At 45.1% G+C, this 72089-nt stretch overlaps 2 protein-coding genes across 7 annotated transcripts; both read right to left on the bottom strand.

The window, feature by feature from the left end:
- Window positions 1–4115: 4115 nt before the first annotated feature.
- On the bottom strand, window positions 4116–37080 carry UBE2G2 (ubiquitin conjugating enzyme E2 G2). 6 transcript variants are annotated; one of them, XM_067538738.1, is made up of 6 exons: window positions 36996–37080; window positions 24372–24407; window positions 24231–24276; window positions 10676–10794; window positions 8475–8615; window positions 4116–6483 (listed from the first exon to the last, which is right to left on the bottom strand). In XM_067538738.1, the coding sequence occupies exons 1-6, from the start codon at window positions 37000–37002 to the stop codon at window positions 6371–6373; spliced, it is 462 nt and encodes a 153-aa protein (XP_067394839.1). In that variant the 5' UTR covers window positions 37003–37080; the 3' UTR covers window positions 4116–6370. The 6 variants fall into 6 exon arrangements, with proteins under 6 accessions (XP_067394839.1, XP_067394836.1, XP_067394840.1 ...); XM_067538735.1 differs by lacking the exon at window positions 36996–37080 and adding an exon at window positions 36694–36958; XM_067538739.1 differs by lacking the exon at window positions 36996–37080 and adding an exon at window positions 36694–36957 and having other exon boundaries at window positions 10676–10719.
- Window positions 37081–48171: 11091 nt separating this feature from the next.
- On the bottom strand, window positions 48172–63981 carry SUMO3 (small ubiquitin like modifier 3). The gene is made up of 4 exons (XM_067538742.1): window positions 63825–63981; window positions 53451–53579; window positions 51348–51419; window positions 48172–49683 (listed from the first exon to the last, which is right to left on the bottom strand). The coding sequence occupies exons 1-4, from the start codon at window positions 63843–63845 to the stop codon at window positions 49621–49623; spliced, it is 285 nt and encodes a 94-aa protein (XP_067394843.1). The 5' UTR covers window positions 63846–63981; the 3' UTR covers window positions 48172–49620.
- Between the last annotated feature and the right edge of the window lie 8108 nt (window positions 63982–72089).

Here is a 72089-nt window from a genome sequence, read left to right on the forward strand (position 1 = left end):
AGGTGTGTTGACTAACCTGGAGTAACCCCTGCTCAGCTACCAGGGGAAAAGGGATTTGCTGAGCCTGGAGCTGATATATCAGCCTTCTAGCCCTCTTCGGTAGCCATCCGGTCTGACACTGTCACAATAGGTTCTGCATGAAACCATGAATCAGGTTTCTGGGCTGCTCATTTGGGGAAAAGAGCCAGCAGTTAAAATTTACCAGTTTATTAAAACCAACAAGCAAGTACATGAGAATGAACACAGAGAGGAGGAGGGCAGCTGTCAGGACTGGGCCAAGACACAGACAAGGAGCAGCTGGCTCTGAGAGCTGTATGCATATGTCCCAGTCCTGCTGGGCCAGGCTTTTATACCATTTGGCCATGCCCCTTTTCTCCCATCAGCCATTGCTTCATTCACAGAGGGGAAAAAACAGGTTACCAGGCCATTTAGGCAGCTATAATTTTCAGAGACCTGTTTGCAACTAGTTCAGCTGCAATGCTAGCTCACAGGGCAATGGAAAATATAGGCAGACAACTGGCCAGGGGGTGAATCTGTACCAATAAGATAATTCGCTCTTACGTAGCACTTTTCACCGATGGAGTTCAAAGTGCTTTAGAAAAGATGGGATCATTCTCCCCATTGTACAGATGGGAAAACTAAGCCTGGCCTAGAGCCCATGTTTGCTGAGGGCTAATCGACACACTCTGTTAGCATGCAGCAAGGCAGGCTGGGAATGTACAGCCATGCCCGACCAGCACCGGGCACTAAACAGCCTGTAGTGCATTTTGATGTACAGGTGATTGATTGGCGGGCAGCTAGGGATGAGTGCATGGAAGAATCTCCTCGTGCCCCACTGCTGCTGGGCTCTGAGGGAGGAAGGCAGCAACCATGAGGAAGGAGCAAGGCAGGGGCAGGGTAAGGCAGGGGAGTGTGCCCCACTGCCTGTGGAAGGTAAGGTGAGTCTGGGGTCAAGATGGTTTGTGGGGAGCTGGGGAGGGACACAGTAATAGTGCCTAAGGGGGCCATGTGGGTGACTGGCAGATAAAGGGCTGGGGAAAGTGCCCAAGGGGAGTTGGCAGAGGAGGGGCTGAGCGGAGTGCCTGAGCAGGTGCGTGGGGGGCTGGCAGATGTGGTCACTTTCATTTCTGTGGAAAGTAATAGACACCCCCCTCAAAACACACACACACACACACACACACACACACACACACACACACACACACACACACTTTTTTCCAGGGCACGTAGATGGCACCAGAGAGCCCAGCAGGGCAGCAGCCAGGCCAGCAGTGCACCTAGAACCCCACAAAGGCAGCGTCAGGATGGCGTGGCAGGGGGTGATGGATCATCCTGGCATGGCCCCAGCAATGGAGATGAGGGGATGGGGACAGGGCATCAGGGGGAGGAGAGTAACACTTACGGACCCATTACATGGACTATGGAAGGGCTCGTTAGCCTGTCCTGTGGGATCTTCCCCCCACCAATCTCTGGAAGCCTATTTCTCCCAGGGGAGGGGAAGAGCAGAGGATCACACTGGAGACAATCTTCCCTGTCCCTCCCCAGCACTCAGCCCTCTCCCACCAGCCAGAGCTGGGAGTGAAACCAATGGGTGAGCTCAGGCCCGAGGAGCCCAAGGCCGGGCTGGTGCCCAGCTGGACCTGGCTGCTGGGAAACCCCAGTGCCTGCAGCAGTGGCTGGGGCAGGGAGTCCCCCAAGCTCTAGGCAGCCAGATCAGCTCCTCCTGTCAGCCGGCTAGATGTCCCCGTGGGATCCCTGAAGGCAATGACAGACTGAAACAAGCCCGACGGCACCTACATAAACGTGTGCACCCAGGGAATTTTCCTTAGGGTGTATACCCAGGGAATCTTTATCGGGGGTGTCAAACTCAATTCTGCCAGCGGGCAACATTTGAATTACCCGCCAGTGGAATTCTCGCTGCGTCATAGTCTCCGCCGAGAAATGACGTGAGAGAGGGTATTTCGGTGGCAGATCCCATCTCGCAGCTCCGTCCGCCGAAGGATCGCGTGCCCTCCACTCTTTCACAGCAGCTTTAAACACAGCGAGACGGCGCCACAGGCCACGTCAAAAAAGAATCGCGGGCCGGATAAAAAAGGCATGTATGATACCCCTGCATTAGGGTGTGCCTGGGCACACCCTGTGCACACGCCTATGGGCATCTAGGAAGAGACAGTGCGTGACGCAAGCAGCTTACCATCTGAACTGTGCCATGGATGGTGCTTGAGAAGAGTGCGGGACTATGAACCTGCTCACCTCAACATGGTATGGGTTTGCCATGGCAGATACTCAGCCCCCAGCTCTTCCACTGACTCAATGAAAAGATTGCAGCCTCCAGATTCCAAAAGGCGTGGTACCTGAAATCTCCATCTGCTCCAAGGGGGCGCCGGCAGCGTGAGACGAGGGTGCTCAGCACCCCAGAAAAATCAGGCCACTTGTTTAGGTGCCTCTCTTAAGGGTCAAGATGTCCAAACCTGGGCACTGGAATGAACAATGCCTGTGCTTTGATTCATATGCAATGCAGTCTCTCGCCTCCAGCCTTCCTGAGAGATGGCGCTTTGGCAAGGGAAGAGGAAAATATGGTAAGTCACAAAAGAAACTCTACAACTGGTGTAGCTTTTACACAAGGAAACAAGCGAAAGCGAGTACATTTGTTTCATTTTAAAGGCATATGCCTTCAATTCACAACACTGATCATGAAGTCGGAACTGGTCCAAGCTGAAGAAGCTGTTGAGAATCCCCCCAGCCCACCCTCGTCTGCTCTGCCCTCCAGCTGAGTCTGATTAATGTGGTTCCAACACCTTTAGTACAACGTTTTCAAAGACCCTCTCATTTCCCACTGTGTGTGTTCTGTGTGTGTTTGCCAAAGGGGGAGGGAAAAGCTTTAAAAGGGATGCTGCTAGTATATTTTTAAACTAATAAAGCCTAAAGCAAGCAATCCACCAAAGGGACAGAGGTAAAATTAAAGATTAAAAAGTTACTTGCATGCATATATCACTGTATGACACTAGTAGTTCTGACACACTCCAGAGAACTATTTTTGATTTAATTGTTTCAGATACTGAAAACGGCAAATTGATCAGAACTGTTACTAGGGGGGCTAGTATTACAGAACATGAATCTTTTTTTAAAAGGGAAAGAAAATGTCTCCTCTCATTGAAGACCATGCAATATCACAGCAGCAGCTTCATAAAATAGAACTCTGTAAGCTGTTCCTAAGCTGTAAGAAACCCGAAAAGGTGCAAAGTTGCTGGCACAGAATGGCTGCGACATCACATGTGAGGCATTTCAGGTAATGGGCATATGACTCGTGTGTGCCTCCAGTGTGTGAAGTACTCTAACCTGTCAGGATGAAGTGTGTCAGCGATGGTTACTTGAATCAACATGTTTTATTTTTCATTTGCAACTAGTACAAAAATATTCTAACATGCTGACTGTGTTATGTTTAAATGAAGTTTAAACTTTTATAGGAATAAATTGTGTAGTACAGTAAATATAACACTCCCCTATTTTGGCCATAGCATGAACATAAGAAATCAGAACAAATAGATGTTCAAGTAATGAGACAAAGGCCCGTTTCAGCTCTCCAACCAACCACTGAGAAATAACTTAAAAATCTCAATAGAAGTTATTAAAATTGGTGGCTTCCATCAAGTGTTTTTGCTACTAATTTTAGACATGATTTAAGTCATTTTGAGCTAGATGCCCAATTCCCACTGAAAGTCAATTTGAGCTGGCATCTAACTGCCCTTTTCCAGAGTCAGAATAGCTATTGCCATACAAATTCTGGAAGGGATATTAAACCTCCTGCCTAAGCTGCTCTGTAGGTATTAGAGATCCAGAGACCTTCATGCCCACTGCAGGATTCGTGCACCTTCTTCTAAAGCAGTGGGTGCTGGCCACTGTCAGAGATAGGATACTGGGTAGGATGGATCTTTGGTCTGATCCCTCCTGGCAATTCTTATGCCCCTTTGTGTCTTTGAAGATCTCTCCTGTGGGCTTAATGACACTGGAACATACCTTTCCCACATGGGACCCAAATCAAAGCGGGGCTTTCCTGGCCATCTATCTTTTCACCTACTGAAAGAAACAGCCATAAGAGAAATACATGCTTACACTTTTGTGAAAGGAGGAAAATACCACTTTATTTTCAATATACAGATTAACTTACATAATAAAATAAGGATAGTGAATCTTTGAATACACATGAATAAAAATATTTTGCTTTTAAAACAAGACTAATTCTGCCATGTCCCCTTCCTGATTGATGACAATGTCTGGAATCAGGCATTCAGCCTTTATGAAGCTGTTTCCTAATGTGGGTATGGCACTCCACAAGCTACGTCGCATCTACCTAATGCATAAAATGCCTTCACTCCACATACAAAAGCTACATCTTCATGTACGTTTTCAAACACTAGTTGGGTACAATACTACTCCATCATCTTCCTGCCCCCAAAACTAGTCGTCTTCCAAACCTAGAGGAATTACTCCCCAGAATGGAGATAAATCCAGCAAGTTATCCCAGCCCAGACTCTCCTCAATGATGGATAAAGACATCCTAGAGTGAAATGCAGCACACGTGCATATGCAATATGAACTGCAAGCCACCAGATACTGAGATGAGAGCAATAGATATATATTTCACTTCAGCAAAGCTTTCTCAATAATGTAATTATTCCTATAATTTCATCTCTTGGTTCTTTTCATTAAAAAAAAAGCAACTCCTATCCAAACTCAGCCTGTTTAAGATAGTCAACAATATTTGATTCCACACACAATAGAGGCATGTGTTATTGCTTGCAGCATAAGCATATTTGCTGGAAATGCCTACAGAAGATTCAGGCCTAGACAAGAGGTTCAGTTGTAAAGCACGAACACCACCAGCTTTACAGACTGGGCACTACAAGGAGTAGAGTCTGCAGATTCCACATTGTCCAGTACCCGGGTGCACACCATACAATGTTGTAAGTGTGCATCCTTCCATCCTCTACACTAGAGGATGGCATCAGCTATAAGGATCTCCCCAAGCACTGACTTAGTTATGCAAGAGTAGTTAGCGTCTAGAAATAGCAACTTCTGTTAATGTAAGGGTTAAATTGAATCTCCATCAAAACTCCACATTTCCCTCCTGAAGAGTGGGTAATCTGGACTGAAATGATAAGGTTTAAGTCAGTGCTCCACTCTATCAAGGTATTGGCAGAAAAGGGTTTCAGATCATCGCATAATAACTTGGAAAGGTTTTACTTTCCCAGCAGGACCAACTGAGCCCAGGATTTTCAGAGCACAGATGGCCTACCTAACGTTTTGGGATGCAGGTACCTGACAAGACAGCTGACCAAAACGTTTAGGAAAGACTGGATTTCCAGCTGTCCACCTCTGATTGTAACTGGAAGTTACAATGAATATTTTAATGAGTAATTAGAGCAGTCCTTGGGATCCCTTCTTTGCAAAATCAGATTCAAAAGGCTAGATTCAGACTGGTAGCATGATACAAAAAATACTTGGTTATTCCAGACAGCTGAGTCCAGAGACCAGCCATTGATGAAACTGGCCATCTAGAGACTGTCACGTTAGCTAAAAAAAAAAAAAAATTAAAATCGCTACCTACATTAAAACAACCTGAACGTATTCTTGTCTTATAACCTCTTTCACTGAGCTACCTTTTCGTGAACTCCGGCGTTAATCATCATTTCTGTTTTCAATTTCCCAATGATATCACAAAATTAAAAATGACTTGCTTTCTACAAACACTTTTGGGCATGATGTTAACAACACAGAAATGTAAAGCTGATTGTTGAAGCAGGTTACCTAAAACTCCTTTTCTCTGGAACTAGTTCTGGTGGCAGATTGGCCAAAATAGGAATACCTGCAAACTTGGATATCCTGACTTCCTAGCTACTTAAGTATTCGTCTGCTAACCTTTGCTCTGAATCACTGACTTTGGGGAGAATAAGACTGATTCCACCACTCGGCAATGCAAAATCACTTCTTCAGGTGAGACCAGGTGGTGGGATGCAGCAAATTTTATGAGACCTCACTAGGCTCAAGAAATTCATGCTTCGTAAAATCTCCATGTTTTCAATACAACAAAATGAGGTAGCAATGAACAGCCTTTGCAATAGGACTGACTCCATTTTTGAGTTATAATAATGTATCCTCTTCCTACACGTTTTAGTATGTGAGCCAACAGCTTTTTTTTTTGGGTGCGGGTGGGGAGGGGGAAGGAAGGGGGGAAATAATAAAGAGTAAAGAGGAAGAACCAGGCCAATGATTTTGCAAAATCCGCCTTTTTGGTACCAGCACAAAGCACTGCTCTCCGTCAAGTGGAGAGAAATATAAAACACTGCAGTTTCTTTTCTTCTTTTTGTTTTTAAAGCCCAAGGGACTTCTGCACAGTCTGCTTGGCAATTTTGTTAAACTGTTCTCTGTCCTCCCGCCACATTTTGGAAGCATCAACATTAGCTCCACTTTCATCATTTGGTTCTGAAAAGAGAAAGACACAACAGGCAGCTAGGTTACTCACCAAGGACTTTGGTTCTTCATGTGCAGCCTTTACACATTCCCCCTATATACCTGAGGTACCATCCACACCTGGGGGAATGTAAAGAGACCCCTGGAGAGAAATCACACCCCTTGTTTGACATATCGCACAGAACTCAGAGGAGAATGTCAACAAGGATTTTTTCTGGTGAAAAGCTTCAGTGATTTGTACTGTTGGTGCTTTCTTAGTAGCTGAACCTCAGCCCTTATTTAAAAAGAGAATATTTTGTCACCAGAGGAGACTTCTAACACTGCAGGCTGCCACCTGGAAAACCCCTGTGTGGTTTTGGAGTTTCATGAACACCCAAGACTTCTCTCCAGCCCCACATTGCAGGTCACCTCATGCCCTGTGGGAAGAGTTCTCCAAAACACACACAGCTTTCACTTCTAGAGCCACCTCCGTCAAAGAATCTGAGAACTTTGCAAACAGTATTTAAGTACCTGTAAGGCAGGCAACCCATTTTACAATCAGCTAAACCGAGGCACCGAAACTTACCCAAGATTAATAAAGAACAGTGGTGGAAAGGGGAGCATAATTACTTAAGGATGACACCGAGACAGTGGCAAGTGAGAACAGAACCTAGGCGTCCTGGCTCCCAACCCCTACTCTCACATCTGCCCAGTCTCCTTTCATGGTTTCATCACCAGGACTTGGAACCATCCCATGACAAGATGGGAATAAAGCTCATGAATTTGTTTGCGATTGTACATGAGCTTAAGATCCAAATGAGTCCAACTCCGGGTGATTTGACCAGTTCAAAGCACCGAAACCCTAACCTGAGCCATCACCAATCTCCAAACCTAGCTTCTTCCAAGCCCTTGACCCTCCAGACCTTTCTCACCACCCCTTGAGGATCAGACGGTGGGACTCAATATCTCTGGCAACCTCTTCACTAGGCCCCAGCTGCCTTCAGTTTCCAATCTTTAGTACAACTCCAGAGCGCACAGTTTGAATCAGCCAGGGTCCAGGAAACAGGCTGCCAAAATCTCTGCTACACAAAGGATACTCAAAGGTGTGTCATGTGGCAGGTGAAAAGGGAAACAAAGTCACAAGGACAGAAGAGTCCAGGCAACTACTTAAGCACTGGCAAGCCTCGGTAAAACTGTGGCACATCCCAAACTTTTCGCGGCCAATGCATCACTGTATTAAGTCTATGGATGTTTAATGTATAGCTAGGAATTGAACTGATTTGGGACAGTCTTGATGTTAAAAATGGGAACAAGTAGAGTGCACTGCTTCTGTTCATTCAGGTTTTCTGTTCCTAAAACCTTGGGTTTACATCCTGATGGTTACGCTGTGATTATGGCCAACTGTCGTACTTCTTCCCTGAAGGTATACATCCAAAATACCTCTGGGTTCTTAGATGGCCTTCATCAGAGCAGCATTAAGTACCTAAACTGTATTTTTTTCACTCAGTGCCAATAATTCAAGGAACACATTTCTATCTTCTCCAGTTATTAGCCGACCAAAGTCTAGAAACTTACCTCCAACATAGGAGTTTGTGTGAATTATTATTACATTAGCTATGGGGCTTGCAGGGAGGTCCCCTGAAACAATGACCTCTCAGTGACCTGTCAGAGCGAGACCCAAAAACTGAACCCTGATTTCACACACAACAGCAGAAAGCATTAACGGGGCCCCCCAGACCTCCATGGCAGTGTCCCTGGCCTGAGGAGAAGTGGGATAAGGTTACATGCAAACCTGGAGCCACCAATTTGTTGATCCAGTCCAGGTATTTTTAGTTCTTTTTAGGGTACTGGTATATTAATAAAGCAGTAAGTGGCTGTTATGGCACCAACAAATCTTGTTGCTGCAAAAGTGGGTCTGAGACCTTTGACTGCCCAACAAAAACAAACATCAAAGTAGAGACATTAACCATGCTTCAGAAATGCTACTCTACCAGAGCAACTCCAGATGAGGCACCAGTCCTTACCTGCTAACATGCTAACCACTGACAAGAGGATCTTCTCCACGCTCTGCACTGGGCTCCACCGCTCAGCGCTGCTCTCATACCCCATGGGGTCATCCCCCGGAGCATGCAAAATGGAGATGCAGACTCTCCCATCTGGGTAAACTGCAGAGGAAGCAGAGGAGATGAAAAGATTTTAATACACGACTCATTGGCTCCTCAGCACAGCAGTGATTAATGTGCATGGCTGGCCAAACTTGCACAGCCCTTGCCTCCACATGGCTGCTCCTGAATCCATGGGGACACTTGCCCTTCAGAAGGCAACAGAACAAGTTATGGATGTTCTGTTACCTTCCCCAAAATAGGAAGGAAGAAAGTAACCTTACCATCATTGGAGCCCAGGTCACAGAGGTGGGCTGTAAAAACCAGATCTCACACTCGGGAGGAAAAGTCAGACACTTTACAGTGAAAGTTGGTAGCCAAATAGAGCCGAACATTTTTCAGCATCACTTCTGCCGAAACTTTCCTCCCCCAGTGGCTCTGCAATATGGATTACTGTGCTTCCAGAGAATCGTTATCCTGTCATTTTCCAAAGTGAATTGCATCTTGTTATTTTCTGCCCATGTTTCTAGCCTCCCTAAAGCCTTTTGCATTACTGCCCTGTCCTCACCACCGGTTCCAAATTACTCTCACTGGCAGATTTCATTAACGTACTCCTTCCAGACCAGAGATGGAGACATTAAGAGTGGACCTAACCCCAATCTCCACAATACTCTGCTATTCTCCTCCCCACAACTGGACTCAAGATGCTCTGACACCCCAAGAACTCCATCCCCTGCTGGTCACTGCTCCACTGACTTTCTGGATTTTCAAATTGGTCTAGAAATTTTAGCTCTAATAAAGTTAATGGATGATAGACAGCTAAATCACCCAGGCTTCTTGAAAACTTCTGTTCCTATAGAATTTTCCTTACATTAAAGGTGGATCTGCACAGGAATCGACTGGGAGATCATTTCCCATGGTGACAGGCGGGGTATAAGAACCTTGACACTCAGGAAGAGACAAGAGTAATGGGAGCTGGGAAGATGGGTGGATTAAACCACCCCTCTTGCTGACAGAATAATATACCATAGTGTGCTCAGTGAGCATTTCAGGAAGGGCAGAGTAGGTGAATGATAAGGAGCTGCACAAATTCCATGGCTTCACATGAAATTTGGATTAAAGAGGTACCTAAATCTCAGCCAGAATTTACGGGGTTGACACTTCAGAGCTTGTGTACCAGGGCTGGGGAGAATGTAGGACATGGACGGCCAGAGTTTTCCCTCTAGTGTTGTCAGACTTTAATGAATCAGAGGATGAGTCCAGGCACATAATCTGAGTCATAATAAAACGTTCGCACATGTTTTCTGTGGTGCTTTAGGAAATTAATTAAATTTGTAATCAGCAGCTCTGTGCAGAATGCCATGGGCCTGTGCAGAAAATGAGAGCTGAGTGCTGGAATAGCGTTTGGTGTGGTTTTTAAAATATATGAGCTTTTGCACATAAACATTAGTATTATTCAGTAGAACATTTTTAAACCCGTAGCTACAGAGAGGAGTCGTGTAAAAACAGTTTGTTGGGATACTCCAATCTTTTAGTATTACAGTGAAAAGTTAAGAAGACTAAAAAAACCTCTTCTGAAGTTCATCTCCAAGAATCTGAGCTGTACCACATAATGAACAGAGGCACCTGGCCTCGCACAAGGTCACATCGGGAATCTCATTAAACCCCCGTCTTTAGCAGCAGATGCTATGCTAACTTTTTCTTTTCTTAAAAATATTCCTCACATTAGCTACTTTAAGTTACAGAACAGCACAGAAAAGTCTACCCGAGCTTCAGATTATTTTTCTAACCATACACCACAAGGCATATACCATCAGAGAATTCAGATGGAGGTATAATTGCAAGAATTCCCAGAATGGTCCCCATGCAACATGTCCCTTACAGTACCATGACCAGGAGATCATGATAAGAGAGAGTTATTTTAGGAGAAAATACAGTCCCAGAAAGACATGAAACTATCTACTATCTAGGAGAATCCCACCACATACGTCAGATCTGGGGTTAAATAAGAGAAAATAGCCTTGGTGGGAACACCTGGCATCCAGCTACAGCAGTTGCCCTTTTAAAAAATTATTTATTAAAATAAAGTCTTTTTTTTAAAAAAACTGTTGAATCAAACTTACTGTTTGGATGAAACATCTCACATGTGAACCGCATCTTCGGAGGACTGAGAGGATAGTCAAGAGGAAAGCTCAGGATAGCAGGGAAAACACCATATTCAAAACACGTGTCTTCTGGGCCCCTAGAAACAAATTAAGTACCTGACTGCAGTGTAAATGCCTCTCTCTGCAGTAGTCATTTATTAACAGAATTAGTCTGAAAAATACAATTTAAGCTGGATGACATGAGCATCGAAAAAAAATCAGAAAGGAAAGTACACTGCCCTCTCAGTACTCTTGCAATCAGAGTCAAAATGCTAAGAAAAATATTATACGCACATCTGGAATTCACTAAAATTCAAATACTACAATTATGGTAGGGGACAGGAAAAAAAAGATCCCAGCACTTGGGCATAACGAAATGATTATTTGTAAAAAGACTAAGCATTTTGCGGCAGGACTGTCTCTTACTGTGCAAACCATGCTTTGTACTTCATGATGGTGATGAAGGGACCCATCTTGGGTCCAGCCCTCACATCTTTATATGGGAACCACTGCAAGTCTGTTTCCCCTACTCTGAGCAATGATTGATGCCCTGATTTAATGTAGCATCACCGTACTCCTGAAATGTAAACTTGAAAACAAATCTCATACTTCTTAAGAACAAGTTTAAACAAGATCTTAGTCATTAGCCACAATTTTAATGGGGGATATCAGTGGTAATGCTAGCCACACCAGGACAGGAGAAATCTGTTGTTCAAATAGACGTTAGCATATGTTGCACAAGAATAATGCACATTATAAATAACAGCTTGCTGCTAGTGATGTGCCATCTTCTAAAATGCTTTATTATTTGTATTGCAGTTGCGGCTGACGGTCCCATTCAGGTTCTGTGCCATGCTGTGCTGTGCGTCATGAATGTTACATGACCTGAATGCCAGTGTGGACAGCACTGCCACCCCTCTCAGACGTGGGTTTATTATGCCAACGGGAGAGCTCTCTCCTGTCGGCACAGAGCGTCTTCACCAGACATGCTACAGTGGTGCAGCTGCACGCACCACTGTAGCGCTTCTAGTGTAGACAAACCCTCAGTATCACATAAGCTCTCTGTAGCAACTCCAGCCATGAAAAAGTCACAATGGGAAATGGGTCGTTTCAGCTGTATATACAGAGTCAGTGTTTTATTCTGTTGCTCTCTCCCCTACTGCTGCTCTGCAATGTGGTCCTGGCCCCTCGTGGACATGCCAGACAGCTTCCTTGTTCCCTGCCCCAGGGGCACTCCTCTCCTACTGGCAGTTCCAGTCCTAGCTCTTCTATGGGCAATGACTGGCAGCTCCAGGCAGAGGGAGGAATAAAAACTGCTCTCACAATGTAGCAACAGCCTGAAGGCTGGCAGAAGCAGATGGAAACAAGATCCAGTACCACAGGCATTTCCAGACACAAGCTGTCCAAAGCAGCAGTTCTCCTTCCTCCTACCCCTACTATGCCTCATCTAATCACAGGCCTGGTCTATACTTACCGGGAAATACGGTGGCAGTCGACAAGAGTTATGCAAGCTACTTAAAGTAGCTTGTGTAACTTACGTCGACTTCCTAAATTCTTTTCTGCACGCTGTCTCTACTACACTGCACCAATGGGAAATGTGTACCTGTCAACGCAGTGCTACGCTTTTTTTGGAGGTGGTTTTATTGAAATGACTCCTGGATCAATTGAGTGAGTCTCCACTTCTGCTCAATCGATCCGGATAAATCGATCTGACGGTGGCGAATTTGCAGCCATCAGTGAAAACATACCCACAGTCACAATCACTGATGCAGTTGGTTTGTGAAGGAACCTGTGCACTTTGCGATAACCATGCATCAACAGAAGACTTTCACACTTAGCCAAGGCAATTGCCTGCTGCTATTACAGTTATCACTAGTCACCCAAGAAACCTAGCAAGAAACCTCAGATTTCGATTTCGATTACATGTTTCCTGAGCTCTTCTAAAGAACAAACAGTTAACTTGCTCTTATCCCACTCCCCATCAATTGAAAACCAAATATAGGGGTGAGAGGGAGGAGAATATCAAAGCTTGCACATTAAATTACTAGGAAGGTCGCAACACTCTGTTCAATTATACCCAAACACACCCTACTAATTAAGCAATCTGTCTCCAAGGCATGTTCTGGGATTTTAGTGTCTGCACGTCAAGGGGAAATAACTGGCAGGTGTGAAGTGTTAGCTTCTTTGAAGATACAGTTGTACTCACGGATGGAGATGTCAAATACAGAAGCTCAAAAATCATTTTATAAAATAAGATTAGGTGGGGACTCATCTAATTGACCTATGAAGAGTCGAATTGTCAACATCAATTACAACCCACATGTCAGGACTTATTACCACTTGAGACAAAAAACTCAAGTAATATTTTATACAACAGTCCCCTCCTGTCCTCGTCCCAGGACAGCTACCCCAGCCCTTTTACCTGGAGTGCATCCCCACTCTTCCCAGTGGGAACCCCCACAGCCTCTGTGCCTGGGGATCATACTTACCAGGGGAATAATCCCAACCAAAAGCATCCTTCACTCCCTCTGGCCCTCTCACAGTTCCTCTGGGTCCAGCTCTCTGACCCTACAGATACCAGTGGATAAGCTTCTCCCCACTGCTCCCTTCCCTTCAGACCTCTCCAATCCCTGGCTCCAGCTCTCTGGCCAATCTCTCTGCTGCTCTCTAGCCTTCAGCTCTCTGGCTTGGAGATGCCAGCCAGAAAACCTCTCTTCCTTTCTTCAGCCTTCTCCCAGGAACCAACTTGTGCTTCCTTCTGGGACTCCTACAGTCTCATGGTCTCTGGCAGCTCTCACCTATCCTTCCTGCCTGAACCAGTCTGCACTGCCTCACAGGAACTCCCTCTCAATGGGTCTCTTCCTGTCTCTGTTTCCCCTGTCCTTTATAGCCCCCAGGTGCTGCCCTGCCCTCTTAGTTGGCCAAATGGTCAACTAAGCACATGGAGCTGGACCTAATTCATTTACTGGGGCCAACCAACCTGTGACAAAGCTATAAAGGTACTATCTTTCCCTCCCCCCACACACAGTTTGAAAGGTATGGAAAGGACAATCCAATACCCATACAGGCATGGCTTATCAAAACCAGAAGAACAAGCAGGAAGTTATTAAAAAAAAACTTGTTCTCTTCCTCTGACCAAAAAGATCTGGAAACAGGATTTTGGATGGTAAAGCAACTGACTTGATTTCCATATTAGAAAGATTGCTATGCAATGGCTTTATGGTTCAGGGATGAAACGTAGGAACACATTTCTAATTCCACACAACAACTTTGTTGAAAGAACATTATGGTTGCACAGCTAAGTGCCCAGAAGTCAAGAACCAACATGATGTGCAGCCTGTAGATAGAAGGTCAAGATCTATAAGCCACAAGAACTGAGTAGTCCTGTACCGCAAAAGTGAGGGAACTTAGAGAAGCTGGATGGGGGGGTCAGTGAGATCTATGAACATAGAAACTAGGTCTGCATTTTCCACCCCTTACAGTACTATAAGATCAGAGAAATGCATCAGTATCCAGTGAGAATCAAAATTATACCAGTCACGTTTGTCCTCCTTGGTCTTCCTCATATTTAGCCAGAGTAATTCAGTCCTGTGCTTCAACAATAAACTCAATGAGCTGACATTCATTCTAGTTACAGTTTAAATACATTTATGTATTAGACTCCTGAAAGGGTGTGATGATTTCTGGTGCCTCGCATTCCCTTTAAAAGCAGTAGGAAACCCTGGGGGCTTCTCTGCTCGGATATGCTAATACATGATCATATGCTCCATTTTTAGGAACTCTGTTAAATATGCCAGTTGTTTTTGTTTTAGCCATTCATTGACGCAGGGATCAAGTTCAAAGTGAAAGCATTAAGCGAAACGGAGATGGCATTGTCTACTATGAAATACATAAGACGGGTATGAATCTTAGGCTAAACAACTTGACAACATCCTATTAAGTTCAAGTAGTATGCCAAGAGCAGTAAAGTTAAGCAGCCATTTGGTGATCACACCATCTGTTACATAAAGATTGCAAAGCACTCCACAAAACTTGAAGCTTCAATACCTTATGCTATGATCTTGTCTGACTTCCCAATCTAATCAGAGTCAGGTATGTTGTGTAGTTGGACACTTCGAGGAAAAATCCAGATGATGTGGAAATTATTATGGCAACACAACGACTGATGCGCTTTCCATCTAGTCAGTACAGTATGGATCCAATACTCGAGCATGGTGTCAGAGAGCTGCTGGAAGTGGCATTTTTCAAATGAAGTGCAAAACCAACAATCTAGATCACAATGCCCAGGACCAAATGCATGAGCACAAGGGACAAATCTCTGCTTGAGGAGATCCAGCTACAGAACAAACAATTATATGGAGAAAATAATCAAGCAATCAATTTGCAAACACCTAGAAGATAATAAGTTGATAAGTAACAGACAGCATGGATTTGTCAAGAACAAATCATGTCAAACTAACCTAATAGCTTTCTTTGACAGGGTAACAAGCCTTGTGGATGGGGGGAAGTAGTAGATGTGATTTCTCTCGACTGTAGTAAGTCTTTTGATACTGTCTTCCACGACCTTCTCATAAACAAACTAGGGAAATATAACCTAGATGGAGCTACTATAAGGTGGGTGCATAACTGGTTGGAAAATCGTTTCCAGAGATTAGTTATCAGTGGTTCTTTGTCAAGCTAGAAGGGCACATCAAGTGGGGTTCAGTAGGGATCGGTCCTGGGTCTGGTTGTTTTCAATATCTTCAATGATTTAGATAATGGCACAGAGAGTACACTTATAAAGCTGGTGGATGATATCAAGGCGGGAGGGGTCGCAAGTGCTTTGGAGGATAGGATTAAAATTCAAAATGATCTGGACAAACTGGAGAAACGGTCTGAAGTAAACAGGATGAAATTCAATATGGACAAAGGCAAAGTACTCCACTTAGGAAGGAACAATCAACTTCACACATACAAAATGGGAAATGACTGCCTAGGAAGGTGTACTGTGGAAAGGGATTTGAGGGTTATTGTGGATCACAAGCTAAATATGAGTCAGCAGCATAATGCTGTGGCATAAAAAGTGAACATCATTCTGGGATGTATTAGGAGTAGGGTTCCCCATCCCATTGGTGGGTAGGGACTTGGGAATAGAAGGGGGAGAGTGGCGTGAACCTCACTTATAGTGGAAAGGCTCTCTCAAAGAGGAAGAGCTTTGCAATGTTTCCTAAATATGGTCAGACTCTGGATTCACCTGATCCCGCTGGCAGACTGTTCTATTGCCAAAACCCCGTCACCAGAGAATGTTTTGTTCCCAGCTCTTGTGCGCGCCATTCTGGGCTTTGTGATCTGTATTTTCCCAGAGAAGCACAGCTGTCGTATGGTTCACAGATCAAAATTTGATGTAACTGGGGCTTGATCCATTAATTGCCTTGAAAATTAAGACCGAGGTCTTAAAGCGGCATTAGGAGCTGACCCATCCAGTGGAGGGATGTGAACATGGGCCTGATTGGATGGCAGCCTTAGCCATGGAGAAGGTAGGCAGATGCACTCTGTATTAGCTTGTGCACAGTGCTCACATTCGGCATCAGACAGAGGGAGTTACAGTAACCTGGCCTGCAGAGACGAATTCATGAAACATTACGTTCACCTCCTTGTCCAGAAGGAAAGGATGATGTTTCCTAGCAAGCTGTAGGTCTATATGGACCTGATGGTACTTGGTTATCCAGACTTAGCAAGGAATCAGACCAGTCCCTGAGGCTATACCTCTTTGACAAATGGTGGCTGTGAGCCTTCAAGAGAAGGTAGAGAATGTCTTAATCAGCTCTTCAAAGTGTTTCTCCCTTTGCAACCAGCATCATTTCAGTCTTGCCTGGCTTCAGCTTGCGCCAGCTGCTCTTCATCCAAGAGCTAATTTCCCATAGGCATCCTGACATGTTAGTAGTGGCAGCAGATGCACCATTTGAGAATGAGATACAGAGTTGAGTACCATCACCACACTGTAGGCAGCTGAGTCCATGGCATCGCGCTCTCTCCAAGTGGTCTCATGCAGATCCTGGAGGAAGGGGGATAGTCTGGGTCCTGTGGTACCCCAAAGGTGAGGGCTTTCAAAGAGGAAGAGGAGAAGCTACCACCACACTACTATTCTGCTGAACAGGAATAACTGGAACCACTGTCAAGCTGGGTCATCTACTTTTCCTATGTCAGGTAGGGGTGTTAGTAGCACCGTGTGGTCCATTGGGTCAAAGACTGCAGAGAGGTCCAGCAGTGTGAGCATGGAGATCTTACCTGTGTCCATGGTTATGAGGAACTCGTCCTTTTGTGCCATCAGAGCCATCTCTGGGCTGTGCCCTAATCTGAACACTGATTGTGAGGCAGTCTGGATGTTGGTGGATAACAAATGTTGGAGGAGCACAGTGGTTAATTATTTTTCTCAGGAATGGTTGGCTGGTGATGGGACAGCAGTTAGTGTTGGCATCTGGAGGACGGGGTGAATTATTGCGTTTTTCAAGGAGTTTTGTAGGTGTGCTTTTCTGAAGGAGGCAATGACTGTTTCCATTCAATTTAACAGGGTATTTTTTCCAGTGTGCAGCACCTTTGTAACTAAAAGAATCAGAGCTCTAGGTATAAAGTATTAGTAACCACAATCTCCTAAGATGGCCATCTCTGTAGCCAAACAGCAGAAATCTTCTTCTGCCCAGCATAACTGGTGCCTATTTTTAAAGCTTCCTAACAAAATGTGTGATACTTAGGACCCAGAGGACATTACTTCTGACTACAAACAGTTCTAAGAGAGGCTAACGTATCAGACCACACACAGCTTTACATAATCTTTCAGAAGTTTTATTGATAAAGTAAAATGCTTGAATAGTTCAGTTCTTCTCTCTGTTTTCACTGTGGTGCTGGGCAACTGCTCACAATATAAATTTAACAGATATGTTTATTTAAAGCATTTTTAATCAACTTATATCCTCACAGTTGCTGGAAATTATGTGAGGGTCAGACAATTATTTAATGACAGTAGATGCAGAGATTCAAAAGGTTAAAGCTTTATAACCATTAAAAGACAAATTGTCAACACCACTTGTCAAAATATACAAAGTAAATATCTTTTAATCAAACTCTAAGTTCTCAAGTTAGCATTTTTCTTATTTTGCCATCTGTAAATTTTGATTAAATGACCTGGAAAAAAACCCCACCCTAGGTGTTATCTGAGGATGATATGGGGGTTATGGCTTCAACATCTGGATATATTTCTGCAATAGATATTCACTGGTATAGAGGAAGACTGAAGAGCTAGGAAGGGGAAATCTCTTGAAATTCTATAAGATACCCCTTTCTGAATGGCAGTAAGGCCCCAACCATGTAAATACTTACATACATGAGTAAGGTTAAGATTCTGTCATGGGTATTTTTAGTATAAGTCAGGGACAGGTCATGGGAAATAAACAAAAATTGATGGAACCTGTCCCTAACTTTTACTAAAAATACCCAAGGGGGTGTGGAGGGCGGGACTAAGTGGGAGCGTTGCTGGGGGGCCATTGGAGGCTGCTGCTCTGGCCCCGGTTGCCACTCTGGCAGGCCCAGGGCTGACAGATGCTCCAGTCCTGCCATTGCAGACATCCCGGAAAGTCAAGGAATCCGTGACCTCCGTGACAGAATCATACCCTTATACATGAGTAGCCCTTTGAACTCAATGGGAAAAGTTTCTCATGTGCATGTTGGCAAAATCAGGGCCTTTGAATCGGAGGTGGAATTGACCCAGAAGCAAAGAAAAAAGCTCCTAATTTTCCCCTTAAGATTAAGAATTCCTAAACCAGTAAATTGCATTATCTGTTGTTTGAGCTGAAGGAAGATCTGCATTGGTCTCTTTACTGCAAAGCTGTAAAAAAAATCCTTACTTGCTCCAAATGAATAGGATGCCTGGAAAAAATGCCTGTTATGCCAGAACATAAGAACAGCCATACTGGGTCAGACCAATGGTCCATCTAACCCAGTATCCTGTCTTCCAACAGTAGTCAATACCAGGTGCTTCAGAGGGAATGAATAGAACAGGTAATCATCAAGTGATTCATCTCGTCAGCCATTTCCAGCCTCTGGCAAACAGCAATCCCTGCTTATCCTGGCTAATAATAGCCAGTGATGGATCTATCCTCCATGAACTTATCTAGTTTTTTTTTTTTCAATCCTGCTATATTCTTGGCCTTCACAACAGCCTCTGGCAAGGAGGTCCACAGGTTGACTGTGTGATGTGTGAAGAAATACTTTCTTTTGTTTGTTTTAAACCTTCAAGCAAGCACAAGCAAGCTCTCAGCCTAAGGTTGTTTTGATTATTTTTTAAATCGCTGATGAGAGACCTGAGCTATGAAGGAAGGTTGTTCTGTCTGGATGGATCTTTGAGAGCTTTTTTCAAGGGATTCTCCTTGGAATCAGTTAGCTCTACTGAAAAAGTCATGATATTGCCATTATAAAGATGTATGAATCAGGGACCTTACATTTTCTCCCCCTCCTTTTTGGTTGCAAACTTTGGACTGAGATAAGGTTGCTTTGGCTAAGATTATGTAGAACTTTGTCACTCATAGCCTTTTTGAAGAGGAGCTCAATAATATTTTAACTATATAATAATTCATTTTTTCAAAGACACTGGGAGCACCTACTTGACATACGAAATTAAAATATTTTGAAGTTGATGGCCCAGGCTAAGGAAGGATCACATCTGATAAAAGAAAAATTCCTACTATTTGAACTTATCTGTCCTCTGGATCTTTTGAAAGATGACCCGGAAAAAATGCAGCAGTAAAAATGCAACCGTAAGAAATACATTAACAACTCCTTCCACTCAGGGTTTACCATTCGGAAACCTCACACTTTACTAGAATTAGCTTTCAGGTCTCTCTACTGGAGGGTTTCTGCAGGAGACGGCATGAGAAGCTCTTACTTGTCTCCTCCTGAGTTGCAAGGAAAAGATGGTGACAATCCTCCAGACTCCCAACTGAGTCCAAGATTCTAACCAAGGGTCACATCAAGTTGAAGGTGGCTTTTACAGGGTGGAAAATGCTGTTACTTCTCCAGCTATCCGGTTCGTAACCTAAATGGCAAGGGCGAGACTTTGTGGCTGCATTGCTGAAGTGTGCCAAAAGAAAGAGCTGTAGAATAGCGAGCTAGGCTGCATGGACACTGAGGGAACTAGGATTGCAGGTTCAGCACTTAGGATGATGAGAAGCTTCTGATTACTGAGAAGTCCAATCCATCTGATGTTCACAGGAGCATGAGAGAAACTTCCTACACACTCTATAGTCACTGCTTTCCTCAACAGAGAACTTTAAAGCTGCCCTCTCAGGTGGAAGCAGAGTGCAACGCTGCTGCAGCTGTCCCACAGAGCGGGCCTGAATTCAAAAGGGTCAGATTTCCAAAAGGCATTTAGGATCTCAAAGAGGCAATGGGAGTTAGGCACTAGGCACTTTGAAAAAATCTCACAAGGCATCTATCTGTATCTTTAGGCGCATAAATAAATAAAAACAAATCAAAAACTGGTCCTAAATGGCTTGATTAGTGGAGAAATGATCTGATTTCACTCAAATAACGCCCCAATCCAACGACACCCTGCCTTATGAGCAACCTGACTGGCTACTGACAAGTGTGGCTCACAGCAGGTGCTACTGGAGTAAGTAATAGTAATAACAAAGAATATTTTCTGCAGAGTTGCTGAACACAGTCTTGCCCTGCTAACAGCAGTGGTCAAACCATTTCCAGCACCAGGTCAATCTGCTAATGTGGACTGGCTTTGTGTCATTTTTTCCCATCAAAGTCAGACCCATTTCTGTTAGCAGGCTTTTATCTGAGAATGGGCACCAAGGAAGTGGGATTCCTTTAGTGGCAATATTGTCCACCAAGTTATTTTTATATTCTGTATAGCGGCCTTAGGCTTTGGCATAGAACACTCATATGAATGTATTAAATTAAAAGAATTTCCTATGAAATTCATAATCCCAATGCTGTATATGGAGATGCCAAATTAGCAAGTGGAGAATAAGATCTCTCATGGAAGAGATGCACTGTTGATTTAATAGACAACGTGAGCACAAGAAACTCTCGACTCCATCAATAAGATGCTATTTATTGTGGGAGGAGCAAAACTATGGAGTGAAAACCATCATCCAGGTGTCTGCCAAAACAGCAAGGTGAAACAAACTGATGAGAGGACAGTTAATTCTATAATCATTGTTTTATGTACATTTGTAAATGGCTTCTTCTGTATTTATGAAAGCCGGAAAATGACCCAAAACCACAATCTCATGAGATCCTGAAAAAGGGGAATTCCAGGCTAAAAAGTGCGCTACTTTAAAGAAAAGTCCTAGGTCTAAACATAGATCTAATTACTTTTCAAGACAGATTTTTGAAAAATTGGCTCTGTATCGTTTATATTAAAAAAAAACCCCAATCTTTAGGCTAACAAAGTTCTTAACAATGAGTGCTTCTGTATCATTTTGGTTTGTTTCTTTAACGCCAGCGTAAGCTGCTATGGCATACTGCTTTTGAAGTTCATAAGGTAGAATACTCAGAGTAAAAAGGCCCTGAAACATTAATATTAAATTCATGAACTTGCAGAATAACATCTTAGATCCCACACAGCATTACAGTATCATTCAGTATTTTGATTAAATCCTTTAACATTTTGGAACAATTCATCACTACGTTGAGTGAACAACCCTTTTCTAAAGATCCAACCAGCAGAAATTCATTAATTCAGCCTCATTCGGATGTCACAATATCATCAAAGATGGGCGGTCTGATGTGTTTCATACTCTTTCATGAGTTAGAAAGACCAACTCTTAACACAATCATCTCGGATAGGTAAACACACATGGCTTTATGGAACCGAAAAACAGCTACTCAGGAAGTTCAAATCAATAAGATCTTAAACTCAACTATCACGATAGTGCTGCATTGTGTAAATACTGTGTTGAAAGAATTCAGCATTTTAAAAATAATTTTCCTTGCTTTTTATGAGAGAAACAAGAGTTCCCACTCGCTCATCTCCCTATTACTTTAATCTGCCATAATTTTTGTATTTATACCATGTTTGGTGGGCCTTGAATTATGCTACAGAAGGCCCCTTAGATTAATCAAAACGGAAAAATGTCAAGCGTCCTGTTTGTGATTTCACCATTTCCGCTGCTTATTTACTTTTTGCATTGTATTCCCCTCGAAAAAGAGGCCAGACTAATTAGTTTCACTTCATAGTCTGTTTAGTTTCCTCCATGTCATGCAACATTGGCACAAAGTTGCAATTTTATAGTTGCACACAACACAGGAGGAAGCTTACATCCAAATATAAAGAAGTAATTGATTTTTTGTTTTAAAGTATTTAAAACATTCTATTAATAAGATTTCATAAAGTTGATTTGTAATAACCAAGCAGTTTTGAGGACTAAGGTACTAACTCTCTGTCTTTATTTCAAAGTCAGCTTCAAAATCTATCAAGTGTCAAAATGCAACTTTAGTATGACACACCAAACAAACAAACAGTGATAACACTTAATTTGCATTGACAAAAAGACCACAAGCTAAACACACTTGACAGTTTGCATTTTAAAGTGTGTTCATTTTCAGTGTTACCAAGAAGCCCCTGATTATTTACATTGGCATTATAAAGACCAGGGAAACAAAAATATTTTATGCCTAACAATACACTTTTAAAATTCTCCATTATGTGTCTCCTCCGTAACAGCTCTTCAGCCCCAAGCTCTCACTATTTGGGACAGAAATTGAGTTATCACTACTTCCTCATTCCAAGCGGTTTGTCAAACCCTGGGAGACTTCTACAGTCAACCAGATCAACACACTACTTACAGAATACTTCTTAGTGTCTGTTCATCTTTCACACCTACTGAAATCGTACTTCTAATAATGCTGACTACCACATTTCCAACTAGAAGACACTACATAAAAAATCCTGGACAACTTTTCTGGACTTGGATACCTAAAAGTTAGGCAATGAATGCATATTTAGAAATCCAATTATCTTATTTTCAAAGATTTAGAGGATCCACAAGCAAAAGAATTCTTGAAATTATAAACCTGCTTCCCACGCCAAAATTTTATTAAGAAAGAGAGTACTAACTGATTGTATCATTCCAAACCATTACATGCCCAGGTAGGGGAATGGCTAGTGGCCTGCTATATACCTTCTCCTCCAGTATTGTCAAGGTGCAGTGTCACCCAGGGCTACCCGACCCTCTTGGCTATGACTAAGGGTGGGGAAGGGAAGTCATCCCCCGTTCCCTGAGGAGCATTGGAAAGAAGCTTACAGAATGTTTGAGGTATGGGATCCTGCTTGGAGAGTCAGATTTACCCTTCACAGATGATGAGCTCTGAGAGCTGCTTTGTGGCTGGGAGCAGCAGAAGCTCATTGCCCTAAACAAGGGCTCCTTTGGTGGCTGTGTAACCTGTCAGTTTCCTAGTGGAGATTACCATCCACTTTGAAAACTGAGCTGAGACTGATTTGCGAGAGATCCCCAGCAGGAGTTAGGAGTTATTTCAGGCATACCAAGACTGTTCTCTGTGGAGGTTACACTACAAGGGAATTAAACGTTATAAGCCTTTTTTACGTGCTTGGCAAGAAAGTTGCATCCTTGCCTTTCAGATGTAAGGCCTTATTATGCCTAACCATGCCTTTATCAACTCAAGATTGGACTATTACAACACGCTCTGCACAGACTATATCTGCATACCATCCCAAAACTGCAGCTAGTGCCAAACAAGACAGCCTGCCTATAGAGCAGCTTTCCACACGCAGCATGTAACATCATTGCCATGAGAGCTGCATGGGCTACCCGCAGATTTCCAGATGAAGCTTAAGATTTTGATTATATCATGCCTATCTCCATATTATCTGAGCTCATTCTAGAAAGCCAAGGAAGCATCTATATGTTCTTCAGACAATGCCTATGGATTCTGTACATTCCATAATGGTAAATGCAGAGCTTGCCAGATCATACTGGCACCTTGGTTAAATGCTGGAAGGGGCAAAAAGAAAATTAATTTTGGAGACCAAAGGAAAACAGATTTATCATTGGCAAGCTGTCTGTTTTGTTCTACTTATAATGTGAAAAATCTGTCCCTATTTTGTTGAATTTAGCTACCTGTTTGCAGTCTACAAATCAGGCAACTCGTTTTTTCCAAGGTATTTATGTATACATTAAGCAGATATGGTCCCAGTATTGATCCCTGGCGTATGCCACTACACCAGGCATGCTACTTCACTGGGTTAGCATCACAAACTTTTGTTATTACTTCAACAACATGACCATCAGCCTAAGACGATTCAAATGCAAGTGCTCTATTTTCAAAACCAGATCATGGTCTGAGAGCAAAGAGAGGTTCCCAACTTCCCCCTCTGAATACAAACTGAGCAGAATGCATGGAGTTCTCTTTTACAAAAGTATATATAAAGACTGAATTAAGATTTTCTGTATTAATGCTCTTCATTATGACACGCTAGTCCAAAAGTTAAATGTAAGATAAGTTTAGCTCCAAAGGAGTATCAACTCACATGATCAAGGCTTCCCATTCAAAGAAGTTTTCTTCATTCATAGGCCCTGTTTAAAAAAAAAAAAAAAAAAGTACATCATTGCTTTACGAAAAAAGTCAATGACACATAGCTACAACACATTAGTTCTATTTAGCTCCTTACCTGCTACTATTCCTTCTGGTGGATTCAGGGTTAACTCTAAAATTCAGAATTAAAAGAAGATTGTTATTGATACAGTAGTTTCTTTATATTACTGAAAAGTCAAATAGGACATTTAACCTATCAGAGAAGAAATACCAACACATCAAGCTGACAAAATTAAGCCATTTCATAAACTAACACAATAACTTACTTTCTAGCCAACCTGGCTTTAAAACTTTTCCTGAAAGCCTGACAGACAACAATTTGAAGTTGAAGAGGAAAAAAGCCACCCCTCCACCGAAGCACAGAAAACATGCATCCTTTTTCAGGGTGGGATATTCTGAATTAGCACACAGAGCTAACAAAGTCCAATGAACAGGGAAAGACGTTACTCCCATGGCCTCACTGCATTAATTCAGAACTGATGGCATCTTCACCCCAAACACAAACCAGAATATAGCAAGGAGGAGGAACGGAAGCAGAAAGGTTTGATGGAAATAACTGCCTTCAGGCATCTGTACTGCAGCTGCTGAGGACTGTGTCCTATCTGTACCATTTAAGAAATGTGAGAAAAGATAATCACAGAACAGCCTTGAACAGTTGGTTGGCTAGCCAAAGAGGCTTTCCTGTCTCAGGACAGTCACAACCTTTACCTCATTAAGGCATAGTTCTCATCCACAGCTCCATAGATATCTGACAATTGCCAGTTCACCAAGCTACAGTAAGCGTAAATACACAGGCCCCGGATTTCAGACACTCCTATAAGATGAGTCTGTGTCCTATGGAAGTTCTAACTTAGAAAGTCTCCAATATCTAGAGGATGTGAGAGCAATTTAATTAATTTCAGATCAGAATAAAAACTTTGTAGAGAGCTATCCTAATTGAAGTTGAAAAGCTTAGGGATAGATTGAAACACAGCCTAATGAATGATTTTTGTCCTGTGGAACACTTGGAAGAGGAATTTACAGAAGAGGCTCTCTACCTTGCCAGCTCTCTGCATAAAAAACAATACCAGGAAAGCCGTTAAGCCAGGGATAGGATTCAAAGGGAAAAGTCAAGGCCAGGAGTTCAAAGAATTATTTCTCTTTGTCTTGCCAAGTGCAGTTCAATGTCAAGATGGTAAATGACATCACTAATGCATGGTATTATACATGGCCTGTGGAAGCTTTGGGCCTACCAGCTCAACAACAGAATACTTTTGATATTTCCCACAATTACATGCACCCTTCTAGGCTGGATTTTCCACTATTGAAAGAGAGAGCAGCATTCAGATCTCAGACTCCATGCTGACAGAGCAGTCAATGAGACTTCTGTTGCTCAAGAGTCCAGGCCTTGTTAGGAGTTAATAACTATGAATAGAGTTGTGAAGGATGCACCACAGAGCCCTCTTGCCCCCCAAAGAAAACCATATCAACATGAGGTACTGGGGACAGTGAGGGTGAAATCCCATGGGACAAAATAAGGAATTTATGAAGATACAGACTCAACCCTTCACCTCACCTGGCTAAGCTCTGTCCTTCCCTCTCTCAACAGAAATGGGTGTGCACATTAAGGCAGCAAGTGCAAGGCAGCTGTGCAGGTTTAGGGCTACCTAGCCCTGAGGGATGGACAGCTGCAGGACCTTAAACTCACATCATTCTGATGGCCATTTTTACTTGATTATTTAGGGGGAGGAGGTAACCCCTCTTTTGCACTTCCAGGATTCTCTCTCAAACTGCTAGGGTTTATACCATTTAAAGGCAATATGGGAATCCCAGTTTTCAAATGCTATACAGCATAAATCTCTAGCAGTTTGTGAAGCATTAGCTGTTAAAATTACATCAGAACTGAAGTGGATTAAACAGAAAGAAATCAAAAGTATGTGATTTTAAAGGGACACAGGTTGAATTTGATCCCAAATGCAGGTTTCGTAAAAACGCAAGCCCACGATTTTTTATTTTATTGTTACTACCCACTACAGCCAGATTTTAACTGCTCACCTAGAGGCAGAAGACTCCATAACCCATTACTGATGCCTCCAACCATCTAGTCCCTCTAAGTTTTGTTTGTGTTCAAAATTAAGCTTTGCTAATTCGTTTTTAAGATTAGAATGAATGAACCATCCCATTTAAAAGATCTATTTATATGCAAGTACAGTGTCACCACTGAACATTTCTGGTGCACACAATGACAACTAAAACATGTTGCCTATGCCTAAATTTTTAGAATAGGTTTAGTTTTTTATTAGGTATAAAATAGTTATGGCCCAAACAAACTTTGACGTAACTAGAGCGACTGTACAAACATACCAAGAGTCAGCATTTTAATCAAGCCTGACTATATTCTTAAATGATCTGCTGAACAATACACGTTATGAAAATTTTATTACACATTTAGCAATTAATTTGAAGATATACAAAATTAGTAAACACAGACTACTTGGGAAATACATGTTCTCTCCCTAGTGTAGGCAAATGATAGGAATCTGAACTGAGATTCAGGAAACCTGAATTCTATTCCCCACTCTGCCATTCCCCTATTGTTATTGTATGCAGTATTGTTGAAGCCCTAGTGTGCGACTTTGGGCAAGTCACTCCCTACATCTGTCAGTTTCCTCATCTGTAACACAGGGACAGTGACACTTGCTTTCTTTTGCAAAGTACTGAGATTTGTGGATGAAGATACATAGCTGTGATATAGCATATATATTACTATTATAGCCTCCATTAGAGAAGGTAAAAACATTCTATGATCTGAACTCACCCATCCTATTTATTACAGTTCCCTCTTGTGGTAAGAGAATCCATTATCACTACTTGGGTAAGCTTGTGTTTTTATGACACAATTTCCTATATTTTTGAACATGTTCCCTCCCTTGGGATTGAGTTTCAATAACTGACTAGGGAAAAGCCCCAAATATTACATTTAGGAAAGGAAGGGCATTTTCAAAGCAGTGGTTTCGATACTAATAATGTTAACCAGCTGCAGGGGCCTAGCCTAATTTATCACTTTTTATTTCATGAGAGCGCAGCTAATTTACAACCTGCCCAGCTGCAATGCTGGATTTTTCTCTTTTTGCTCCAGATGGATTCTTTCCAATTTTAAGAACAGAGTGTAAGAGTGTGCGTACTGAAATGCGGTTATCTTATATCCTGAAGCATAAAGGTTTATACCCTTCTAATTGTTTTTTAAATCCTGTCTAATGTAACTGTAGATGTTCTCTGCCATATAAATGTCTTATATTTTTCTTAATCCTACTAGGCTCTTGGCCTCAATTATATCTAGTGGCAATAAATTCCACAGATTAAATACCTCTACATTTTTAAAAGGAAATATTTTCTTATATAATACATCATTAAACACAATTACTTTGCATTTCTATGGTTCTGTCTAATGATATAAAAGAATCTCCATTTTACAGATGTGGACATTCAGGCACAGGAGAATAAAGAGCTGCCCAAGATCATACAGCACATTACTGGGAAAGCTAGGGGTACATCTAGTGTAGAAATGCTACAGCATAGCATAGACACTATAGGGACAAAAGGGGTTCCTCCACCGCTGTAGTAAATCCACCTCTTCAAGGGCTGACAGCTATATCAGCAGAATTCTTCCATTGACCTAGCAGTCTCTACAGCAGGATTTAAGTCATCAGCTTAATTACATCACACATGGCATGAGTGATGTAGTTAAAAGACGACCTTACTTTGTAGTGTAGACCAGTCTGGGGAAGAGGATTCCAATCTACTAACTCTCACAAACATAGGCTTCAACCAAACAAATGCTTTTCCTCAAAAACTACAATTTCAGATTTAACATGGCACAAAATCCAGGAAATTTAAGCCAGGTCTATACTATTAACTTACAACAGTGTAACGACATTGCTCAGAGATGTGAAAAATCCATCCCCCAAGCGATGCAGTCATACCGACCTAATCCCCGGTGTAGATGGCACTATGTCAACGGGAGGGCTTCTCCTGTTGACATAGCTATCGCCTCTCATGGAAGTGGATTAAACTACATTGATACGATAAGCTCTCCCATCAGCATAGTAGCATCTTGACTGAAGCGCTAAAGTGCCGCTGCAGCATTTTCAGTGTAGATCTGCCTTTAAGAGTTAAGGACCATAATAAACTTAACTACCCTTTTATGTATATTCTTCTCTATAGTTAATACTTCTTGAAAGCATCTATGGAGTGCTAGGAGCTTGTTTTAATATTTAACACATATGCATTAAGGGGAAAATACTCCTTCAAAGAATTTTCTATATAAATCAGAAAAATGCAAATTGGTAGCAAAACAAGAAAAAACATCCTCCTATGACAACCCACCTCCTTCAACCGCCCTCTGTCCCGCCTTGAAAGTCTGAGAAAACAGATGAGCCTGAAAGGCAATACATTTGGGTTTTGGCAGATTTTCAACCTCATAAAAAATGCCATTACCAGCCACCTGCCATTTAATTAAAGGATTAAGTTATTATTATAAGTGCAGCAGTTATGCCCGAGATGCCAAAATTAAGCCTGTGTCTACGTGCAATCTTAACTTGGGTATTTCTGACTTAAGGGCCTAACCATGCAACACACTGCAATTATTTGACTGGCACTAGCAGAATGGCCAGTCCAGAGTGAGAAGCACACAATGCCCATATGAATCAGGGAGGCAAGGGCTGATATAGTTTTCCAAAACAGTGAAAGACATATATACAGGGCAAAAAAATTGTAAATCAATGTGCAGAGAATGGAACAGGATCTCTTCTTCATCCAATGTGCACAGTTAAGGAGGCAGTGTTCTTTAGAAGATGTGCATCTTCCCTATGCATAGAATATAGGTTAAAAAAAAAAAAATCATACGTGTATATACAGGGCAATTTGGAAATCCTCCTATCTGCCAAATAAAAACTAAATTTTCACGAGAACTCATAAAGAAGCATTTCCATATAAAACTTTGAACTTTCTACCCCAATAGAGCTCTTCAAAAAATAGTTTCAAGAATTTATTTCCAACATGTAAAAATGGGAAAAGTTTGTTGTTTTTTGTTTTTAATTTAATTTATACTTGCTCATTCAGAAAAGACAACCAATTTTTTTTTTTTTTTTTTACTTAAACTATCCAAAAAAAAAAAAACCAAACCTATATCCAGGCAGAGACCATTTCTGGAAAATTTCAGCCCAATAGATTCAAGTCCCTGAACATTATGAAAAGCTGAAAACAGGATTATAATGCTCATGCAACGTTAAGTACAGATGTAAATGAAGCACCAGCTATAGTATAACTGCACAATTCCAGCAGAAAATTGACTCCACTGGAAAAAGGAACGATTTAACTTCTTTTACAAGACCAGAGACGCTGGAAGGGAAGTTGTTACTTTACAAAAATCAGATAAAGGCCCCAATCCCACAAACACTTATGCACATATTTCACTACCCTAAGAGAGGAGTGAGACTACTCAGAGTAGTAAAGATAAGCATGCTAGTGTTTGAAGTATCAGGGTCTTAATTTCTATCCCACAAAAATACACTAACATAAGCAACGTGTCTAGATTTGATATAAAAAAGTCAAGGGACTAAAGCAAAATTAAAAATAAAAACATCAAAGAAAGAATTACAGAGATAGTACACTAAAAAAGACATGACCAACTATCAAACAGGTATTTCTGTCATAATTAGGAAAAAAAATATTGGGAGGAAGGGAGAAATCCTATAAAAGGAAGCAATGAGAAAAATATATATTTATAAAAAGCTTTCCCCAATAGCACTGGAGTCTCTTAATTTCAGTTTATACACTAGTTACCTAGCAATCTGTATACAATAAAAGCAGAAAAGCACAATAAAGGGATCTAATTTTTAAGATTTTGAACAAAGTTTTAAAATATTGTTTTACTTTTGAACACTACTTTGGGCTAAAGAAAAATACTACACAGCAAAATATCAATATGATTTCTGCAGACAACCGTAATTGGGTATTCACTTGTACATCATTAGCATAAAACATCAGCAAAAGGAGTCAAGAGGATTTACGGTTTAGATTTACCTCTGCTTTTTGTAATAAAAGTTTAACAAAGAAGAGGCTAGTTAGAAAAGTTATGGTCTGCATATACAGTTTTGCTTTGTCATTCGTTCAAATGTCAGAAGAGTGATCAATGAATGATCTCTACAAGGACTGACAATTACAAGTCTCAGAGAGAAAACATGTCAGCCTTACAGTTATAATTTTCCCATAGAAACTTAATTTCACAGATATAGTTTTGATAATAAACTACACCACTTAGAAAGTTGTGGAAACTGGGGCTCACAGTGTGCCAAACTTTTCTGCTTGAGTCTCCATAGGTGAAATCATTGCACAGTAAATTAATCACTGCAGATTACATTAACTGTTCATAAGACTACATTCCATTGGAAGTCTCTTCTCAAGGGAAACTCAGAATTGGAATAGCATATATTGCAGGTCATGACTGAGATATACTGGCAGAGTTGTGCAAACAAAATTCATATAATGCCCGCCCCTATTATGCCCAACTCTTTTTAATGCTATTAAGCTCACATTTTCATGAACAACTTATTCATGCAAATGATCTGAACCTGAGTTCAGTTAGAAATGTTAGACAATAGAAGCTCCATGTCTTTTAAATTAGGAGAGCTACTTAAAAGGAGGAACATATAAGCTCCCATTTGTAAGCAGGGACTAATTCCCCCATCCCTCCCCAGATCAGAAGTGTATCTAATGCTTCTGAAAGGTGCAAGAGAACTCTAGTATCTTGGGCTGTCATTCTAATCACTGTCAGATGCAGCAAAATCAGCAGCAGCACTGACTTCCCTGTGCCACCATGCTAACAGAGCTCACCCTTGCCCAGAAGCAGCAGAGTGCAGAGATCAGAGAAGTTCATGCTTCATGCCCATTCAATCCTCATTCTCACTACTGAGAGCCAACAAGGGCCATGATAAGCAGGATCCTATTTTTCCATGATAGAAAACAAAATACTCAACAAAACAAAACAAAAACTCCCCATAAAAATCTGCATTTTTCCGTGATTAAAATGAAACACTGAACTTTAGTTTCCCTAGCCACAATATATAAAGGTATCAGTAGAACACAATGTTTTATTGATATATTTACAATTTTTAAGCAAGTTTAAAGTGTACCAGTGCCATCAATAGTTATAATAAATTAATAGAATGATCCAGTCAGTGTGTCATTTTGTTGCTGTTGTCGATGGCCCAGCTGTTTCCACCTCATTTACGTTTCTTTTCATTGAGTTTGTTTAGTGCTTTCCATGTGTTCTACAACTGTCTGCCTTCAAACATAATCTACAGCCTCGCTGCATGCAGTATAGAATAGCACATTACCATCAACGTGAAATTTGTGCTTGCCAAACTCCGTGACACGGTCTATAGGGGTGATTTTTAAAGTTTTTGGCATCTTTTCATAATTTTAATTACTGACGTCTGGTGGCTGAAGTGAAATTTGAGATGCATTAAAACATGAATCCCTATATACCATTGAGTAACTCTATACACTGGAAGCTGTTTATTGGAGTATGCTTAGCTATATAAATTTAAAGCGTGATCAAAAATCAACCTCCAGAGGATTTTTAGGATCCCTGCTGATAAATGCCTGGCCATCATGCAGTTTTGGGACATGGATACCTGCACAATATGAAAGGGACTGAGACAAGCAACTCATTTTTCTGGGGTCAGACAGGAATGACTTCTAGTCACAACTGCCCTGGGCTTTTCACACACTGGTTGAGGACGGAGTCATCAAGGGGGGACATTTTATCAGGGCAAATTTAAGCACTGTATTCATGCAGCATTTGCAGAAGTCAGATTCTTGCATCATTAATAAAAAAGCAATGAGGCATCCTCTGGATAAACTGTAAAGTGAAACAGTCTTATTGCTCCTTCTAGTGGGAAGGACGTGAACAATACCAACGTTGTAGCAACGTAGCTGCTTAAAAGGGCAGGTCCAATCAACTGCAGCTTGACCCACAGTTCACATCGCAATTTTTTTTAATCAAAGAATAAAAAATAGTCATAGCTAAGTATTAGTTTACATGCTTTTACTAATTGTTGCAGTTACTCTGCAGTCTTGCCAGGTCCATTTAATTATGTTTAAGATAACCAAGTGTGGTCAGAATTAGGCCTGGTCTACACTACTGAGTTTTGTCAACAACAAAAGTCATCTTTTGTCGACAAAATAGTAAAATTATACACATTGAAATGCTTTTCTACCGATGTAACTCCCCTGCTATGTCAACATAATAAAACCACCTCAATGAGAGACGTAGGGCTTATGTCGATGTAGTTAGGGCGATGCAGTATCAGTGTATACATTGCATTCCTTTCATCCCGTTGGCTGTGATTCTCGTCAATTTCACAGCTCCAGCAGAAACTTTCAAGCAGTACTTTCAAATGTGCAAAGCCACCATCATGAAACTCTGTGCAGAGCTCACCCATGCCCTGCAGCACAAGGACACTAGAATGAGAGCTGTCCTCTCAGTGGAAAAGCATGTGGAGATCACCATGTGGAAGTTGGCAACTTCAGACTGCTACTGATCAGTCGCTAATTGTTTGGAGTCGGAAAGTCCACTGTTGGCACTGTTATCGCAAGTGTGTAGGTGTCCATTAATTGCGTTCCGCTACAAAGGACTGAGAGTCTTGGAAATGTGCATGAAATAATGGATGGCTTTGCAGCAATGGGATTCCCTAACTGTGGTAGGGCAATAGATAGCACGCATATCCCAATTTTGGCCCCAAATCATCTTGCGACGGAGTACATCAATAAAAAATGTTACTTCTCTATGGTACTGCAGACGTTTGTGGATCACTGTGGGCATTTCATCAACACGAGCTGGTCAGGGAAGATGCTATGATGCATGCATCTTCAAGAACATTGGCCTGTACAGAAAGCTGCCAGCAGGGACTTTTTTTCCAAACCAAAAGATTCTAATGAGGGATGTTGAATTGTACATAGCGATCCTGGAAGACCCAGTCTACCCTTACCGCCATGGCTCATGAAGCCTTATATGGGCAATCTGGACAGCAGCAAGGAGTGATTCAACAACAGCTAAACAGGTGCCAAATGACTGTTGAACATGTGTTTGGCAGATTAAAAGCTCGCTAGTGATGACTTTATGGCACATTAGATCTAAATGAAGAAAATAGTTCCGTGGTTATAGCCACCTGCTGGGTGCTCCATAGCATTTGTAAAGCTAAGGGTGAAAAGTTTCCCCTGAGGTGGAGGGCAGAGGCAGATCGCCTTGCGGCTAACTATGAACAGATAGATGTCAGGGAACAACAGGGGGCCATTCGAATCAGGGAGGCCTTGAGGAACCATTTTGGCAATGAGCATCAATCAGGTATCTTTGTATACAGTACTGTGCCATGCTGTGATTGCTAGCCAGCTTGCACTGTGTATCAATGTAAGCTGCAACCAGCGTGTGTAAGAGAGAAATAAAGATTGCTTAACCTTAACAGAGTATATCTTTATTAAATAACAGTTAATCACAACACACACAAAAAGCTGGGCTGGAGGAGAGAAATCAGTGAGGGGAAGTGTGAGCTATGACAACTGAGTGTAAGTCCAGCTATCATTCTGGAGCTGCCTGAAGGAGTGGAGTGAATGGGGTATCGAGACAGGCCAGGAGTTTGGTAGGAATGTGTGGGTGGAGTTTGGGCAGGGCATGGAAAGCAGTTCTGTACTAGCTGCAAGAGGGGACAAGAACGCATGAATTCAGTCTGCAGCGTTATGAGTGACTTTAGCAGCTCCATTTGCTCCTCCATGGCTTTTATCCTACACTTGTGACCTGCTATTATTCCTGGTTTTTCCTCCTCTCCTGCCTATCAATTTTTTGATTTTCGGTCACACAGTCTCCATGCTCTTTTTTCTTTTTTTCTCCCCACCTCAGGGGACTGAAAGAGTTCTTGGAACATCTCTTCTTTGCTTTTCTGTGGTCATTTTCTTATAAGCCGCAGGTGCTTGGCAGGTGTGTAGGGGTTTTCCCTCGAGGGCACAGCTGTAGTCGCACAATAAACAATTAACAGAAGCATGATTGTCAGTACACTAACAGCATTGATTCATTACTGTAAAATACACCTCTTTCTCACTGTCCACTGGCAAGCGTACAGCTCGACGATCACCCAAGGCATGGTGAGTTGTGTTCGAGGAGAGGGGTCACTCAAACTGGGGAAAAGGTTCTGGGTGGTTGTTTGGGGGTACTGATGCAAGGTAGATAGAGAAAAAATGTCAAATTGTGCCACAATTTTCCACAGGCAGGGGCCATAGAAACCGGTATTTCACTTCTGAGAGTAAGCAGGGATGCTAGGGTGCATCTCCTCCATGTGAGCAGATTCAAACCGGATCCCTGTGCTGTTCACCCGGGTGTCGCTTTGGTCCTTGCACAAGCGACTGCTGATTGGCACGAGGAAGTTTCCTACAACAGGGGAAGAAACAAAAGCAGCTCTGCCAAGGAATCTCCGGCATAGGATTGGCGAGTACCTCCAGGAAAGTTTCCTGGAATCTCTCTGGAGGATTCCCATGAAATCTCTGTATGAACATACTTTTCCGCTGCACTGCCTTGCAGCACAGGGGAATAGGAAGCACATACAAACACAGCTACTCTTGTGCATCTCTAACCCTTCAACTAGCTGTATAACGCAACAAAGCAAAAGACAGCTGTACCTCATGTAACCAAGCAGCATCAATTAAAAAAATATCACTTATCAGAGCTCCCCTCTTCTGCATACCAGAGCTGGAGGGCTGGGACTGGCTCGAGCCTTCCAGGGTTGAGAAGAGGTCTTGACTCTCCACGTCTCCAAACAATCCAGTCCCCTGCTCCAGATTGTGCTCCAACTTGACCTCATCCACGACTTCTTCGTCACGGTTGAGTCCGGTGTCTGCTGTCTCCAGACCCATGGAGGTTTCCACGGGTCTCTTGGTGGTGGAAGTGGGGTCACCGCCAAGGATGGCTTCCAGCTCCTTATAGAAGCAGCAGATCTTTGGCTCTGCACCAGAGCAACGGTTTGACTCCCTAGCGTTTTAGTACCCTGGCCGCAGTTCCTTGATTTTTGCACAGCACTGCAGCGTGTCCTGTTCATAGCCCTTCTCCACCATACCACAAGAAATCCGACCATAGATATCAAAGTTCCTTCAGTTGGAGTGGAGCTGGGACTGACCAGCCAGCTCTCCCCAAATGCTGATCAATGGGCCCACCGACAGCAACTGCGGGCCCCAGGGCAGAGCTGTCAATGGCCCCCTAGAGAGGGAGTGGGCTTGTGCCGGATGTTTTTACTTATTTATCATGTACCATGCAGATTCCTGGGCGTTTAAGGCAGCGGTATGTGACTCAGCTTCCTGGGTCCCTTGGATTCCCCATGGAGATCACTGATGAACCCAGGAAACTAAGTAGCAGATACCACCTCCTCTGCCACCCAGGAACCTGCATGGCTCATAATAAATAAGCTCAGAGGAGGAACACACAGCATGAGCGGCAGTGGGTGGGCAGAGAGGCGAATATGTATCTAGCCTCTCATCTTCCCCAGGCCCTTATCACTGGCCAGGCCCCTAGGCAACTGTCCCCCTTAATCCACCCATCAGCAGTCCTGCTGATCTGATTCAGAAGCTCTGGAATGCTGCAGGCCTGCCAGCATTTGGTGCCTGGACCTGCCGTGGTCAGCTGGGAAGATGTGAAGTGAGCTCTCCAGGCTCACCAAGCAGGAAATGAATTTTCAAAAATTCCCAGGACTTTAAAGGGGGAGGGGCGGATGGCAACAGGGCAGAGCAGCAGAGTTCATACCGCTGGCCAGAGCAGTCAGGATGGGCATTGTGGGACACTTCCTAGAGGACATTTACCACGACAGAACCAAGCCCCAAGTCTACACAGATGTTTTGTCACTGAAAGACTGGCACAAAAAGCCCTTTGCCTGGTCATCGAAGTGGTTTTGTTCTGTCGCAGAATCAGGGGCGTTGGGCTGACGGGAGGAATCCAGTGTGTGCACAGGCTCCGTGTTGGTGCAAAAAGGTGGCTCGGGCGGCCCGAAGCCCGTGGTGCAGCCGCGAGCCCACCCACCCATCCACCCACGCGGTCCCGCTCACCGGCGCGAGGCAGGCAAGCAGGCGCGAGGCGACGCGACGAGGTCTCGCGCAGAGGCACGACAGCCGTTCGCTTCAACCGCCGCGTCTTCCCGCCCGCGCCCCACACAGCCCCACACAGAGCTGCTCCCCAGCAGGGCGGCCGCGGGGGGCCAGGCCGCACCCGGGGCGCCGCCTCTCCCCGTTTCGGCCGGGCCGGGTCGGGACGGGACGGGCCAGGCAAGACCTTACTCCACAGCCGTCCCGGGCAGGGCAGGGCAGCCCCGGGGCTCACTCACGTTTGTATTCGGCCATCAGCCTCTTGAGCGCCGTGCCCGCCATACCCGGCCGGACCATAGAGAGCCGGGGGGGCGTGACTAGAAAGGCAGCGGACGGGCGCTCCCCGAGCGATGTGATTGGCCGACCCGTCGTCGCCGCCGCCGGGCCCTTTCTGCGGGAGCGCGCGCCAGGAGTAGGGCCAAGGCCCGCGTAGGCCTGGGATTGGCGGGGGAGCGGCGCACGTGACGGAGGCGGGGGGGACACAACAGTGTGTTCGGTTAGCTCCTTTTCAGTACCCGGCGCGCACGTCCTGAAGCCTTACCGCGCATGCGCCTGGCTCAGCTACCTCCGTCCCCACCCCCTCATGTCATGGAGCCGGTAGTGACGGTGCAAGCGTCGCGGTTGCCTTCCTGGAGGCAGTGCCTCAGCAGCCTCGCTTTGCATGGAGGAAATGACGGGTTTGGTAACGTAGCAGGTGGTAGGGGCGGGGCTATAGCGGCAGTCTACTCTCAGTCAGAACAGAAGGTAGGTAGGTGGCTGCTGCCGGTCTGTGCCCGTAGCCCCTGGCCAGGTAACGCGGGGCGCCTCCGCCAACGGCGGGAGAGAGGGTGGAGCCGAGCGGGCATCTGGGGGCAGGATTGGCGGGGCGGAGCCGTGGGGGCTGGGCAGTGTGTGTGGGGGGAATGGGCGGGGGGCAGAGCGAGCCGGGGTGTGGGGGAGGGGATGTGGTGGGCGGCAGTGCGGGGAGTGGGCCCAAGGGTGGGCCCGGCTCGCTGAGGGGTGTCTTTAGGGTGCTCGGGACCAGTGTGGGCACTGCCGGCTGGAGCCGGGGGCGGGTGGGCAGTGGAGGACACTTGTTTTCCCCGCCACCCGTCAATCCTTCCCCCACCCACACCCGCTGCATTCCCACCATATGGCAGCTTCCCGTGACAGGGACTCTGCACGGAGACAAAAAACCGGGGAGGGAGGGCGGGAGCTGGAAGAAACACTGAGTAACTTTCCAGTTCAGACACAGGGCTTTGCAGTTTGTCACTGCTTCTGGAAAAGGGACCTTAGTAGGCTGCCCGGTTCCCTCTCCTCCCTCTCCCTGAATCACTGCACCTGTGGCTCCTGCCATGTCCCCAGCACGTGAAGCAGGGGAGGGGAAAGGAGAGGGAGGTTCCTGCTTGAGGGGTGATGCTTAGTTACACACCATATCAGCTACTGTATATATAATCAATGCAAGGTGAGCATTTCATGTGTTGTCAAAGAGCGAGTGCTGAAAATCAGGTTTAACTAAAATAGTGGTTAGATGTTGGGATCTGCTGGAACCTTGTCTGCTGTCTGGCTCCCACTGCTTCTAACCCCATTTCAGCTGAACCAGTGTTCATTGACTTCAGTGTCATCCACCAGTGCTGGGAGAATCTGCTCTCTTTTTACAGCCTGCCCTGACCTTTGCATTTTCAGGTGGCTACCTGGGCATGGACGGGTCACACACTTTATCAAGGAAATTGATATACACCAGCTCTGTCACTCTAAATGAAGTCTCTATGCACACTCAAACCACATGCACTGCTTTAGATAAAATAAACAACTAAGTTTAAGTACAGAAAGATTTTAAGTGATTATAAGCCAGAATAATGAGTCAGATTTGATCATGAAGAAAATAAAGCAAATCGCATTCTAAACTAAACTTAACACTTTAGTAGCCTTGTCCTCTTTGATGTTATATTACCACACAGGCTGGCTGACTCTTTTAGCCAGCCTCTCCCCCTTGTGGGCAGTCTGTCAGTTGCTTGATGTTGCTTCGTAGATGGATTCCAAGGGAGAGCTCCAGAGACAAAAATGCCTCTGCCTTTAACATGTTTCCTCATCACCCCCTGGAGTCACTAATGGGCATGTCTTACTCCATTTGAGTCAAATGAGCATCACCTTAGATCTCAGGCCAGTCCATTGTTCCTGCATGCCTGCCTCTGCAAGGCATGAACTCTCACTCTGCCTTGTGTTTGCGTGCATCTATTCAAGCCATGTGAGACACACATTTGGGAATGTTACATAGCAGAGTTTCATAACCACGCATCTGACACTGCAAGACGCACACTATCATAAAATAATGTTCAGTATGTCATGAGCATTTCAAAAAACCTTACATGACATTCTTTGCATTAAACAATACACAGTTACATTAAAAGGGTGACTATGAATGATACACAAATCTCACCATAAGGATGTACATGGGGTACAGCATGTCATACCCCTCAAGAACCTGGCTTCCATGAGGGGGAACTGGGAAAGGGATTGGACACCCTCATAGATGGGCAGGGATCCTCCAGATCATGGCACATACATGGGGGCCAAAAATGGGGCTTGGACATCTTCAGAGAGACAAGGCCTCCCATATCTCAGTGCACGTGAGCTCAGAATAGACTGGCATGAAGGGAAGACTACAGAGCAAGCCCAAGAGAAGGTCCGTAGAATCTACCTGGATTTAGGGACTCAAACCCTGTGTCTGCCTTAGGCTGGACCAGTGGCTGTGACTGGGTTGCACTCTATGCCTATGGTTTTCCATAGGCTGGGCAGGGCGTGCACTGTGTTTTAAGAAGCTGTGGCAACACTAGCTATGGCGCCTTTAAGATCAGGAACAATCTGGGCTGGCAAAGCTCAGCAGCTTGCAGCTAAGTTATAAGTGCAAATACATTACAAAAATGGTCTGTGTACTTGGTTGCTGTGATTCCAGGGGGTGCTCATGTGGTTAGAATTCATGACAGCTCATTGTTTGAGTGCTTCATGAGCATCACTTAGTCTTTAGTTCTTTGCTGACTCAGCATTATGTGAATTGGGAGAAAATGTCCAGGACCTTTTGTAATAATAGCTCACATTGATAAAGCACCTTTCATCCCCATGACAGTAATTACAAGGGTGGAGGATTTAGCAGCAGAAAAGAATGACTAAATACACACACATAAAAGGCTGCCTTTCTACTTTAGCCTCTCACTGAATTCATTAGACTGCTGATCACAGTGTAATTCCATTAGCTGCACCAGTCAAACCATGTTTGAATTGGTAACGTACAATGTTTTAAGATTCTTATTCATAGTCGAAGGCTTTAAGGCCAGAAAGGACTTGTTACAGGGTGGCTGGCCCTTTAAGGAGAGATGGGTCTACCTGTATACTAATCAGCTACTGCCCAGTTCATGCTGTGAGACCAGGAGTCAGGTGACAAGATAACCTGGAACCCAAAAAGGCCAGCAAGTAGTTCAGCTGGAAAGCTGTGGGGAGTAGATAGGCTCCTGCAGGACTCTGGTGTAGGGAGAACAACCCTATTTATATACAACTCTGGGGGGATGATCTGCCGCATGCAAATTTGCAGAGAGCAGGCCAAGGAAAAAAGCTCATCTTCATTCCTAGGCAGATGGCCTGCAGGATGTAATCCAGTAGGGAGTAAGTGGTGCCGCTCAAAGACTCCAGCTCAGGGGAAAGGGATATGACTAATGTCTTGGACAGTTTAATTTCAGCGCCTTAAAATTGAAGCTGCAAAGAGGGTGTAGACTCCTGTGGCTGGAGCATATTCTTTAGTGCATCGGCGTGAACTAGCCCAAAAAAACCAAGGTTACTTACCAGTAACTGATGTTCTTCGAGATGTGTTGCTCATGTCCATTCCACTATAGATGTGTACACGCCTCCATGCAGTTACCTGGAACTTTTTCCCCTTAGTAGATCCCGTAGGGCCGTCTCCAGCGCCCCAGGGAGCCCTGTACACATGCCACGGTATATGAGGCGCTGCCGGCCCTACGCCTCCTCAGGCCCTTCTTTCCGCCAACTCCAGCAGCAGGGATGGAGGGCAGGTTGTGGAATGGACATGAGCAACATATCTCGAAGAAATCAGTTACTGGTAATTAACCTTGTTTCCTTCTTCGAGTGCTTGCTCATGTCCATTCCACTATAGGTGACTAACTCTGGTGGTGGGCCAGAGTTACCGGTGAGCTGCCCTCAGCACTGCTCTGCCAAATCCCACGTCCTCTCTTGCTTGCTGGACGATGGCGTAGTGGGACGTGAAGGTAGTGGGACGGACGACAAGGTGGCAGCTTTGCACGTCCTGCAGGGGCACTCTCTCCAGGAAGGCTGTAGATGAGGTTTGAGCTCTGGTTGAGTGCACTCTGATGGTTCCCAGAAGTGGCACCCTTGCCTGCTCGTAGCAGAACTTGATGCATGATGTAATCCACAAGATGTGCTGGGTGGAGACAGGTGAGCCTTTCATCTGGTCAGCCACTGCGACGAAGAGCTGCGTCAATTTCCAGAACGGCTTTGTACGCTCGATGTAGAAAGCCAGAGCTCGTCTCACGTCCAGTGAGTGCCATCTCCTCTCCTCCTCCAAACCGTGAGGTTTGGGAAAGAACATGGGGAGAAAAATACCTTGATTATAATGAAATTGGGAAACCACCTTGGGCAGGAAGGCCGGATGTGGCCTCAACTGAACCTTGTCTTTATAGAATACTATATAAGGGGACTCTGAGGTCAGGGCCCTAATCTCGGAGACTCTCCTAGCTATGGTAATGACCACCAGGAAGGCTACCTTCCATGAAAGCAGGAGCAGAGGGCATGAAGCCATGGGTTTGAAGGGGGATCCCGTGAGTCTCGAGAGGACTGGATTGAGATCCCAGGGAGGCACAGGGTCACGGACCTGTGGATAAAGCCTCTCAACCCCATTGAGGAACCTGACTGACATGGGATGGGAGGCCAAAATGGCCACCAGGTGAACCTTCAACAAGGCCAGCGCCAGACCCTGGAGCTTTAGCTGGAGCAGGTACTCCAGGATCGCCTGTATAGGCGAGAGGCTGGGCGGGATACCCTGAGACTCCGCCAAGCAGGTAAACCATCTCCACTTAGCCCGATACATGACCTGTGTAGAGGGCTTCATGCTGCCAAGCAGGACTTGCTGGACCTAAACCGAGCAGGCTCTCTCCCTCCGTCAGCCACAGAGCCTCCAGGCCGTGAGGTGCAGGGAGTCCAGGTCTGGGTGCAACAGGCAACCATGGTCCTAGGATAGAAGGTCGTGCCGCCTTGGGAGCTCCAGGGGTGGGGCGATTGAAAAGTCCAGCAGCATGCTGAACCAGTGCTGCTTCAGCCAGGCTGGAGCGATCAGTATACCATCCGCTTTGTCCATCTTTATTTTCAGCAGGACCCTGAACAGGAGCGGGATGGGCAGGAACGTGTACATGAGGTTCCCTGCCCAGGCCATAAGGAATGTGTTGGAAATTGACCCAGTCTCTTGACCTCAGGGAGAGCAGAACCTTGGACACTTTGTGTTCCAGGCCGACGCGAACAGGTCCACTTGGGGAATGCTCCACTTCCGGAAGATCATAGATGCCATCTCTAGGTGTAGCGACCAGTCGTGGCGGGGTAGAAACGACCTGCTGAGGCAATCTGCCTTGTCATTCCTCACTCCTGGAAGGTGAAAGGCCGTCAAGTGGAAATCGTGCCTCATGGCAAAGTCCCACAGACAATAGCTTCCTCACAGAGGGCTGAGGAGTGCGCTCCCCCCTGCCTGTTTATGTAAAACATGGCTGCGGTGTTGTCCGTCAGCACCTGCACCACCCTGCCTGTCAGGAATTGGAGGAACACTTTGCACGCTAGGTGAATGGCCCTCAGCTCCTTCACGTTGATGTGCAGATGTCTCTTCTCCCTCAACCAGGGTCCCTTAGTGCCAAGGTTGGTGCTGATGTGGGCCCCCCAACCTACGTCCGAAGCGCTGGAAATTATGGTGACCAATGGGACCAGTTCCTCAAAGGGAACATCCTTCAGCACTGCCTGGGGAGTCCGCCACCAGTCTAGAGAGGCTAGGACGGGTGGGGCAACCATGACCACCTGGTCCAGTGGGTGTCTGCTTGGAATGTATACCGAGGCTAACCATGCCTGAAGCGGTCTGAGCCTCTGGTGAGCAAGTCTCACTACGTATGTGCAGGCCGCCATGTGGCCTAACAGCTGTAGGCAGTGCCTGGCTGTTGTCGTGGGGCATCAGTGTATCTGGGAGATGATAGAGACCATCGCCTCAAAACGTGGTTGAGGCAGGAAGGCTCTGACGTGGGAAGCGTCCAGGGTAGCCCCAATGAATTGTATTCGTTGCACTGGGGTTAATGTGGACTTCTGTTCATTTATGAGTAGCCCCAACCTGCTGCACATGGAGCAAGTGAGGGTCACGCTGTCCTGCACTTGGGACCTGAACCTGCCCCTCATCAGCCAATCGTCCAGGTAAGGAAAAATTTGCACATCTTTTTGACTCAGGTGGGCACTCACTACCGCTATGCAGTTGGTGAACACCCTCGGAGCCGAAGATAGGCCAAAGGGCAGGGCTGTAAACTGGTAGCAGGAGCCAGCCACCATGAAGTGAAGAAAGCGCCCGTAGCTGGGAGAATAGACACATGAAAGTATGCGTTCTTGAGATTGAGGGCGGCATACCAGTCTCCTGGATCCAGGGAAGGGATTATGGGAGCTAGGGAGACCATGCGAAATCTGAGCCGTTTGACATATTTGTTTAGACGACATAGGCCTAATATGGGTCTCAGATCACCCTTCGTCTTGGGGGATGAGGAAGTACCTCAAATAGAACCCCTTCCACCTTGAGGGACCATAACCACTGCTCCCAGGTTGAGGAGGGTGTCAATCTTCTGTAAGAGGAGCTGCTCATGAGAGGGGTCCCTGAAGAGGGATGGAGGGGGAGGGTTGTTGGGGGGGGTGGTAGACATAGCCCCCTGAGACTATCCCAAAGACCCAATGGTTCAAACTGATTTTGGCCCATTCAGGGTAGAAGGGCCTTATCCTGTTTAGGAAGGGGCAGGATGGATCCAGGAGAACAGTTGGGCGCCATCCTCGGGCACACCATCAAAACTGTCTCCTTTGATTGCCTGACCTCCTGGGGGGCCCTTGCAGGGGAGCTGAGGATGAGCTAGGGGGCTGATTTCTTCTTCTAAACCCCCTATTTCTATTCCTCTGTCTATAGGGTTGGAAAGGTCTGGGCTGAGACCTTGGCTGCTGCTGCGCTTGGGGGCGTGACTGACGCCTAGAAAACTGGGGCGTGTAAAGGCCCAGGGAGCGAAGTGTGGCCCTGGAGTCCTTCAGACCGTGCAACTTCACATTGGTCTGGTCCAAGAATAAGGCCGACCCATCAAAGGGGAGGTCCTGGATAGACTGCTGCACCTCCTGGCACAGCCCCGACGACTGCAGCCACAAGCACCTTTGCATACAAATGGCAGAGGCTATTGCCCTGCCCGCCAAGTCAGCAGCATCCCAGGATATCTGGAGCGTTGCTCTAGCTACCATGGTCCCCTCCTCCACGATAGTGTTAAAGTCTGTGGCCTGGTCCTGGGGTAGGGCCTCAGCGACCATCTGAGAGAGTCCCACAGGTTGAAAGTATGCCTGCCCAGGAGAGCCTGCTGGTTGGCAATCCTAAACTGAAGGCTTGCTGTTGAATAAATCTTTCTCCCAAACAAGTCTAGCTTCTTATTGTCGTTGTTGAGAGTTGACCCTGGCTGACCCTGCCTATCCTGCTGGTTCGCAGCATCTATTACCGGGATTCCCGGGGCGGGGTGGGTGAACAAATACTCAAACCCCTTGGCCGGGACGTAATATTTCTTCTTGGCCGCCTTTGACATCGGGGCGACCGAGGAAGGGGTTTGCCACAGGGCCTGCACAATTTTAAGGACCCCTTTGTGGACTGGAAAGGTCACTCGAGCTGGGGCAGCCACTGCCAGCACATTAAAGAGGCTACCCGCAACCTCTTTTAGCTCCTCCACCTCCAGCCCCAAATGGGAGGCAACCCATTGAAGCAGCTCCTGGTGCGCCCTGAAATTGTCCAATGGCACAGCATGGTCCTGGGAGACTGCCTTGTCAGGTGAGGAGGAAGAGGAGTGCAGTGCTGCAGCCTACAGGTATGCTGCCTCCTGGCGGAAGGTTGTACCCACTGAGGTTCCCTCCTTGGGGTCCGACTTCTCGTCTGAGGAGCGATGCCGATGGGCCTTCCCCTGTCCAGGTGGCATGGACTGCACCCCTGACGATTTAATGGATTGAGGCCCAGGTCCCAACTGGAGACCCCATGGGGCCCAATAAGGCCATTGGGGCGGCCATTGTCCCTGAGGCCAGCCTGGGGCTAACTATGCCACGGGCTCTGGCACTTTATGGGGCTGTTGACTCGTCCGACAACTGTCCCCCCGGGACACCCTGAAGCGCCATAAGAGTCAGAGGCCCTGGACCTGCAGTACCGTGTCTGTCCCATGTCATGAGCACCCTTCCGTGCTGTGAACGTCCCCTCGACGCCTCCAACCTGGAGGACAATGAGGACTGCCTCCGTCACCATGAGCAGTGCCAACAAGCAGGGTCGAGCTCGAAAGAGCTAGAAGTACCAGAGCATCATCTTGGTACCGACGATTTCCAACACTGCTTGCCTTCTGACTCTGTAGAAGCCTTCAGTGACCAAGGTCGGCGCCGTCCCGAACTCCTCGGTACCGAGCCAGACTCCAGTGACCGGGTTCTGCGCCACCTTTGTGCGGGCAAACTCTGCGGTGCTAGGTCTTCTTCCAACAACCAAATTCTATGCTGCCTCGGTGCAGGCGAACTCATTGGGGCCGGGTCCTCCTCTGACGACGACCGGGTTCTGTGCTGCCTGGGTGTGGGTGAACTCCTCGGTGCTGGAGAGTGGGAACGGGAGCTGTCCGAGCGCTGCCTGGCAGACCTCGACCGGTGCCGCCTCCTGGCTTGTGCTGCTTCCGGTGCCGGGGATTGACGTCGGTGCCAAGAGGGAGACTCCACGTCCTGTGTCGGTGCAGATTGGCTCGACAACACCGACCTGGAGCGACTGCTAGGGGAGTGACTCTGCTCTACCCTAGGTGAATGTCCAGCAGGAAATCTTCCTCCCCGTACTGGGGATCTCCTCTGCCATTCAGGGGGACCCAATGAGGGTTTCCCCTGTGACACCAGCCCCTTCTCCCTTGGCGGAGGGTGGGGCGGAGGCAAGGCCAACAAGGCTCTTGCCACCTGAAAACCCTATGGTGTCGACGGCATCGGGAGGGGCACTCTCCCACTCCCAGGAGTCGGGGGAGGCTCCCTGACCGGAGATGCAGGCACTGGAGAAAGAGTCTTGACACGCCGAGTTTGGTGCATCTCCGTACTCGACCCTGCCCGTACCGACAGCACAGCGGAATGTCTGTGCTCTGCGCGCTGCTTCCTCTTCTTCTTTGATACTCATGATGTTGCACGGTGTCAAGTCGAGGGTGGTGCTGACGGTGCGCTCTGTACTGAAGCCACACATGGTACTGAGGTGGAGCGGGTTGGCTCAGACGCCGGGCCGAGTGCTGCCTCCATCAGCAGGGCTTTCAACTGGATTTCTCTGTCCTTTTGAGTCCTCGGTTTGAAAGCCCTGCAGATTTTGCACTTGTCCTTTCTGTGGGCTTCCCCCAGGCACTTAAGGCAGATGTCATGGGGGTCGCTGAGTGGGAAGGCCTTCCCGCAGGAGGCACCCAGCTTGAAACCTGGCAACCGGGGCATGGCCTGGCCCTGCTAAATCACAGCAAGGACTGCCTTATCTCTAACTACACTTAACAACACTTAACTACTTAACTAACTAAAACTAAACTCAGAATACAAAACAAGCCCAAACAAGGGAAATAGTACTTGCTGAAACAAAGACTAGTTCCAGCAACCGTCATGGAAGGAAAGAAGGGACTGAGGGGGCGTAGGGCCAGCAGCACTTTATATACTGCGGCATGTGCGTGGGACTCCAGGGGGTTCTGGAGCCGGCCCTATGGGATCTGCTAAGGGGAAAAAGTTCCCGGTAACCATGCACGAAGGTGTGCACACATCTATAGTGGAACGGACATGAGCAAGCACTTGAAGAACCATCTTGACTTCATACATGATATAGGGCACAAATTTTCACTCAAATTCTTGTATCGTAGATGAAGTAGAGCATTTCCTAAAAAGATTTTACAGGATGGAGAATCCCCCACACTCTTTGGCATTTTGGTCCAATGGTTAATTTACCTGCATTGTGAAAAGCATGTGCCTCCTTGGAGTTTAAATTTGTCTAGTTTGTTTCCAACCAGTTGCTTCTTTTATGGCGATGCTAGATGAGAGAGTCCTCCAGGTAATGAGATTGTGAAATGGAGTTTGCCATGTAAAATCTTACTGCAAGATGGGAAATTCAAATTTCCCCCTAGTTTTTAGTTACTGCACACCTGCAAACGAGTATGAGAGCTGAAGGCTGCCTTGCTGATCAGGGATGCAAGTGGAGGCTTAGCTGCAGTCACATGAGCCAGAAAAATCAGATTAGACAGATAGAATCTGACCACCCTAAATTAAACAGTAGTTTCGGGAAAAGGGGGAGACAGGTCCACGTTTTCCACTCTCTTTCTGCTGCTCTCAGAGGCCTAGGCTACAGGGTGGAATCCAAACTTCAGCTTACTAAATGGTTCAGTCCCCCTCAGGTATGAAGGAACCTTGGAAAAGGGGAGCCCCACCTCTGTGAAAAAGCAGTACACCTCACAGATAGTACCAGCTGCTCAGAGCACAATAGGCCTGCTCTGAGCGCTTAAGGTGTTGTCTTCTTCCCCATTTTTAAATGGTTTAATCCATCTCAGAGCAGATAAGTTTCAGCTACCCTGCTTTGGGCAACTGGAGCAGTTTCTGAACACAAAAAATAACATACATTGAAGTGACAAGTATAATACATTGAGTGTAAAATGTCAAAGCAGACTCCACAGTGAGAAAGACTGGTGCTGAATTGCACTCTGCATATTTCTCTCCAAGGAAGTAGAACATGTCTAGTGATGCGTCTGGCACTGTGGGAAATACTCTAGTTTATCATCAGAGAAAAGCTGCATGCAATTGTCCTCTAGAAGCCTCATCACAGAGAGGAGTAGCTATTGCAAACTGTTTCATCAGAAAATCAGTGATGGTGAAAGTTGTGGGCACAAAATCAAGGCAAGAAGTTGCTTTTTTTTAGTTTGGTGGAATCCTTTATATTTATGTGCACTCAATGCTCTGGATAAACCAACTGCTGTATTTGTACCTAGAAGCAAACCTACAAATGTACTGCTGTCATACTGGCATCTCAGTAGCTTCAGGTACAGGTAGGTTTCTCAGTTACATGGAGCTGGTCTCTTGAACAACTCATCACAGCTGCTGTTTATGCAGAAGCCGATCTAATCTTTCCATCCTCCTGCCCAATGATTTTTTGGTTCAGGTAATTTTCTTTAACAAACAACTCATGAGATATTCCTCACCAGTTAACAACAATAGGGTTTGAATTACCAGATGAGTGGTGCCTTTCCTGTAATCCTAGTTGTTTGTGAGTATACGTATCCTGAACTGTGCATTCACTATACTCATGTTTAGTGTAGCTGATTAGAACTGTCCGAGGTGAGGATTTCAATGCAAGCTATGGCAACAAATAAAGCAATGGCACTTCAGTGACCTAATGTGAAGTAAAGCCACCTGAAATGTAGTAGCATTAAATATAAGCCATGAGACAGAGTACCAAACTATATTTACTGTATACAGTAGTAAAGGACAACAAATAATGTACAAATTTGTGAATAAACTAAGAGCTCTAAACAGAATATCCCACCCTAGCTCATATATAATAAAATGAAAAAGAAAATAAGGACTTTTCCCAGCAAGATTTCAAGCAAAGAGATTATCTAATGTTGTCAAATTGGTCAGGTAAATATAAAAGGCAGATAATGACCTAATCAAGCAGCAATGGACAACCTATTGGAGGATAATAGGATGACCTTTTAAAAATTTCATTTGGAGTAGAGCCCAAAACATCATACAGAACTGAAAGTTACAAATGCATTTAAAATTCAATACATTTTGGGAAGGAGCAGAGCAGAAATTTCTCAGAAGAACCTTAAGTTACCTTTTCAAGGTTTTTGTGCTTAGCAATCTTTCAATAGCTCTTCTGCACATACAACTTGATCACAAACTTATCAAGAGTCTATTAGCGGTTTTGGTTTGTTTTATGTAAGACCACATTTATCCATAAGAAAACATATTGAAAGAAACCAGAGGCCACATATTTACTAGTACCAAGTGAGTAATAATGATACAACTTCTGTGTTTGTATTAGTCACACAATTTTTTGTCCATCACCTAGTAAACTGACAGTAAGCTGTGACGATGGACTTCTTTTATTTTTTGGTGGATCTTATGGAACGCAATACACTACTGTTCAGTCATGAACACCAGTAGGTTTGGACCAGCATTCTGGTAACTCAATTGCTGACATTAATTCTGGGCAATTCTCTCATTTTTGCTTTTTAAAATTTAACTTTCAATCTATTGTATCAGATTATGATGAAGCACATGTACATTTGCAATATTTTAAACATTTACTCTATATTAAGCCTCATATCTGCATGTATAGTCCTTGTATCAGAGGTTTTAAGTTTTACAGTAATAACTGTGTTTACAACACCTAGTAAAAACTTTTTTAAATCAATCTTTCCTTCCCTTCACTTATCTCTATTGTTGGAGTAGACTTTTAAATTCACTAATGAAGTGAGAATATATTGAATTATTTACATGATTAGAATTATGCAGTGGGAGCAATAATATAACAAGAGCCAGGAATGAACAATCCGTGTCCCAGAATATAGGTGGATACTTAGGCTACAGGTTTATATAAACAAGATAACAGCAGACAGACAACCCATATTTTGCTTAAACTGAAAAGTTAATTCCATTTGGCCCGATTTAAGATGTAGATTAATCCCTGCAGATACAGTTTTGACTTGCACACGCAGTATGTCAGAGGGACAGCAGAACAATTTTGGTAAATGTCCTCTAAAGTTTTAGAAGAATCAATCCCGTGTGATTGGCATGTTCATTTATATTTAATAGCAAATCCAAGGACAGATGAGAAAGTGAGGTGTGACAAGGGTCTTTCAATTCCTCTTCCCAAAAGGACAGCATGTTTAACACACTCCACCTGTCTGCTGTTGAAACACATCAATAGTATCTTCATCTTCCATCTCCAGCTGTTGGATTAATGCAGACGTTTTAATATATACATAGCTATACATTTTAAAAGAGAATTTAGTTCTTGCATTCTTAATAGCACTACTCATTAAGAAGTGTTTACGTTTATACTTTAATGCTTATTAAATTCCCCTCCACCCAATTAGGAAGCAACATCACCCCTTCACTACAGTGTCTTCCCAGCTCCAGTCATAGTTTATTTTGGCCTCCCTTCAACCAAGACATTCCAGGCTGACTGACACTGTGTGTTAGGGAACAAGACACCAGATTTAGGCAGTGAAGTGGGGATCTAAGATCCAAGTCATTAGAGCTTCATGTCAGTCTTTACTTTTCCTTTAGTCTCAACACTCAGATTGTTCCTGCTTGACACAGCACAACTCTGGCCTTCCACTCACACTCCTGTTCCCCGCAGAGTCTCAGGCCTGGTCTACACTTAAAAATTAGACCGATCTAGCTTTGTTATTCAGGGCTGTAGAAAATTTCAGACCCCGAGGACTACAGTTAGGTGAAAACAACCCCTGGTGTAGACACAACTAGGTCAACAGAAGGATTCTTCCATCAACGTAATTACCACCTCTTGGAGAAGTGGATTACCTACATCAACAGAAAAACTCCTTCCGTCAATGTTGGAATCGTTTATGGTGTTACAGAGGCACAGCTGAAGAGCCATGGCTGTGCCACTGTAGTGTAAACATACCCTTAGTATACTTCCCCAAGAAGCCTGAGGCAAGATTCTCTGCTCTGCGTCCTCCTCTCTAACTGCTAAAGATGTGGTTTCTGTTGATTTCATCCCAAACTTGGAAATGAAACCTTCATTCCACTTCCAGCCAACTTCTGCAGCAGTGCACTTTGGACCACTGTGCTGTTCAATTTATCTTCTGAACAATGAGGGCCTGGGAACTAATCTCAAAGGCCAGACCATGAACCCCTTTATTCATGTGAGTAAATGGTCACCACCGTGAACAGTTATTCACATGAGGAGTCCCATTAATTCCGTAGGGATTACTTATGTGGGCACAGAACGTTAGTCTTTTCAGCAAGCCATCCTGGGGTGCACTTCAGTCAGCTGCAGTCAGGATACTCTTTTTCAACCTAGATCATCTCTCTCATCATTTCCACATCCAATTACAAAGTAGCTTTGAGGGCATTCCCAAATGGCCAGAACAAACCAGTTTGGTCAGTGATTATTGTTCTCTCTCAACCCCAAAGGAGAGCTCAGTCCAATCTACACCATCCAGAATATGTCTGGGTTTTGTTTCTTGTATTCCCCACCACAGGCTTGTCCACACCAGGAATTTTCGTTCCTGAAATTTCTCACTATTGTTAATACTGATTCAGCAGAGGCAGTGACAGAAATGTTGTACAGACAAGGCACCAGCAGCCACTTGTGTTTTAATCATGGTCTTGTCTAGACCTACTCTGAGCATGGTTAGGAAGACAATGCTTAAAACTCTGGCTATTTGCAGCCATATCTATACTCTTACTTGCTAACTGGGTCAAGCTCCACCAGTGATAGCAATTATGAGAAATTTTAAAGAGAAAGAAATCCTAGTGCAGATTTTGGGAATTGCCGGGCCTACGACAGAGATATTTTTTTTCTAGATGCAGCCACATCTAAAAATATAAAGAATTCTGCTACAGTTATTACAACATATTTTTGTACCTGTGCAGGCGTGTCAGTTTCATTAATTGGTTGTCCATCAAATCTGAATCTAATCTGTCTCATTGACAAACCCTGGAAGTTAAAGTAATTAATATGAGATATGGAGCTCTTACTTTGGAATCCAAATAAAATAAGTTTATTGATTAGGAGTAAGTATTTGCTGTAACGTGTAAAGATCAGAATTCAGAAGATGTAAAGTGACAGGAGAGCTACATACATGTTGTAGTATATGAATTGACCCATATGTCAAAATCCTAATTTAGCTTGAGGTCCCAGGGCAGGCGCTGTATGAGCAGGACATCTGTTCTAGAATAGCACATACCCTGTAGGCCAGAATCCGATACCCTTATTTCTCACTGAGTGGCAATCAGAATTTGGCCCCCAGGTATTCTGGCAAGGAGGAAGATGGCAACATTTAACACCAGTAAGGCAGGGGGGAAGCAAGGTGAGAAAACCAAGGGCAAAGGTTTAAAAAAAAATTCCTATGGAAAGAGAGCAATGGGATGGCAAGGGCTGAGGAGGACAAAACAACAGAAGGAGAATGCAGAGAAATGTTTTTAGATAATCATAGTAGCAACCGCATTTCATTTAAAATGTACTTGAAAAAAATGAGAACACTGCCCAGAAACTGAAGCAGCAAATTTTCTGTCAAATCACATATGAAGTCTTGGACCCTACTGATAAGAAATCAGATTCTGTTTCAACCCAGGTACCCTCCACCCGCTCCAGTTCTCTAACCCTGAAAAAAAACCCAGGGAAATATCAAACAAAAACTATTTTGACAAAACCTTTCAAGCTGACTTTCTATATAGACTACTACACCCAAAAAGCTACATCAAAAGAATGTTAAGCTTGCAAAATCAAACACTTGAAATGCCAAAATTAAGTTTGCCCATTCAACCTTAATTCTGCTCTACTGTGCCTACATATTGGTCTTTAATTACATTATCACATAACTATTTTTTCCCAAGACCCTGCCTCATTCTATCTGCAGATCTTTAAAAATTATTCTGCCCTCTGAAATCTGTTGGAGCTCCTGTTTTATACAGACATTTCTGAACAACTGCAGCCAGATACAAGGCATCCCAGGCGATTCAAAGAGACCTTGGGCATTATTCCTTTACCTCCGTGTTTTCAAGCTTGAGGGAGAGGACCCGTGGGGGACACTGAGCTACTTCAGGGACTAGGGGATGTGATACGGGGCAAAGGTGAGGATCTGTGTAGATGAAAAAAAAAAAGTAGCAAGACCCTAGATACCCCCCACCCCCACAGCAAATATGTTGCTTTGTCAGCAGGTAAAGCGGTGTACCACTTCTTGAAGAAACAACAAGAGTCCTGTAGCATCTTAAAGGCCACTCATGTTCCTTCCCTTCTTTCACTGTGGCCCCTAACATAGCTGGCCATGGGTGCAGACTCAAGACTCAGGCCATCAGCCTAAGCCACTCTTCTGCTTTGCCATTGGTGGCACCAAAGCATGCCCCCTGTACCTGACAATATGTAGCTTTCTGTTGAGTGGGGGAAGAGAGCGTAAGCTACCAGAGCAGAGTGGTGCAGGGGAATAGAGGGACAGCAAAAACAGTAAGGGAAAAAGAGAGAAAAAGAAGAAAAAGAAACGACAGACAACTACTTTTCATCTTTAAAACACTCTGCAAACTGCTGAAACTTCACCCCATGCTTGTCAGGTGGATAATGATTTTATATTTGTTATAACTGAATTTAAGAAGTCTAAGGCATCAGAGGGAATTAGCGTCAAAACTGGGATTAGAGATCAGGAGTTCCTGGCCCCTAATACCAATGTTAGAGAACCAGGAGGGTTCGATGAGGAGAAAGTCGTTTTGATTAATTAAAGTGTAACTGAAACCATATTTTTCAAACCTGACAGAGAAAGGTAAGCCCCAAAATCCATATTATACTATACTCTCTTATAATGGCATCTATTCATTCTCTGGTGCATTGGTATTTAATACATTTTATGAAAAGAAGAAAAGTTTCTGTAATGCCAATGTCTTTCATAAAACAAGTCATCCTTTTGACTCTGTCAGTGTGATAATTCATAAGTAATGCTGGACCACAACTTATAAAAGCTATGTTAAATATATGTACCTGTCTCTCACAATAAGCCTTCATTAGTTTGCTTAGAGGTGTGTGCCTTTTTATTTTGAACTGCACCACTGATCCATCCTGGCCAGCTACTTTTAGATTGATGTGGTCATTCTCTGTTTTTACTCCTTCCTGCAAAAAAAAATGCAAAGATGAACGTCACTATTTGTGAGTAAAAGTTACCTGAAGAATCTGGAAAAGACTGATAAGACAATACTTTAGCAAACGGTTGCCACACAGAAGCATTTCTTCCTACGAATAAAGGTTTGATGATCTCCACAGCACACAGAAAAAAACCCTTCAAGTTTTGTGTTTGCCTCTGAAGCTTGCAGGCAGAGATAAAAGCAAGAAGCTTTAGAACAAATTATTAAAAACTGAACAAATTCCAATATTTTCATCTGCAAACTCAGACCATCCTGAGGGGAAGTTAGTAGATTATTCATACTCAATGGCAAAACACTATGTTAACACACAGTAAAGGTTGCTTCACCCCTGTGCAGAACACTAAGTCGAGCAAAACTCAAATGTCTGAAAAGCAAGAAATGCGCAGTTAAGTTTGGCCATGCAACCTTAACTCGGTTCTCTTTCAGTAATGCCCCAATACGCCCCATTAACACACATACCTTTAACTCTGCCAACCCCACAGTTGCTGAAATGTTCAAGCTCTTCACCTCTTTTTACAACCAATTCACTCTCACCCACAGGATTCCAGCTAACACTGTTAAAGGACCAAAATATAAGATGCCCTTGGCCCCATTCCCCCTCCCTGCAGTTCTCTGTCCCTGGCTCTTCCCACCCAATATAACACAATTTTTTGGTTAGACTGGCTGCTGACAATCTGGCTGTGTTCACAGTAAACCTCCCCATAACATAAAAACATGTAATGACACAAACAACTTCTAGCAAGCAACATGAGATATTGTCCCTCAAAGACTTAGTAGGTACCATTCACTCTCTCTCTCACACACACAATGGCTATTTTTTTCAGGGCTTGTATCTCCGGAACTCCTGGCTCAAATGACCTCAAATGTGGGTCTGCAGATTTCAGAATACTTATAGAAGCACTGTCCTTTAAACAGGAAGGGTAGAGGGAGGATGGAAGGAAAGGCCAAGGGCTCCACATCCTCTGCAGCACAGGAAGCTCTGGAAGGTGTGAAGTGGCCCACTCATATCAAAGTGTTGGTCACTGCTGAATGAGAACACCCCATGGAGATGAATACAGCAGAAATAACAGCTCTGAGATGTGTGAATTGCTTCATTCATCTCAGTGGGTGTTTCCATCCCCCTCCTGAGTGCTTTAGAGCCTGTGGTATGCATGAAGATGTCAATTCTCAGCTCCCCACACAAAAGGGCATATCTTCCCCAGATACTGGCTCACAGGGAGGGGGCCTCAGACCCTCCAAAAAAGGGCAATCCACCCCCAAACCCAGCTCACATGAGAAGGGAAGGGAGTGGGATCCAACACCTGTAGATAGGCATAAGCCCCCCACCCCAGTCCTGGCAGACATGAGAATAAGTGAGAGGGGCTCAAACACCTCCAGGGGTCAAGGCCCCACATATCCCAGCTCATATAAGGAGGGCAGTAAGGAGGTTTCAGATCTCCCTAGGGGGACAAGAGCTCCCCAGATCTGGGTACACATATAGGAGGGGAGAATATGGGGTTGACAAGTACCTGTGCCCCTATTTTCCCACTCCCCCTGCCACTCAATCCCACGTCTCCCTTCCCAGTATCCCACCCCTACATTCCCCCTAACTTTCAACCTTCTCCCCCATACCACACCTCCCCACTTCTCCCCCCTTCTCTTGCTGCAGCCCCAAACCTCTCTTCCTCTGTTCCTCCACCTCTCCTCTCCACAAAGCAATCATGTCCCTCCTCCCCCCAATCCCACAAATACAGATTACATTTCTACGAAAGACTCAAATTGTAGTAATGTCCAGCCATTCAGTCCAAAACTTCATTTGCTTTAGGTGGGGGCTTGTGATTAACTTATCCTGAGTTATAAAAATTGAAAGGCAAGTTCACACCCACCAATCCCAATGAGGGCTACGATTCATCCAATCACTAGTACCTCTCAGCCTAAAAGTTCAAGACAGCAGAACGAAATTGGGAGGTCTGTATCTCGGTAATCTCTTGGTCAAATGGCCTCAAGTTTGGACTCCTAACCCTACTATGTGCCCCCAGGAGGAACACCAAATTTTACAGCAATCTGAATAATCATTTGTATGTTAGAGCACCCGGAAAACTCAAGCTTTAAAGCTTTATAAAATGGCTGTTGAGGGTATACAAAAGAAAAGTCAGCTGCCGGGTGTGGTAGCATGTAGGTGCAATGGCAATACTATATTGGAGAGTGGAAGCAATCTCCTAAAAGTATGCCTCCAAGTACATTGTGTGAATTCAACTATCTCCTAACACCTCAGAGTAGTTTCCAGTGTGCAAGCTGTCATTAGGTTCAGTTTTGCAAAGGTAGTTTATATGATGCCATCGAATTTGGACGCAAGACACACAAGTACTTTCAGTATTTCCTTTACCATCAGCATTGTGCGTGCTTCTTGCATAGTCAGAATATGTTGTTGGAACATATACTTCGCTGTTGAAACATATACTTTGGTTCCTTAAAGCAAATGCAGTTTCCTATCTGATTTAGGATGGTTCTACAATAAGAAGCCATTTGCCAAATTCCACATTGGTAGCCTACACTGCTGATATTTGGACAGCGAAAATACTTGCTATTATATGCTCTAACCCTTGTCCAACAGATGTGCTCCAACTATGAGACACGGTGACGTCAGACCTTGTAAATATTTCTATGACACACAATACACATTTTCCGATCAGCCATGAACCCTCCAATTTCTCAATTAATGTTCTTCCAACACTTATTAATAGCTTTCATATTGTCACTGTAGTGATTATTCAGACGCTCAGCCAAATTAAAGAAAACTACTGTATATCAGCTCCTGGACAAAAATCACTGATGCGGTCCAAATCTGCTCTCATACATTGTGCAAGCTGTATATCAGGAATAAGGCCCATATATTTCTGCCTGACTGAATCACTGTGTCAGACAGATCAGAATCTCTTAAGTCATCGGTGCTGCTGCAGAGTGGGCAAAACATGATGCCAACCTCTTTTTTCCTCTCCCCACACAAATCAACCTGCAGTCAGTAACTCCAATGTCATGGTATACTCAGTTGCTCTCTTGCAAACTTCTGCAACCTTGTGATTCAGAAATTGCCCAGAAAGCACACATTAGCACCTCTGCACAGCAATCCCTCAGCAATCAAGGTACCGAGATCCTCAGTTCCAAATACCACATTAATCTGGCCTGAGATCAGGAAGTAGCCACTTGGCCCCATCCCTCTGCCAGGGGCTAATGAAACATAGATTTTCTCAATCAATCCATGGCTTGCCTACCAGCAATTCACATATATCCTCCTCTCCCCATAAAACCCCTCCCCTCACTGCAGCCCCAAACTCCCTCCCTCTATTGCCCCACTCCTAATATCCCTCTTCTTCCAAGATGTATTCACATGTCTAATTTTCCTTCCACAGACTCTGATTACACTGCTCCCCACTACCAAAAAAAAAAAAAAAAATGCCACTCATGACTCACAAATTGCAGCACCTTTCGACCACTCAGTCTAAATCTCCTTTTGTTGGGGGGTATAGGGGTGTGTGAGCGCATGATTAATTTATCCTTAATTAAGTTAGTTGAAGGGTGAGCTCACAGCCATCAATTTCAATAAGATCTGTGATTCATCCAGTCATTATACTGTTGTTAAACTGAGAGGTACTAAGGCAGCAGACAGACGTCAACCAGTTTTGGAGGGGGGGCTCATAACTTGGGAACTCCTCAGTCAAATGACCCCACATTTGGATTACTAATGGTACCCCCACGCTCCCATGAGGTGCATCAAATTTCAAAACAATTCAAGCAAACACTTTTAGAGTGCTTACAAGATTCGAGCTTTAAAGCACATTAAATGGCAAAACAGTTCATAGAGATGTAACGTTGCCTGGTGACAGCTTGTGTCCTTCCAGAACACTGAGCCAAGCAAAACTAAAACATCAAAAAAACCAGGAAATACAGAGGTAAAGTTCACACCCACATAATCTTCAAGTGGATCAGGTTCAAAGGACGACTGTTTGTCATCTTGAGCTATCCAGCTGGTATGAAATGTTGAAGGCTAACTATTAACTCCTCTGTCTGCACATGCTATTAGAGGTGGGAATAGGCTTACGAGCCTTAGTGTGCCTAAATGGAGAAGCAAATGCTTTTTCAAATAACATTTTAAAGCGATTTCTGCCAAAGGGCTGAAGTGCCATGCACTCCAATGGGATGTCTGAGACCCTGGTGCAACCATCTGAGACCTGGTTGGATCTCTATCTGTGAGCAAAAAAGCATTGCCTGGATGTGTCACTTTTAAGAAAAGTTGTTTTTTCCTCGCAGAGCCTGTATCTCGGGAGCCCCTTCAGTAAATGGCCCCAAATTAGGATCACTAACCATATCCCATGTCCCATCACATACCCTGAATTTCAAGGCAATCTGATTAACAATATGGATTTTAAAGCACTTAGAACTGTTGAACTTTAAACAGAAAACTGATTTTAACCTTAACAAAATGGTGGGAATGGAAACCCTTTAGCCATATTCTGTACTGCCACATGAATGCTGTAAGCAATGTACATTTTCTTAAATATCATTCTACATCTGGGTGCCCTAAAGATTGGTGGGTGTCATGTGCTACCTTGGGTAAAACTTGACAGACAGACCATTTTGACCCACATCACATTCATAGTTTGATCTCTAGCTCAATGCAAAAAAAAAAAAAAAACGCCTCCTAGAACATTTTGGAAAACGGCTGTTTTCCTCAGGGCATATATCTCCAGAACTCCTAGCTCAAATGTCCCCAAATTTGGGTCACTAACCCTACTCTACATTCTTTTGAAGCACACCAAATTTCCAAGTAATCTGACTAAGTATGATGATTTTAGAGGACTTTGAAAGGCCGACCTTTAAACAGAAGTCGTGATGCAACTGTAACTCTGGTAGCCCTGTCTTGCTACTATAATTATCTGGACCCCATTTATAAGACACTGCAAAGATCTGCAAGTTATAGAACATTCACTAATTTCCCTTTAAAATGGTCAGCGTTTTGTTAGTGATGAGCATCTAGTTGCACCATAGAAATAATATAAAAAATGACAAAATAATTCTTATTAGATTCAACTACAAAGTTAAATGGGGAGTTTCATTAACTTCAATAGAAGCAGAATTACATTAATGCTAAGTGCTTTTGAAATCCCCACCCTAAATGCTTAGAGCATGAGGCATTATTTCAACTCCAATAATAAGAGAACTCATTTTATAATTCTTTATTTGCTTTGAAGTGTTACTCACCAAATGCTATATTTAACTGAAAGCACTTCCAAGTATTTTCTTGTTCATGGCAGTCTGTCTCCCAGAACCTCCCAATCAGCTCTCCTCCCAACCCACCCCCAAATCCCTATGTAGAAAAAGGAGATGATTTCAGGGCACTAAACTACAGTGCCTGCCACCTCTCAGAAAAGACCCAAACCACCACCTGGTCAGCACTAGCACTGCAGACTAACGGTAGAGGTCAGCCAAACTCCACCCTTCGCAAAGACAGAGAAGAGAGCTGCTCTCTGGCACTAGTGAGCGTCCCTGTGAATAGCAGCAGGAGCACACACTCAGTGGGTTGAGAGATCAGAATCATTAGCTTCAACTGTTGGTTTACATGCAGAAGACAATGACTATTACAAGCAAGGTACAGGGAGAGAACTGGAATAAGAACTAATGGTCATGTGAAAGTTAAGGGACAGCGTATACACAAGGAGGCAACAGGCAAGGATCATTTTCCTTTCCTACACAGAGAAAGTGGCTTAAGTTACAAATAAAAATTGCAATACAAGGTTTAAATAAGTCCATAGAGAGGTACGAAATCTAGAACAGGAGACTATGAAAGCACTCCTTAGAAAATTCTGCAGGGGAGACACACTCCTGTGCTGAGAGGAACTGGGCTCTATCTCTTCCTACAACCATGTGTCTCTGGGGAAGCTGCACAGAACCTGATAAAGACTCAGCTGGCAACAAATGGAGAAGCAGTTGCAGCTGGCACTATCGGACACTGATGATGTCATTGAAAGGTATGTCTACTCTGCACTCCTTTTGGTGACGTGTAGAGTACATAGATAAAATGCTCCCCTAGCACTGGCATAACTAGATGGTGAGGCACTGCTTAGGTGAGCAAAGATATGCCTGAGCCTTGTGGGTCTGTACCCAACACAGCTCTCTATTCACCCAAGCAGTGCCTACTGTCCTGCAGCTGCCTCCCCACAGCTGGGGTCCTTCTCCATGACAGTGAAAGACTCTGGCACCAGGGAGGCAGCACCGCCAAGCCTTTCCCCATTGCCTCCTCCTGCCAGAGCCTTCCACTGACATGTACCTACACTACAACACGGACACAGCTTACTTTGCACAGCAGTTCATAGAAACACATACCATACATGCCACCACAAGAGGTGTGTAGTGTAGACATAGCCTATCTGTTCTCTAGTTTTGCCTCTGGACATTCTCTCCTCTGCTGATTAGCTATTTGTTTTACCCCCCCCCCCACTTAAATCTCACTCCACCTGCCCTCCATGCTCCACGCTCTCTCTCCCCTCCCTTTCCTACCTCCCTTCCTTTTCTGTTAAACTCAACCCATCTAGTCATAATGGGTTCCCCCAGAAAAACCCAAGGCACTGACATGTTCTCAAACCATCACGTGGGTTTGCCCTGCTTGTATGTTGTATCCCTTTGCCCTACCCTTTGTTTATTTAGATTATAAATTCTTTGAGGCAGGGATTATCACTGTTTGTATATTGCCTAGAAAAATGGATCCCCATTCTCAATGACATCTAGGTGCTGCTACCACAAAACAAAAAAGTCTCCTAGCACTCTTTTGGGTACTATAATAATTTCTAATTCTTTTTGGAAAGCCTGAAACAGTCATCTTTTTAATTCACATCTTTTGTTGGCGTTATACATTTGAGCCAAACATGACTACTACCAGAAACAACATAACTTCTGACAGTCAAGACACATTCCTGCCCCTTTTTTTCCTTATTATCCTGGTATCTACTTGGAGCACAACACATGTTTCCATCAAACACAGCCTCGCTAGTTTATCCATCTTGCCTTACATCCCAAATCACCACATTAAAAATCTATACTAAATTTAACAGCAATGACTGTCCTTTAGGTACTGAGAATGCAAAAATCCTAACCATGCTCTTCATCTTAGGAATCATACAACTGCCAGAAACTGTCACCCAAGTTATCAGCACAGATGGGTGAACTCTCCAAGTAAGCCAGTGCAATAGCACAGGTTACTTTTTCCTCCATTACTAGGTGGAGATTTCACCCTTTCCTTAAAATGGCAGATTCTTACAAATGAACAGAAGTAAGAGAGAAAGTGATCTTCTCCAAAAGTCTCTAAAAAGGATTCCAGGTTCTGAAGGGTACAATCCAGAGAGGAAAAGATCTATCAGTAGAGCCACAGAAAAGCTATATCAAGTATAGATAGTAAAATCCAGTCGGGTCCCTAGATTGATTCTTCCTTCCTTCAGCTCAAGGCTGCTTCCAGCACAGGAAGTTTCTAATCGCAGTGGAAGGAACAAGGACTATTAAAAATTATGTGGACCAAAAGTTTAAAAGCTCACTGGGGAGGGGCTGTTGTCCTAAAAAACAACTTTAACAACTTTTTTGCTCACGTCTTTATCATATGCTCCGTACATCACCCTAAATCTAAGGTGGCCCACAACAGTCAAGAAAAAGCTAAGATTTACAAGTTAGGCACTCTGTTTCCTATATAACAGCCTGCATCTCTGTTAGTTTTTCCACCAAGTCCCTTCCCTGCAACGTTCTAGTTTGCCACAGTATGTGGCTTAGAGTTTTGGACACAGATCTCCAAGGGCAATCTCGTTCTGTTCTATATAGATTCTTACAGTACATTGATCACAATAGCATCTGAACACTTCCAATAGCACACTAAGTGACGTGACTACACATCTGTCATATATTGTTTGTTCTCTCATCCTCTTCCTAGAGGAGGAAGTGTGTGCATGGGAGTGTGTTGGTTCGGTAGTATCTGACCCCACCCCCACTTCTTTTTTTAGCGTAAATATACCCATTGTTAAGTGTTTATAATATAGAAGGCAAGGCAAAAGAAATGCACCTTGCACTTGAAGAAAGTAGAGAGGTTTGTGGTAGTACTTAGTCCCTGGGGGAGCTCTTTCCAATGTCTCAGAAACCCCTGGAGAAAGCTCTTTCTCCTGCACAGACACGCCTTACTCTTAATGTTGAAAGTTCCACTGTGCCAGAGGAGCGGGGTTGTCGACCATGGTCCTCATCCCAGAGCTTTAGACAATCTTTTAGATATCCTGGGCCCAGGCCATGGAGCACTTTGAAGATAATGATCGAGACCTTGAAAGTGATTCACTATTCTATGGGAAGCAAGTGATTGATGTGCTCATGGTAGCCTGTGTTGCTGAGAAGATGTGCTACGCCAATTGGAGTTTCATACATGCTGAACATTTCATGCCCAGATATATCGCATTGCTGTAGTCCAGCGGAGAGGTGCTGAAGGCACAAATAACAGAGGCCAGGTCTCTTTGTCCACCAGGATGGGACAGTGTCTCCAAGCTAAGTAGAGATGGAAGAAAGCACTGCTTACAGATGCTGCCACCATGAGAACTCGGCATAAGTGAGGAATCCAAGAGTACTCCTACAGTCTAGACTATGGACTGAACTGACCAACTGTAGGTGTCTGTTTTAACCAACGGAAACAGCACCATGGCTGCCGGCTGGCTTTTCAAGATACTTTCCTTTGCCCACCAGCATCACCTTTGTCATTCAAGCTCTCTTTTGTGAGATTACACTTTTTAGGGGATCCCTCAAAAAGACACCAAAGAATTCCTCAGACTTGAATGAGATCTTGCCCAACCAATCTTATTCCAGGGATTCAAGGGAAAATTTCAGCCACCCCAACTTCCAACAATTCCAATATTGCCAGATTTTTCATCTCTTTTCCTCCAGCAGACAACAGCTAAAAGCCTCCCTGGGGTGTCTTCTCTAGACAACAAAATCTTGCCAGCCAAGGAGCCCATCACTGCCACAGGAGAGCTGAAGAACGCTCTCCTCCTGAACCTCCTGACAGATGGGCTCTGAAGATTATTCAAGCAGGTCTTCTCAGTAATTCCTAAGCCCTTCCTTTCTGGCCACCTTACCACCCGTATCAGCCAACCTTGCCTCTATTAAAGAGGCATAGTGGTAGCCTGTATAAAGCATTGCTGCAACTCTGGCCCTTAGAAAATTATCTGAGACTATCAGGAAGAGGCACTGGCTCATCAATTGATCCCTCACTCCATCTGTTCAGCTTTCCATCCTCTGGTAAAAATCTTGTTTTCATCTTCAGTAACAACCTTTGAATGGCAATACAGTGATCATGTGGTTCTCCAAATGAAAAAGTGGCAAGCTTCCAATTGTTAGCATTCTATTTTTTGAAGATGGTACAGTAATGACTTGTAAGATCGGTTACATTTCTTGAACGAACATCATCACGATCCCGTAACACCAGGGCAAGTCAATGAAAGACATTCATCTCCAAGGCAAAACCAAAGTGGTCCACTGGCCGAGTGGCGTCACTTCTCAGCTGGACTAGAGTAATGCAACGTACGTGGGCACATCGCCTTTAGGAAACTCCACTAGCAGAGAACGTTGCAAGTTGTCGCCTCGGCAATCGAGGCTCCTGCGAGTATATGAAACCTCCCTGCGCTTGTGATGGTGGCTTCGGACCGAATTTCAAACCACAGTCGACATCTCAGTTCTCATCTTCCAGGCACGCAAGCATCCTGGGCCCAGGCGGTCTAGGAAGACAGTGGAAGGAGGCCTCCCGCAACCCAGGTGCTAGCCTCCCGGTACCTTTCTTTCACCTGCCTTCTTGACCACGAAACGCAGCCCCAGGCCCATGCCAGCAAGTCCTGCCGAGATTAGCGACCCCGCACACCAGGGCTCAGAGTCCCCACGTGGCCAGGCCAGGGCGCTCAGAGATGCGGCGGGGGGCGGTGGGAGAGGGGCGACCCGTGCAGCAAACCCAGCGCTGCTCCCTCGCTCCACAGAGGCCCGGCCCACCCCGCAGCAGGCCCCGCTAACCGAGCTCCCGCCACCCCTCAGGTGCGAGGCGGGGCGGGTCGGGGTGGGTCTCAGGGAGGCCGTTGAGCCAGACGGGCCGGCTCCGGACCGCGGCGCGCGGCCAGGCCGGGGGGCAGCCTCTCGGCTGGGCGCGGAGGGGCGGCGCGGGCCCGGCCGTTACCTTGGGCTTCTCCTCAGACATGGCGGCGCCACAATCCCGCTCTCGGCTCCCGCCGCGTCTTGTCTCCCGTCCCAAGTCCCGCCGCCACCGCCCGCGAGAGCGCGCTTCGCCCCCCAAATCCCCGGCCTCTGATTGGCTTCGGCGGGGGCCGCGCGCCGGTGCGCGGTCACGAGGCGCGCTCGCGAGCGATACTCTCTGTCGGGGGCGCGCTTTGGGGGCGGAGACAGCAGGAGGCGCTGGGAAGTGCGTCATCAGCAGAGAACCGGAAGCGGCGCAGGAGGATGCCAAAGAGGGGGGAGGGGCGGCGGGCGAAGCTCCCTATAGACCCTCGGTGGGGAGGGTCATCCCACTGCTGCATAACCCCCCCGGGGGAGGGGCGCTCCCACAGAACGCTGGGGACAGCACCCCAAAAAGCGCTGGGGGAGGGGCAAAGGGGGGAGGAGAGCGCGCCACAGAACCTGTGTGGAGGGAGGGACAGCGCTGAGCCACCCCCGCGACAGCCCCCAGAGAGCGTCACACCGGCCGGTCAGGGAGGGACACCTATGCCCTGAGGAGGCAGCAAGCGGGTTGGGGGGCGGTGGTGCCCCTGTCTGAGAACACTCATGGCTACGAACACAGGGAGCGTAGCGCTCTGACATGGGCCTTGACAGCGCTCTTATCCCTATTTTAAAGATGGGGAAACGGAGGCGGCATATATGTATACAAATACTTGGGTCCCTGTGTGTGCGCTCATGACTTTCCCCCAGCACATGCACAAAACATGCCACATATAGACTTGCACACACCTGGAAATGTCTGGCTCTACCCTTGTATGTCACTAATGGACACTACATGTATGTAGAAATGAACATGAACACACACACTCATGCAGGTACCTGCATAAACATATATGATCACGTGTCCATGTACACACGAAAACAGCCTCTCAAAGGTGCTTATCCATAGAAAGATACACACAAACATTTACACACGAAACAGCCATCTTGAAAACCCATATGCACACTCAAAGGATGTATCTACCCCCCAACATGCACACACACATAAGAAAGCGTGAACACAATGTATGCACACACACTTTTCCCATACATGCGCAAAAACCCACAAACTTGAACATGCACATGCATGTATACATAGGTTTGCACACATGCACATATACAAAAACTGACAACTGTATATGCTCAGGAAAACAGGAACCACACACTCTCATGCATATAACATGTGCAGTAACACGTGCATGCCAAACGTGTACACAAATGCACCCACACAATTCAGACCCATGCACGCAAAAGTGCACACATTCATGTACAGAAAAATTGCACTTATGTTGGGGGTGTATTTGCGTAGGAATATATATGCATGTGCTAATACATATACAAGACATATGATACAAGAGGTCAGACTAGATTATCACAATGGTTCCTTCTAGCCATGGAATCTATGAAAAGACTTGCATATAAAACCACACAAATGTGTACATAAAATCATATATATGAATATATGTATGCTCTCAACCCCCCACACATGCATATGCATATGTGTATGTGCACACAAACGCAATAGTTCACACACATCAGTCCAACCTTCTTCCCTTGTAGATGCAATATAAGATACACATAAGGAACAAGGATAGCAGTCCCAAGCCTGCTTACACCATAAATTGCTGTGTTTTGGTGAGAAGGAGAGACTGACTGCTCATCCCATGACTTTTGTATAGCAGCCGAATTCATTGCCCACCATCCAGGATCTTAATGGAAATACTCTTTCTACCTACTTTATATTAGGAATTACTGCATGTGTACCAAATGATTTACAGCAGTTATCCATAACTTCCCTCTATTGATACAGCAGCTACTGTTGGGATGACAGAGGTCACCTGCAAATAGTTGAGTTATTTAGCAAATGGGAATGGTAAGGGCCAGACAAGACTCAATCCCAACAAGTATCACAATTTGTAATCAGTGCAATTGTATAATAAATTTGTTGTCTTCCAGGTACTTCACAGTTGTCACTCTGCTGCACAACCTGGCCTCTTAGAACTTGTGGAGTCAAACTAGAGCTGCTGCTCGAAAAGCACAGGCCCTTACTTCTTGAGAGAAGGAAGAAACTGAGTAGTAAACGGCTGATAACTTAATCAAACAGTTCCGATTCTCTCAGTTCTGATTCTCTCCAGCAGAGGACGGTGGTACACATATATTGTATGCAGTGTAGTTGTAGCCATGTCTGTCCCAGGATATTAGAGACAACGTGGGTGAGGTCATATCTTTTATTGGACCAAGTTCTAACCACAGACTCTCTAACCAACAGAAGTTGGTCCAATAAAAGATACGACTTCACCCACCTTGTCTATCCAGTGGTACACATAGATAATTGCCCAAAGCTTATTTTTATAGAAGATTTTCTTACAAGCTATTCCTCCCCCACATTCATAATTGTGCAAACCACCCCTTCTATTGAGTATTGAATAATAAATAATACCTAGCTATTATGGTGTACTTTTCATCCATCAATATCTAACAACATTTCTGGGGCAACTACAACAAGTGGTTACATGGAAAAGTAATAGGAGAAATGTTTTTTCAGCGATCTTTTTATGTAATATAGCAGCAGGAAACAACAATGGGAACAACCATCGCTCCATGGACAAATCATGAGGCATAGTTTGAGAACTTCTGCACCACCCAATCCATTACAACACAAAGATTAACCTGTCAAACTGGAAGTCTGTTATGGTCTGTTATGTATTCAGTGCTGTTAATAAGAGTTGTGGATTTTGAAGCTGGTGCTCTGTGATTCACTGATTCCACCAAACCTCGACCAAAAAGAGATCCAAATCAGGCTTTGTCTAGCTGTGATGCTGAGCATGTCACTGCTGGAGGGGCTTTTCACCTTGCACAGAAGAGTTCCCAATTTCCCAGCAAACAGTCCTTTAGAACAAGGAGTTAGGGGGATGAAGCCTGGTCAGGGAAAGAAAACCAAATTGGAACATGTGCAGGTGATGATGTGGGCTGTTGGTTGTAGCTGATGGGTAGTTGCTGAAATTTTAGCAAACAGATGTTTCTTTTTAACTGTGACAACTAAATCAAAATCCACTCCCCCCCTCCACACACACAATTTCCTTCCTTTTTTCCTGCTAATTGCTGACCTAATGCTTTATTCTTTACCTTATCTCTGCCTTCTTTCCAATGTTAAATTTAATGGTTTAACTTCCCTGCTTCAGTTAGAGAAAGTATCTTTTTCTTGGGGTTGCCTAACCCGAGCTCCCTTTCTCCCTTTAAATAGTCTCTTTTGTCCAAGTCTTTCTGATACTACAGAACCTTTCCTTTTCACATCCCACCTGGAGTGGTTTGGGAATTTTTGGATGAAATGTTTTTTCTGTCAGAAAATGCTGATTCATTGAAACCAAAACTTTTTACAGACACATACGTTTTCTCAGGTCCAGAATGGAATCTCTGGTCAAAACCAGATCGAAAACACAAGAACCCAGAATCGACACTCACCCAGAGCTTAGGAACATTCAACCGGGAGATCTAGTTTCAAGACCTTGCTCTGCCTAATTTACAGCAGGACTTGAAGCTGGGTCTCCCGAATGAGTGCCTTAACCACTAGGCTATTAGCTATTCTTACTCTCACTCTCATTTTTCAGGAAAGGTCTTGTCTTCATCCTGCTACAGAATGGGAATTTAAATGCAGAATGGACAAAACCTGTTTCCCATCCAGCTCTATTCCCAACTCAACTAATTGCCCTCCAACCCCACTTCCAGATTTCTGGCTGCTGAATGAATGATGCTTCTATTACTCAGCCAAGCCAGGCATCTGGACTCCCTTCCATTCTTTGTTTTGAGCCTTAGATCAGCTCTATTTTTCCAACAGAATATACAGATCTGCTGGGGCATACTAAGAAACAGAAGAACGGCCATACTGGGTCAGACCAATGGTCTATCTAGCCCAATATGCTATCTTCTAACTGGCCAATGCTAGCTGCTTCAGAGGGAATGAACAGAACAGGGCAATTATCAAGTGATCCATCTCTTGTCATCCAGTCCCAGCTTCTGGCAGTCAGAAACTCAGGACATGCAGAGCACTGGGTTGCATCACTGACCATCTTGGCTAATAGCCATTGAGGGACCTACATTCTATGAACTTATCTAATCGTTTTCTGAACCCAGTTACATTTTGGGCCTTCACAATATCCCCTAGAAATGAGTTTATAACAGAGTGTACCAGGCCCAGAGGCCCTTTAGAAGGCTTGTGGTCTTACCACACCCTGTTTCAAAAAAGAACAGTAGAGGAGAGTCCTCCAAGTGGCCTAGAGAGGATGTGTAGTCAGCAGCCAATCAGGGGGAGGCTGCAGGGAGCAGCCAATCAGAGGGTTGCAAGCCCATATAAAAAGAGCTGCAGGGGCTGAGCACCTGCAGTTGTTGCCTGGAGCTAGAAAAGTAAGGATCATATTCCTGGCTGGCTGAAGGACATGTAAGTGTATGGACAGAGAAGTTGCTTGGAGAGAGTGGGGGGAGAGTAAGGAGTGCCTGGCTGGCTGGGACTGAATGCAAAACTGCCCTGAGCTCAGGCTGGAGGATGGGGGGAAGTGGCCCAGTGAAATGTAGCATACAGGAAAGGGAGGCAGCAGGTAGCTGCTACTTACAGGGTCCCTTGGTTGGGAGCCAGAGTAGTGGGCAGGCCCAGGTCCCACCTAGCCATTCAGGAAGTGGCATATGCCCTATGGAAGGGGAATTCATGTACTCCCAAGAGGAAAGGAGTGAAGACCCTGCAGAGGGCTGGTAATTATGAACTGTAATATCCCCCCAGAAGGGGATTGATTGAACTGAATGACTCTGCTGAAGAGCTGGGGCCAGAAAGGCCTAGCAAAGGTGAAGATACTTTCTCCAGGGAGCAAGACCTGGGTGGGGGGGAAACAGTGTCTGAGTTAGTGCATTCAGCATTGGAATGGGGTACTGGTTCTGTGAGGCAGGGGGAGATATGGCCATGGACAGTGGCTGAGGGTCTTGGAGCAGTCACTGGGGAAAAAGGAAGATGCTCCTGGGGACCATCATCCTCTGCGAGAGGGGAGGAATAGGAACAACAGTCTAGGCTTTTCCTGTAAGGGCCCAGGACTAGGAGCTTTATGGAGGGAGGCAAGGCTCTCCTCTCCCAGCCAACACAGACGGGTTTGATTACAAGAGTAATTTAATGGGTGGGGAGCGGTATCAAAAGGAGGCTCAAGCCAGTGAGAACTACTGGAGGAAAGACCTCAACCAGCCCACAGTCCTTGGAAGGAGGGCTGGGAAACCCTGCAGTTGGGAGTGGGGGGGGCCCGGAAGGGGGTTCTCTGGAAGCCTGATGATGATTAGTAAACTAGACCTCAAAAGAGAGGTCATGTTGCTTTAAGGATCTTTTTGCTGTAAGTTATGTCTGGGGACTCAAAGGGAAACTGAGGTAGGGTGTTGGGCACCAGCTCCCAGTAGTCAGGTATAGTGGTTAGAGGGAAGATCAAAGTAGGGTCAGGACTTGGGGACAGGACCATGATTTGGCATGTCCCTGGGCTCTGATCAGTACTAAACTGGAGTACAGGGTGGAAGCTGAGCCCCCCTCCCTCTGTGGGGTTGGCATCGCTGCTTGCCAGAGCCCTGCTCTGCATGGGGCAGGCATCCCAGCTCACCCTGCCCTTCCTCTGCACCCATTTTTTGAGGAGGGTGAAAAGTTGCAGTGGAAGATACAGTTCAGGTGCATATGAGAGAATGGAGGGGGCAGAAATGAGCAATGAGAAAAGGATGGGGCACTGACCTTAGAGGCAGCAGTGCTGGCACAATGCTTTTGGTCAGGTGTGTATAGATTGACATCTGGTTTACACGCTCCTTTGCAGTGGAATTTTTCCTGCCAGCAGGGTTCCCTCTCGGGCCTATCATCAATACTGATACTTCAGCACTGAGAGAAATGTACCCCTATGCAGAGAACCAGGAAGACTGAAGATACCTCAGGTGCATGTAGCCAGAGTGGCCAAGTTTTGGGCCATTCCATGCAGATCAAGCAAGCTAATTTGCATATAACTAAGCTTCACCCTTTACAAAGGATTAGTGCTAGTGAAAGGCATTAGCCCATTTGACCTCTAGCAAGCAGAGACAGAGCCCAGGCTGGTCCCCCCCCCCCCCTCTTCCCCCTCCCATGAAGACAGGTAGCCCATCCTCTGAAAAGGGAGGGGGCAAATCAAGGAGTGCATGGAGGGGCAAGGGGTCAATACAAGGCTGGATGGGAACTGAGGGGAACCCTAGAGAACATGCTCTGTGAAGTCACTTGCTGGATACCCCCAGCAGAAATCTGCTTGGATATATAAACATGTAAGGCAAGGAAGATGGTGTGAGGGGCAGTCTTCTTCCTCCTGGATTGAGGAACTGCCAACTTGGTTTCTGCCAGGATGATATTCAGCAGGAGGCCTCTGGACCTACATGTGCTTCACAGGGGGTGAGCAGTCAGATGTTGGAGGAGGAAGAATGGAGCTATCAGCTCCATGGGCAGCTGGGGCTGTGTCTCATTGCAGCAGAGCTGTGAAGTCTGAACTCACTCAGCTGAATGGAGTCCTGTTGACCAGCAGGCCAACCCCTCACCCACTCCCCTGCCCTGCCAGTCTGGAGCAAGGGACCATATCCCCTGGAGTAGAGCTGGTAGCACAGTCCCCATGCTGCCATGGGAGCTGGGACTGGACTTTGAATGCTTCAGAGAGGCCTCTGTCCAGGAATGAGGGGAATAGGTTCTAATCTCTATTGAAGTGGGATGTTTTCTGAGAGCAACTGACAGGCTGGGTGGCTTACCAACACCATGCTGAGTAGCAGCTCCCACTCCCATGACATCCTTGAGCAGAGAGCTTGCTTTCTAACGTCTCATGCCAAATTCTACCTTTTTGGGATATACCCAGGCAGAGTCTCTGTGTCTGGCCACCCAGGCAAACTCCCTCTGCTCTGTCTCCTGCAAATGCTAGCAGTGAGTGCTCCACCAGTTCTTAAGGGGACAGCTCCCTTAAATGAGTCCGGTGTTAATACAACAGCCAAACTCACTTCTAAGTAGAGTGTGCACTACCAAAGTTTTCAATGATTCTGGGGTCCTCCTAGATTCTTTTAAGATGGTTTGTTTTAAAATTGCAAAGTCAAACCACTCAGAGGTAGGAAGGGCCAAAAATAAAGTTTTCCCCTGAAACAGGCTTCTGCCCTCTTGCGCATACATGTTCTGTGATCACACACTCTTCCTCAGATGGGGGGAGGGGGGGTCAACAAGGTTTGAGCACAGGCCCTTCAGATCCACACTACTGATGTCTTTCCAGTGAACTGGAGGAGCAACTGTAGCTGAAGTGGGCAATTATCTGCTACCAACCACCCCTTGGGGGGGGACACGAGCCACTCTTTTCTAGTTGTCATATGACTATGGGAGGCAGTGGTGGAGATCACAGGGCTGGGCTCTAGGGCAGAACATAGGAGGCGTTTCCAGACAAGACAGCCATGCGCATGCCAATCTCAAAGAATGTATGGCTGGTGTCTCAGATCTCTGGCTGCTGAGGGGTGCCGCCTACTGGCTGGACCCTGAAAAATCCTGAGGGAATCCCTATTTGCCTACACAGAGGTCTCTGAGATATATATAAGTAAGTTAGAGTTCCACTGGGTTGGGGAAGGAGGGGGTTCCCCTGCCCCTGAGCCCTTTAGTTACAGCCCCAGATTCCCTGCCTGCAAAAGAGGTCGAGTGTGGCAGCACTAGACACCTAGTGGCTTACCAAATCTACCCTCCCCAGCCCGTACACCAGTCTATGGTCTCCTTGGAGGCACAGCCCCAGGATCAGCAAATAGCCTTCTTGAGGCAGGTCCACTGAAGGCTTCCAGCAGAGTCTCATTGGAGCAGTACAGCTGCTGCCCATTCTCATCCAGAGCTGCCCAGCAACTGTCTGCACCCTTCTGCTTTTAAGCCCTTATCCCACCCTGACAGGGCTGGAGAAGCAGGGCCAGCCTTGTGCAGAGCACCTCTTTAACCTTCATTGCCAGTGCAGGGTTAATACCCTGGGTTACATTAGAGACCTGGCTCCTATTTTCAGCTCTAGCTGAAGCCACTTGAGGCTGGCTGTGCAAAGGTCACCTTATTTGTAAGATTCACCAGGGTCCTGGGCTAGGCGGATGTGGCCTCGGTCAGTCATCAGAGTTGTGAAAGGCATGCGTGCACACAATTCCAAGGCTCAGTAGAAGAGGCAAGACAGAAATCCTCCTCTCGTGGTTCCTTGACCAGTTCACTCTC

This window comes from Emydura macquarii, unplaced genomic scaffold, assembly GCF_026122565.2.
Source record: "Emydura macquarii macquarii isolate MOO-44397 ecotype Brisbane River unplaced genomic scaffold, CSIRO-AGI_Emac_v2 contig_499, whole genome shotgun sequence".
In the NCBI taxonomy this organism is placed as follows: Eukaryota; Metazoa; Chordata; order Testudines; family Chelidae; genus Emydura; species Emydura macquarii.

Excerpts from the sequence above, each read along its gene's own strand:
- UBE2G2 (XM_067538735.1), bottom strand. The coding sequence starts at position 36,751 with ATGGTCCGGCCGGGTATGGCGGGCACGGCGCTCAAGAGGCTGATGGCC. Across the intron at positions 24,408-36,693 it reads GCTGATGGCCGAATACAAAC|AGTTAACCCTGAATCCACCA; the intron begins GTGAGTGAGCCC and ends TCTGAATTTTAG. Across the intron at positions 10,795-24,230 it reads GAATGGGAAGCCTTGATCAT|GGGCCCAGAAGACACGTGTT; the intron begins GTGAGTTGATAC and ends ATTTGTTTCTAG.
- SUMO3 (XM_067538742.1), bottom strand. The coding sequence starts at position 63,845 with ATGTCTGAGGAGAAGCCCAAG. Across the intron at positions 51,420-53,450 it reads AGGCTTATTGTGAGAGACAG|GGTTTGTCAATGAGACAGAT; the intron begins GTACATATATTT and ends TTTAACTTCCAG. Across the intron at positions 49,684-51,347 it reads AAACTGACACGCCTGCACAG|CTGGAGATGGAAGATGAAGA; the intron begins GTACAAAAATAT and ends TTAATCCAACAG.